The sequence below is a fragment of the Aotus nancymaae genome, unplaced genomic scaffold (genome assembly GCF_030222135.1).
Source record: "Aotus nancymaae isolate 86718 unplaced genomic scaffold, 86718_ANA_hifiasm-v0.15.2.pri h1tg000004l, whole genome shotgun sequence".
Taxonomy (NCBI): domain Eukaryota; kingdom Metazoa; phylum Chordata; class Mammalia; order Primates; family Aotidae; genus Aotus; species Aotus nancymaae.
This window is the reverse complement of record NW_026988415.1, coordinates 18,830,395-18,901,918: the sequence shown is the minus strand read 5'-3', so window position 1 is coordinate 18,901,918 and position 71,524 is coordinate 18,830,395. Positions and strand designations below refer to the sequence as shown.

Below are 71,524 nucleotides of genomic sequence, written 5' to 3'. Positions count from 1 at the left end.
TTTCTGTTCCCCTCCCCAAGATCTGGTTAATAGAGTTTGTGGTACCTGAAAGATGTCAGTTACAAGAAAACCAGTTCAAGACTCGTATTTCCAGCCATTTGAACTGGGCACTTTTATTTATTTATTTATTTATTTTTATTTTTAAGACTAGTTTGGGATTTTTTTGACATGGGAAATAATGTAATGACTTAAGAATATCAGCTGAGAGCAAAGGGCCCACTCACTGCCCTTACTTTTAATGGGTTGAATTTTGTTATTAACTGCTGGTAGGAGGCAGGACATCTGCTCTATAGAGTAATTGTATATAATGAATTTTTACTATATTTAGTAGTTTCATTGGACACAATTTTTACTGCATGTGTCTAAATGTAATGAGATTCATTTTATTCCAAAGTGAAGATGATGGGCAAAAATGTACATTTTGAACTAAATAATCTTAGACTGTTTCATGTTAAGTGGTTTTCCAGAAGAGAACATAACCAATATTTTCAAGTAGTCTTAGGAAATAGTATCACTGGCTGGGCACGGTGGGTCATGTCTGTTGTAATCCCAGCACTTTGGGAGACTGAGGTGGGCGGATCAGCTTGAGGCCAGGATTTCAAGACCAGTCTCGCTAACGTGGTGAAATCCTATCTCTACGAAAAACACAAAAAATTAGGCCGGGGGGGTGGCTCACACCTGTAATCCCAAAACTTTGATAGGCTGAGGTGGGCAGATCACCTGAGGTCAGAAGTTTGAGACCCACCTGGCCAACATGGTGAAACCCCATCTCTACTAAAAATACAAAAATTAGCCGGGCATGGTGGCATGCACCTGTAATCCCAGCTACTCAGGAGGCTGAGGCAGGAGAATCATTTGAACCTGGGAGGCAGAGGCTGCAGTTAGCCGAGATAGTGTCACTGTACTCCAGCCTGGGCAACAGAGCAAGACTCCATCTCAAAAAGAAAAAAAATTAGCTGGGTATGGTGGTGCATACCTGTAATCCCAGCTACTCTGGATGCTGAAGCAAGAGAATTGCTTGAGCCTGGGAGGCAGAGGTTGCAGCAAACCGAGATTGTGCCACTGCACTCCAGCCTGGGCAACAGAGAAAGACTCTGTCTCAAAAAAAAAAAAGAAAGAAAAAAAAGAAATAGTCTGACTCATGTATTTGCTTTATATTTATTGACTATTACTTAAAATGCTAATTAAATAAATGATACAAATGAATAGAAGTTTACATTTATCTTCAAAAGCCACCTATTTGATGAGTGAATTTTATTCTATGTTCAGGTTACATTACTAGCATCTAGAATAGTAAATTAGATTCTTTTATTTTTTTTTGAGATGGAGTTTCACTTTTATTGTCCAGGCTGGAGTGCAATGGTGCAATCTCGGCTCACTGCAACCTCTGCCTCCTGGGTTCAAGAGATTCTCCTGCCTCAGCCTCCCAAGTAGCTGGGATTACAGGCATGTGCCACCACACCCAGCTAATTTTGTATTTTTAGTAGAGGCAGGGATTCTCCATGTTGGTCAGGCTGGTCTTGAACTCCTGATCTCAGGTGATCTGCCCACCTTGGCCTCCCAAAGTGCTGGGATTACAGGCGTGAACCACCATGCCAAGCCAGAAATTAGATTCTTATTCCTATAGTAAAACAGTCTTTAAATTTACTTTCTGATATGGTTTGGTTGTGACCCCACCCAAATCTCATCTTAAACTCCCACTATTTGTGGCAGGTATCTGGTGAGAGGTAATTGAATCATGGGAGCAGGTCTTTCCTGTGCTCTTCTAGTGATAGTGAATAAGTTTCATGAGATCTGATGGTTATATAAGGGAGAGTTTCCCTGCACGAGCTCTCTGTTTGCCTGCTGCCATCCACGTAAGACGTGACTTTGCTCCTCCTTTCCATTATGATTGTGAGGCCTCCTCAGCCACTTGGAACTGTATAAGTCCATTAAATCTCTTTTTCTTCCAGTCTTGTGTATGTCTTTATCAGCAGCATGAAAATGGTCTAATATACTTTCTGTTTATTTATAACTAATCTACTCCATTCTTAAACATTTATCCTATTTATGTACTTTGTTTTTCTAGCTTTTAAAAACTCACAATTTTTTCTTTCATTTTCCAGAGTAGTTGCTAGAATTTTTAAACTGATACATAAGAATTGTACATATTTATGGGATACATGTGATATTTTGATACATGCATGCATATGTCAAATCAGGGTAGTTGGTGTATCTATCACCTCAAATATTTATCATTTCCTTATGTTGAGAACATTTATTCCAAATCTTCTTTAGACATTTTGAAATATACAATAAATTATTGATAACTATAGTCACTCTACTGTGCTATTCAACATTTGGACTTGTTCCTTCTAACTGCATTTTTGTATTCACTAACCAACCTCTCTTCATCCCCCTTTCCCTCTCCCATTATCAGATTCTGATAATCACCATACTACCTTCTACCATCATGAGATTAATTTATTTAACTCTCACATATGCATGAGAACATGCGGTATTTGACTTTCTGTGCCTGGCTTATTTCACTTAACATAATGACCTCCAGATTCATCCATGTTGCTGCAAATGACAGGATTTCATTTTTTTTTTTTAATGATTGAGTAACATTCCATTGTGTATATAATATATACTACATTTTCATTATCTGTTCCTCTGTTGATGGACACTTAGATTGATTACATATCTTGGCTATTGAGAATAATGCTGCAATCAACATGGGAGTGCAGATATCTTTTCAATATACTGATTTCCTTTCTTTAGGATATATACCCAGCAGTGGAATTGCTGGTACATATGGTAGTTCTATTTTTAGTTTTTGAGGAAACTCCATTCTGTTTTTTCATAATTGCTGTACTAATTTACACTCCCACTGACAGTGTATGAGAGTTCCTCCTCTTCTGTACTCTCACCATCATCAGTTATTTCTTATTTTTTGATAATAGCCATTTTAATCTTAGTGAGAAAACCTCATTGTGGTTTTGATTTGCATTTTCCTGATGATTAATGATGTGGAGCATGTTTTTATATAACTATTAGCCATTTATATGTCTTCTTTTGAAAATGTCTATTCAAATCACTTGCCCATTTGAAAAATAGAATTATTTGGGGATCTTTTTGCTGTTGAGTTGAGTTCTTTATGTATTGTGGCTATTAATCCCTTTTCAGATGGATAGTTTGCAAATATTTTTTCCCATTCTATAGGTTCTCTCTTCACTCTGTTGATTGTTTCCTTTGTTGTGCAGAAACTTTTTAGCTTGATGTAATTCCATCTGTTTATTTTTGTTTTTATTGCTTGTGCTTCTGTGGTCTTAACCCAAATCTTTGCTCAGACCAGTGTCCTGAAGCATTTCCCCAATGTTCTCTTAAAGTAGTTTCAGTTTCAGGACTAACAGTTAAGTCTTTAATTTTGAGTTACTTTTGAGTTATTTTTGTATATGGTGAGAGATAGGGGTCTAGTTCCATTGTTTTGCAGATTAATATCCAGTTTTCCCCAGCATCACTTATTGAAGAGACTATTCTTTTCCCAATGTATGTTCTTGGCACCTTTGTTGAAAATGTAAAACCTCATAATGTTTAGTAAACATACCAGAAGCAAGGTCCATTTTATCTCATAAGGAAGATGTGAGAATTAAATGGAGGACACTTTAGAAAGTGTTTAGCACAATATCTGTATAATTTACTAAGTACTCTATACATGTTGGTACTCTTTTTACTTCTGGTTATTTAACAGTAAAATAGCAGAAGAACTAACATAATTAACTCCATTTTTGTTTAAGGGGACTTTACCCATTCCTGCATGTAGCTAGGATAGTTTTAGAGCACTAAGGTAAAATGCAAAAATGGCAATCATAGTTTGAAATCAATTTTGATTCAAAATCATGCTGGGAACTCTTACAAGTCTTAGATTCTCCCTTGGAGAGGCACCTGTTTTGAATTACTATGTCCTTCCTGAACAAGATGATGGACCTGTTGTCATTTTTCTTTTTTTTTGAGACAGAGTCTCACACTGTCACCCAGACTGTAGTGCAGTGGTGCGATGTCGGCTCACTGCAGTCTCTGCCTCCTGGGTTCAAGCAATTCTCCTGCCTCAGCCTCTGGAGTAGCTGGGACTACAGGCATGTGCCACCACGCCCAGCTAATTTTTTTTTTTGTATTTTTTTTTTGTATTTTTAGTAAAGACAGGGTTTCACCATGTTGGCCAGGATGGTCTTGATCTCCTGACCTCAAGTGATCCACCCGCCTCGGCCCCCCAAAGTGCTGGGATTACAGGCGTGAGCCACTGTGCCCAGCCCTTGTTGTCATTTTTTTTAAAGAGATGAGGTCTTGCTCTGTTGCCCAGGCTGAAGGGCAGTGTCACAATCATAACTCATTGTAGCCTTGAACTCCTGGGTTCATGCAATCCCTGTTATTGCCTCAGCCTCCTTGTTACCATTTTTAAATGTTCAACAAGGGGTTCTGTACGTCAGGAAAATTAAACTCTATTTATAAAATTGGAGTCATTGGAAAGGTTTGCTGCATTGAAAATCTTAAGATTTGGAAATTATTAGGGGAAAATTGGGGCAACCTAAATTCTTGTGACTGAATGCAGATTGTTAGAGAGAGGGTGCTTCATTTCCTGAAATCTGTTTAAAAGGTGGGAGGTTGAGGAGAAATCTACCTGACAGGGCAGTTATGAGACCTAAATAAGTCAAGAGTTTACTATGCTGTATAATTGTTAGCTTCTTCTTGGACTTGAATCTACTATAGAAAAAACAAATAAATTTTTAAAAGTTAGCGTCTTTTGTAATGTACTTTTGTTTTCATATATTCTAATGTTTTTATTTTGAGAATAGCAAGCTTGAAATTATTTCTCTCAACACATTGAACTGATACTTAAGCCTATATATATCCAGTGTTATCTAACTGCAATAATGATTTTAAAGTGGTTACTATGCAATAGTGTGCATTTTTCTGCACAAAACAGCATATTCTTGGTGTGTAGCATAGGCAATTATTTAGTGATTATGCAATTATATACCAGTTGTCTTGAACCAAAAATCTTTCTGCACTGATGATAATGCTACATCTCATCATGTTTATTTTCCTGTTTCCTTGTTGTGAATATATTATTTTTAATTTCCCACCAACTCTGACTTCCTCCCTTAGATAATGTTTCCTCTCTTCCTAATTTGGAGTCTTGTACTCTAACTTTTGGATGTTTGTACTCTTATTCTTGGGCTATTGTATTAGTTCGTTCTCATGTTGCTAATAATGGTCTCACACTCCTAATAAAGACATACCTGAGACTGGGTAAATTATAAAGGAGAGAGGTTTAATTGACTCATAGTTCAGCATGGCTGGGGAGGCTTCAGGAAACTTACAATCATGACAGAAGGGAAAAGAAACACATTTTTCTTCACATGGCAGCAGCAAAGAGAAGTGCTGAGCAAAAAGGGGAAAAGCCCTTCATAAAACCATCAGATCTTGTGAGAAGTCACTCACTATTATGAGAACAGCAGCATGGGAGTAACTGCCCCCATGATTCAATTACCTTCCACCAGGTCCCTCCCACGACACATGAGAATTATGAGAACTACAATTCAAGATGAGATTTGGGTGAGGACACAGCCAAACCATATCAGCTGTTCACATGGAAATCTCCCCACCCTTATATTTTATTCATGAAACATTTGCTGAAATTCCACTATCTTCTAGTCACTGGCACTAACTGGGCAAAAGAAAAATGATCCATTCTTATTCCCTGGGCAGAGGAGTGCTCAGTCTCATGAGGAAGACAGATTATTGTACTATAGGATGATTAGTTCTATAATAGTGATGGCCCAGGAGGTCGTAGAAGCACAGAAGTAGAAGCAACACTCGCTTATGAAACCTTCAAGGCATATTCCATATCACTGAAAATGAGTCTGTTGTGTAATACAAAAAGCAGAGGATTTATGGTTGGAGACATCTGCCATTTCTCTCAAGTGAATTACTCTCTATAGGCATTAGATTTCTCATATTTAGAGCAAAAGTCTTGAACAAGATCATGGTTTTCAAAGTTGTGTTTCATAGACTATTACTAATGTGCAAATAAAGAGCTCCATGGCCAAATATATTTGTATATTACTGGGTTGAACAAAATTAATTTGTTGTTGGATTTCTGAGTTTTAATAGGTTATTGTAAATTATAAACATTTACAAAAGGAATATACTTCTTCACATATTTTTTACACCATGAAATTCTTCTATATCAGTTAGGAATTTAGTTTGCTATATTACAGTCTCAAGAAATAGTTTTTAAACTCTTACTTTTAAGCCTATGATTTATTGAGCTTTTATTTTTTATATGGCATAAAAATATGGGTCTAACTTTTGTGGTTTTTTGCATGAGATCATTCAAAACTTTTGTATTTTTTTTTTTTTTTTAGAGATAAAGGTCTCTCTATCTTGCCCAGGCTGGCCTCAAATTCCTGAGCAATCCTCCCACCCCAGCCTCCCAAGTAGCTGGGACTACAGGTGTATGTCAATGTGCCTGACAAGGTTATCGAATTTTGACAGCATTATTTGTTGAAAATATTCATTCCCTTATTGAATTGCCTTGTCATCTCAGTTGAAAATGAGTTGACTATATTTGTGGGTCAATTTCTGGACCCTATATTCTATTCCATTGTGCTATGTATTTCTCCTTCTGTCAGTGCTACTCTGTCTTGATTACTTTATAATAAATCTTGAATCAAGTAGTGTAATTCTTTTAACTTTGTTATTCTTTTTCAAAATTGTTTTGTGTATTTCATATCCTTTGCACATCAATTAAGAATCTTAGAATCAGCTTATTAGTTTTATAAGAAAGTTTCCTGGGATTTTGGTTGATAATGTGTTGATCTATTGATCAGTTTGAGGAGAATTGACGTTTTCTTTTTTTTTGTTTTTTGAGACGGAGTTTCGCTCTTGTTACCCAGGCTGGAGTGCAATGGTGCGATCTCGGCTCACCGCTACCTCCGCCTCCTGGGTTCAAGCAATTCTCCTGCCTCAGCCTCCCGAGTAGCTGGGACTACAGGCACGTGCCACCATGCCCAGCTAAGTTTTGTATTTTTGGTAGAGACGGGGTTTCACCTTGTTGACCAGGATGGTCTCGATCTCTTGACCACCCGCCTCGGCCTCCCAAAGTGCTGGGATTATAGGCGTGAGCCACCGCGCCCGGCCGAGAATTGACATTTTCATACTATTGAGTCTTCCAAATCATTAGTATAGTATATCTTCCTATTTAAGTTTTAATTTCTCTTAGTAATTTTTTATAGTTTTCAATGTGCAGATCTTGCACATTTTTTATCACATTTATACCTAAATATTCTGTATATCTGATGCTGTTTTAAATGTTTTTAAAATTTAAAATGTCCAGTTATTCACAGCTAATATAAAAGTACAATTGATTCTTGTGTATTGACTTTATAGTCTGTGACCGTACTAAACCCACTTGTTAGTTGTAGCTTATTTGTACAACATTCTAGAAGATTTTCTATTTGGACAACATGTTATCCATGAATAATGAGAGTTTATTGTTTTTCACTTCCAGTCTGAATGCCTTTCTTTCTTGCCTTATTTCATTGACTAGAATTTCTTCTATTCAGTATAGAAGTGGTACGAATGGATAACCTTGCCTTATTACTGATGTTAGGAGAAAAGCATTCAGTCTCTTAGTAAGTGTGATGTGATGTTAGCTATAGGTCTGTGAAGTTACCCTTCTTTAGGGTATTCTATTCTTAGTTTGCTTAGTGATTTAATCAGGAATGAATGATGCATTTTTGTTAAACGTTTTCTCTGTGTTTATAAAGATGACTATATAGTTTTTATTCTTTTATTCATATAGTGAATTACAGTGATTTATTTTTGATTGTTAAATCTACATTTCTCAGATAAACCCCCATGTGGTTATGATAAATCTTCCTTTTTATACAGTGTTAAATTCAATTTGCTAAAATTTTGTTAAGAATTTTTGAGTCTTTTTGAAGGGTATTAGTCCTTAGCTTTCTTTCTTGTAATGTCTTTGTCTGATTTTCGTGCCAGGGTAATTCTGACCTCATAGAATGATTTGGGAATTATTCTATTCTCTTCTATTTTCTGGAAGATTTCATATAGAATTGTAATTATTTCTTCATTAAATGTTTGGGGAAATTTGCCAGTAAAGTTCTAGGCCCAAAGTTTTCTTTGTGAGAAGGTTTTTAAACTACAAATTAACATTTGACTATTGTGATTATTGATTTCTTCTTGAATAAACTTTGACACTTTTTGTATTTTAAGAAATTTGTACATTTGTCAGTTTCACCAACATAGCCAAATTTATTGGCATAAAGTTGTTTCTATGGATTGAATATTTGTCCTCTCCAAAACTGATGTTGAAATTTAATCACCAATTTGGCAGTATTGAGAGTTGGGTCCTTTAAGAGTTCTTTATGTATTCTAGATACTAAACCATTATCAGAAATGTAATTTGCAAATATGCCCTCCCATTCTGTGAGTTGTCTTTTCACTTTCTTGGTAGTGTCCTTTGAGGTCCATTTAAAAAAATAATTGATAAAGTTTAATCTATCTAATTTTTCTTTTTTTGTTTATTGTTTATAATATTCTCTTATTATCCTTTTGATGTCTGGAGGATCCATGGTGATATCTCCTCTCTTATTTCCGATATTGGTAATTTGCATCTTCTTTCTTTCTTCTGATTAGTCTGGATACAGATTTGTACATTTTATTGGTCTTCTCAAAGAACCAACTTTTGATTTAATTGATTTTCTCTGTTTTTTCCTATTTCTTATTTTATTGATTTTTCCCCCTTACCATTATTATTTCCTTTCTTCTGCTTAGAGTTAAATTTGTTCTTGATTTTTTAGCTTCTTAAGGCCAAAGCTGGGGTCATTGATTTGAGGTCTTTCAGCTTCTAATATAGGGATTTAGTGATTTGAATACTCTTCTGAGTACTGCTTGAGCTGCATCCCATAGCTTTTATTATGTTGTGTTTCATTTTTCTTTTAGTTTAAAATGCTTTTTAGTTCCCCTTCCAATTTCTTGTAGCAGTGAACTCCAGGGACATGTGTGGAATGTCTGTGCCCAGTGAAGGTTGTTTCAAGTCTCAAGGTCTGAGGCTCTGATGGAAGAGTTAGTCGTATATGCACATCCTGCTAGCAACTGGCCATGACAATTGAAACTCAGGAGGCTGGGCATGGTGGCTCATGCCTGTAATTCCAGCACTTTGGGTGGCTAAGACTGGCAGATCACTTGAGGTCGGGGTTCGAGACCAGCCTGGCCAACATGGTGAAACCCTGCCTCTGCTAAAATACAAAAATTAGCCAGATGTGTTGGTGTGTGCCGGTAATCCCAGCTAATCGGGAGGCTGAGGCAGGAGAATCACTTGAGCCCAGGAGGCAGAGGTTGCAGTGAGCCGAGATCATGTCACTGCACTCCAGCCTAGGTGACAGAGGGAGACTCCATCTTAAAAAAAGGAAAAAAGAAAAGAAAAGAAAGAAACTTAGGACCCCAACAACGAAACCAGCTTCACATACATCAATCTTGATGTTTGAGCAAAACAACCCTAACAAGGTGCTATGGCATGACATATAACTCCAGGTGTACACAACAAAATAGTCAATCCATCAGTGACCTAAAGAACATGCTGAAGGCTACATTCTCAAGGGGTGGCTTGGAGACATGCAAGGAGTAAGCCACCAAACCTGCTGTGTTAACTCTTTCTTCACAACACCCAAACAGAAGATTTCTCTATTGCTAACCACTGCCACTCTGAGGTACGGGTTAGGTGTGGAAGTAAGGGATGTCTAGGGATTGCGCACCATCTGGTCTACAATTACACAAAACTAGGAGTCACTTGTTTTAATGGAAATCACTCTTTTTTCCATTTAAAAATATAAAGAATAGACACCTCTGCTTTGTGTGGGCTTGCTTTCCCCCGATCATGTCAACCTTTCCAGCTCTTGGAACAGAATCCAAAGTCCTTAGCATGATACACAGAGCCCTACCTGATCTCCCCACCCCCAGGACCTCCCTGTCCTCATCTCCCACTGCCCTCCCCCTTCATGGCTCCGCTCCAGCGATGCTGGCGACCTTGAAGTTCCTCACACACACCAGGCTCGCCTGCTTCAGGTCTTTGCCTGGAGTGTTCTTAGAAATCCTCATCACTGGCCAGGTGTGGTGGCTCATGCCTGTAATCCCAGCACTTTGGGAGGAGGTCATGAGATCAAGACCATCCTGGCTAAAACGGTGAATCCCCGTCTCTACTAAAAATACAAAAAATTAGCCAGGCATGGTGGCACGTGCCTGTAGTCCCAACTACTCGGGAGGCTGAGGCAGGAGAATTGCTTGAACCCAGGAGGCAGAGGTTGCAGTGAGCCGAGATTGTGCCACCGCATTTCTGCCTGAGCGACAGAGCAAGACTCCATCTCAAAACAAAAACAAAAACAAAAACAAAAACAAAATCCTCATCACTGTCTCCTCAATCTCTTGCATGTTTCTCCACAAAGATCACCCCACTGGAGGCCTCCTGGCCACTGTATCTAAAACAGCAGCCCCTGCCATTCTCTGCGCCCTTTCCTCACACCTGACAGTATATCGTTAACCTGAATATTTAATTATTTTTTACCTGCTCCTCCTCCAACTCCCAATGAGAATGTCTGCACCATGGGGGCAGGGACTGTTTCTGTTTCACTGGGAGGTCCTGAGGCCTAGCACCATGCCTGGCACAAAATTGGGGGCTCAGTAAGTGCCTATTAAATGAATGAATTGGATATAGATAGACAGTGGGCAGAGAGGGAGAAGGAGGATATTTGGAACACAGTAAGATATTTTATTTTCAGCTCTAGGCTGTAGAGAAATATTCAACTAAGTTCTTAACTTTTCTCTCAGGACTTAAGTTTCAAATATTATATTTAATACCATAAAATGTATTTTATAAAGATGATTCGGTTTCCTCTTAGAGGCTAACCTTGTCTAACAAGTTTTTTCTTTCTTTTTCTCTGGTGACAAGTCACACACATTTATAGAAGAAAATTTAAATGATGCAGAAAGGAATAAGGTATAAAGTGAAAAGTCTACTGGACTGGAAGTTAGGGACAGCTGTGTCAGCAGGGTGTATAAAAATGTCCCTGTGGATAAATTGGCCACATCAAACGGTCCTGCTCTGCTGTTTATGTTCTTTGCCTATTTTTAAAGGAAAATACCTTTGAGTGTTTGTACACTTAGAACAAAATCCAAAGTCCTTAGCATGATACACAGAGCCCCACCTGATCTCCCCACCTCTGGTGCCTCCCTGACCTCATCTCTCACTGCCCTCCCCTCCTCTTTAATGTTCAAAGAAACTTGTAGAGCTCACTAGATATTAAAGACAATAGCCTTGTCCATCAAATATGTTATCACTTTTTTTTTTTTGAGACAGAGTGTCACTCTGTTGCTCAGGCTGGAGTGGCACGATCTCAGCTCACTGCAACCTCCACCTCCTGGGTTCAAGTGATTCTCCTGCCTCAGCCTCCCCAGTAGCTAGGATTACAGGCACACACCACCACACCGGCTAATTTTTGTATTTTTAGTAGAGACAAGGTTTTGCTACGTTGGCCAGGCTGGTCTCGAACTTCTGACCTCAGGTGATCTGCCTTTTTTTTCCCTCCAATTTATTGCTTTTCTTCTAACTTCGTGGTGTTTTCTGCCATTCAGAAGTGATTTTCATTGAATGGTCAGTTTTATTAATCCTTTGCTTTTATTGTCTCTACCTTTGGTAGTGTACTGAGAAAGGTCTTCTTCACCCCAGGGTTATAATGTTCACCTACAACTTCTTCTAGTACTGTCATGGTTTGATTTTATTCTGTCATGTGTAAATTTTAAGGCACGCCCCTTTTTGGTGATAATAGACATGTATTGAGTGCTTATGATGTGTCAGGCTCTGTTCCAAGTACTTTATGTGAATCAGCTCATTTGAATGTTCGGTAAGTCCAGAGATAGGTCTGGTAGGATCCTTGTTTTCACAGGTGAAGAAACTTGAAGACAGGGCGGTTGGGTGCTTATGCAAGACCACACAGCTAGCAAAACTGGGTCTGTCAAATGCTAAAGGCTACACAAGGTTGCTGTAAGGTTTAGAGTTGGTGTATGTCAAGTTTCTGGAATATAGTAGGCAGTCAATAGATGGTGGGGTTTTTATTTATTACATAGTTTCCATAAACATAATTTCTGGTGGCTGCATATTATTTGGAAAATGGCATATTTTAAGGTAAGTACATTTCTAAAATATTATTCCTTTAAAAGCATGTTTAGAATTCCATGGGAACAAACAAAACTTTTATTTGAAGAAACAACTGTCATAAAAAGAAATTGTCATAAAAAGAAATCCCAGAAAGATTGCATTAACATGTGTTTCACTGGGCAATGGGATTACAGGTGTGTGTGTGTGTGTGTGCGCGCGTGTGTGTCTGTGTGTGCTGTGTGTGTTTAAATCTTTGTTGGCAGAGCAGAGCGGCCGCTAGAGGTCCCTGATGCCTGAAGAGCTGTCAGTGATGCGATGGAGCAAGCAGGGATCGCCAACATCTGAGACAGACTACAGAACAGTGAGGTGGAAGTCCAAGTTAAACGCAAAAGGACCACCTCACTGAGAACCAAGAGTGTCAGTTATACCCGAGGCCTTGTCAGCAGCAGCAAGCCCCTGTGGTGGACTTCCAGGCTGAACTGAAACAGGCATTCTTAACTGAGACACTAAGAGGTGGTTAGCCATATTGGAACAGCAGCAATCTGATTCCAAGCAAAAACCAGTCAATGTAATAAAGATATAATCTTTAATTTTTCAATATGATGTAGATTTATTTAGTCTGTCTTTTTTATGTTTGTTGCTTTCATTTCTTTAGGAAAAGGCTATTACAAGGTTGATTTTGATTTATTACCTTGTTTTTCCTTTGGGATTTTTCTTTTTTTTGACTTTAAGATTAGAATCCTCTCATTTCTGAGCGTTCACTCTTTGCTTTTTATAAAATAAGAGCAGAGAGGAAGGGGGTTTACTGATAAATTCTCTTCTAGCTTTTCTTTATGTCTGCTTTTGCAATATTACCCCTCAACGTGAATTAATTAGGCCTATTTATGCCACCATTTTGAGTTTAAATCCAAGGAGACAAACAGAAATTTTCTGAGAAATTCTTCTTTGTTGAATCATTTATACCTAACATTTTCAGTTTTCTTTTTTTTTTTTTTTTGAGACAGGGTCTCAAAACTCCTTGCAGCCTCTGCCTCCTGGGTTCAAGTGATTCTTCTGCCTCAGCCTCCCAAGTAGCTGGGATTACAGGTGTGTGCCACCACGCCCAGCTAATTTTTTGTATTTTTAGTAGATATGGGGTTTTGTCATGTTGCCTAGGCTGGTATTGAACTCCTGACCTCAGGTGATCTGCCCGCATTGGCATCCCAAAGTGATGGGATTACAGGCTTGAGCTGCTGTGCCCAGCCAGTACCCAACATTTTCTAGTAATTGCATGGGCTTGGTTGCAAGCAGATGGTGGAATCTGATCATTGTCTCAAGCTCTTCCCAAGAGTAAGATAATTTTTCATTGAATAGGTGTGCACAATTGATTTTTTTTAACCTAGGTATTTTTGAGCTTATCAGTTCAGTTCACATATTCTTAATCATATGTTATGGTCTCGAAGTAGAACCATTAAATTTTCTGTTATTCAATTATATCCTCTTTTATTCTACTTTCAAATGCTAGTTCTACCTAAAAAATTCTACTTTAGGATTTCTCTAGAGCAGGGCTTGGTAACATATCTGGCCCACTACATGTTCCTGTAAATAAAATTTTATTGGAACACAACCATGTTCACTTCCAACATGTGATCTGTGGTTACACCGGTGCTACGGTGGCATCTTTGAGTAGTTGTGACAGATGGAATGACAGGTACAGCCTAAAATATTTAATATCTTGCCATTTAAAAGGAAAAATTGGCTGACCTTTGTTTTAGAGTAGCAGATTTAAAGACGAGAACACCAAGGTGAGGCCAGTGAGCCTACTGATAATGTTATAGAAGGTGATGAAGAAAGGATTATATAAATGTATATAAGGTATACATTACAGGGTAGAGAATCAGATGAATTTATTGGGTAAGGGATGACTCGAAGAATCATGTTAAAACTTGCTATATAGGTAGATGGGTAGTTGCAGGGTCCAGCCCCACAGGGTCTAGTGGGTGTTCTTTTGTGTGCGGAGATGATAGATCATAGAAAAGAAAGTCACAAGACTTGGAGATAAAAGAAGAATTCAGCTGGGCTCAGGGGACCACTGCTACCAAGGCGCAGAGTCCAGCAGTGGCCCCGAATGCCTGGACGTGCTGATATTTATTGTATACAAGGCAGGGGGGCAGGGCCAGAAGAGTAACTCATCTGACATGATTGGTAGGGGTCAAGCAAATCATGTTCTTACAATACAGGGGGCCATGTGGGTACAGTTTATGGAGTCACGTGGGTATAGTACAGGGGGTCACATGGGTATAGTACAGAGGGCCCCTCCCTCTCAGGTAGCCACTGCAAGGAGGGGAGACACATAAGTCAGTATCTTTCTATACACTTATCAGAGAGATCAAAGGCTTTTAGGATTCCTCTATTCTTACTTCTCACAACCTCTAAGAATTTACAAGGGAGCATTGGGTGGGAAAGTGGAACATGAAAGTGGACAAGGATAGTGACCATCAGAGCGCAGCACCACGGAGAGGTGTTTAAGCCCCTGGATGTCTGCAGGCCCATCCAGCTAATGTCAGGCCTTCCTCAAGAGCCGGCAGAGCAGAGTTTTCTGTGAACTCCCCAGTGAAAGGGAAACTTCCCTTCACAGCCTGCTAAGTAATGGGCACCTTTCCAGGCACTGGCGCTACCGCAAGCCATTTATTCTCGCCTCCTAATCACTTCTCACAATGTCCCTTCAGTTCCTTATTATATTTCACCCGATTATGTCTATACTATAAGACTAAAATGTTCCTACACTATAATACTACAGATTAATAGAGAGTAATGATGTAATATGATTGATTCTATAATTGATTATGTGATTGAATCTAATATCTATTTGGTGTCATTTCCATAACTAAGTAATCAGTAAATATATCATTGCTGTAACTAAGTAATCAGTTACTTATTAGACTGGGACAGATTGTGCCTTCAGTCTTTTGCCATGGCACCTGGGAAACTTTCTTCCCACAGGTAGTTTTTAAAGACATTTAAACAATTGAACCCCTTTTCATTATAAAAATGTAAGGCACATGATAGCCAGGAAAAATAGGAAAATAAACCATTATGTTGTGAATATCAGTTTAATTTTTGTTTGGTACCTAAAAATTTACTAGGATATGTATCCAAATGGATGCTTATCCAATTGGGATGCAAGGTGTAAATATTAGTAATATTAGTATAACTTTTAAATGTTTAGTTGAATTGTTTTCTAAAAGCATCACTAGAAATATGGATTGCCACTAAAAATTAATAGACCATTAGTTTGTTAGGACCACACTTCGTATTCTGGGTTTTTTTTTTGTTGTTGTTAAATAAATATTTCCAATAAAGGAAAAAAATCTTTGCCGATGTTGCAGTTTTCATAAAACAGTATGTTTAAACATTTTTCTGATCAGAAAAGTAGCTACAATAACTGCTATATTTTTAAAAGGCTGTGATGAAACAATGCTGCCACTGTGGAAAACAGTTTGGCAGTTCTTTAAAAACTTGAACATAGAATTACCATATGGTCCAGCAATCGCTGTCCTAGGTATATACCTCTAAAAATTGAGAGAAAGGACTCAAGCAGATTCTTGTACACCAGTGCTCACATTTATAATAGCCAAAATGTGGAAACAACCCAAATATTCATCTGTGGATGAATGGATAAACAAAACGTGCTCTGTCCATACAATTGAATATGATTCAGCCTTAATAAAGAAATTCTGATACAGGGCACAATGTGGATGAACCTTGAAAGCATTATGCTAATTGAAATAGGCCAGACACAAAAGGACAAATGCTGTATGATTTCACTTATATGAGGTACCTAGAATAGGCAAATTCATAGAGAAAATAGAATAGTGGTGACCAGGGGCTGGGAGAGGGGAGAGGGGAAGTGATTAAAAGGTTTCTGTTTGGGAAGATGAAACATTTCTGGAAATAGTGGTGATGGCTGCACAACATTGGGAATGTACTTAATGCCATAGAATTTTATGGTTAAAATGGTAAATTTTATGTAATATCCTTTTTTTCTTGAGACAGGGTCTCACTCTGTTGCCTAGACTGGAGTGCAGTGGCACCATCTCGGCTCACTGCAACCTCCGCCTCTCAGGTTCAAGCGATTCTCCTGCCTCAGCCTTCCAAGTAGATGGGACTACAGACGTGCACCACCACGCCTGGCTAATTTTTGTATTTTTAGTAGAGATGGGGTTTCACCCTGTTGGTCAGGCTGGTCTCGAACTCCTTACCTCAAGCAATCCACCTGCCTCGGCCTCCCAAAGTGCTAGGATTACAGGTATGAGCCACTGCTCCTGGCTGTAATGTACATTTTTCTACAATAAAACAACAACGGGCCAGGCACGGTGGCTCACGCCTGTAATCCCAGCACTTTGCGGGGCGGGGGGGAGGGAAGGGCCGAGGCAGGTGGATCACTTGAGGCCAGGAGTTGGAGACCAGCATGGCCAACATGGCGAAACCCCGTCTCTACTAAAAATACAAAAATTAGCCGTGTGTGGTGGCGGGCGCCTGCAATCCCAGCTATTCGGGAGGCGGAGGTTGCAGTGAGCCGAGATCGCGCCATTGCACTGGCCTGGGCTACGGAATGAGACTCCGTCCAAAACTAACCAAACAAAAAAACCAACAAAATAAAACAAGGTGAACTAAAATGAGAAATATCCTTTTGGAACAATACAGTTCCAAATATTCATTCATTCAACAAATAACCATTTAGGGCCAACTGCCTTGCACTGACTTTTCCTTATGGCACGTAATCAATAACCCCTATTATTGTGTACTCTCACGTGATGATTAGGTAACGTTGTAAGAAGGTCAAAAATAAGACATAGTCCATTGGTTATGGGAATCACCCAGGGGTCTTTGCGGTTCCCCTTTCCTGCGTCCACAGGGGCTAGAGCCAGAAACCGGGCGTCGGATTCTTGTCATCTGACGGATTATGAGGTTTGTATTAACTGGGATTTCCCCTGTTGGTGTTCTTCTGCCTCATCTGTTTAGGTTTTTATGGTCCCGTTTTCGGTATCCAACTTGCTCTTTCTTAAGTAAAGTTTCTGATTAAAGCGAGAGCTTCGAGTATGGGGCCTGACCCTCATTTTTCACTCGTTAATGTCTGACGTCCAGTAGGTGCTTTCTCGATCTTTCTCCCTCCCTTCCTCCCTTTCTTCCTTCCCCTCTATCTCCCTTTTTCTCCCTTCCTTTCGCCCTTCCTCCCTTCCTTACCCTCTCTCTCCCTTTCTCTCTCTTTCCCTTCCTTCCTTCCTTCCCTCGCTCCCTCCCTCTCTCTCTTTCTCTCCTTCTTTGATGGAGTCTTGCTCTGTCACCCCAGGCTGGAGTGCAGTGGCGCGATCTCAGCTAACTGCAATCTCCGCCTCCGAGGTTCAAGCGATTTTCCTGCCTCAGCCTCCCGAGTAGCTGGGACCACAGGCACGCGCCACCACACCCAGCTAATCTTTTTTTTTGTATATTTAGTAGAGACGGGATTTCACCATGTTGGCCAGGCTGGTCTCAAACTCCTGGCATCAGGTGATGCGCCCGTACTCCTAAAGTGCTGGGATTACAGGCGTGAGCCACCGCGCCTGGCCTTGATCTTTATTTTATTATCGAGCCCAGGCACCTCACTAAATTCGGCTCACCCCAATGTCTCATTTTCCTACTTTTATTTTGAAGCCTTTGTCCCACCCCCTCCACGTTTCCGCCTTTATCGTACTCTGCGCGCGCCCAGGGCATCACGCCCACCACTCTCCTTGCCCCACCCCTCAAGCCCCGATACCCGGGCGAGGCCCCTTCCTCTCGCTCTGCCCTTCTTTTCTAGCACGCGCCAGGTAGGTAGGTATCGCGGTGACGAGGCGACACCTTTTTCCCCTCTGGCGAGCACATTAACTGCAGAAGCTGCCGAATTCTCACGCCTTAGCTCCCCTACTTCCACCTCCCGCAAGCCCGGTTGCCCCCTCTAGGCCTCTGCGCCCCAGTGGCTCCTGCCCTCGCCTTTAGACCCCTGCCGCTTCCGCCTCTTATTTCGCGCCTTTGTTTTTAGGTTTGGAAGGGGCGGAGTTGAAATGGCTGCGCCACCGTTGCCGAAGCAACGCCTTGGTTACTTCCGTTGGTTTCAATGCTTCCGGGTTGGCACTGCAGTAGCGTTTCCGACTGTGGGAGCCTCAGCTTCCCAGTCGTCCGATGAACCGGAGCAGGTGAGGGGGAGCTCCTGGACTTCCAGGCTGGGGAGCGGGGCTGGGCCGCGCCAGGCCGCGCGGGGCCGGGCTGCCCTGGTTCCCGGCCTGGGAGGGGCTTAACGGTCCTCTGGTCTCTCTCTCCCCTCAGCTGAGTCCCTTCCCTGTCTTTCACTCTTCTGGCATCGGTGGTTTTACTTCTTCGATTGAACCCTGCTTCCTCGACCCCCCTGGGAGGCCGCCTCCTTCAGGCGCCTCCCTTCTCTTCACGAGCTCGCTCTGACAGCTGAGGAACTGGCAAGATCCTGCTACCCAGAGGGTGAATGGGTATCTTTCCCGGAATAATCCTAATTTTTCTAAGGGTGAAGTTTGCAACGGCGGCCGTGATTGTAAGCGGAGTAAGCAAACACCTCCATTGTATTAGTGTGAGGGATGCTGTTGAGAGATGCTCCCCTTCGGTTTCTGCCCCCTGTCACTCCTGAGATCAAGGCGTTGAAGGCATCTATTAAAATGCAGTTCAGTTACTTGATTGGCATGACAGCTGTTATCAACATGAATTAGTTTCTCAGACAAGATAACAGCAGGGACATTTATAGTTTCCTATTAGTGATTCCTTGTTGTTTTTTCCCACCCCCAGGCTAGAGATGCTTAGCGTTATCATGAACTCTTCCCTCGTCTTCATTCCCTATATCATCAAGTTCTTTGTGTCTTCATTTGGGAAGTCCATCTCTAACCTCAGTGCCAACAAGCGTCTTTGTCTGCTGTACTTTGCACCATCCTAAGCTAGTCTTCCCTGGCTCTCCCGTTTGTAATGTAATCCACTGTGTTTCCTGCAGCCCTAACAGGCTAACTAAAATGTGGATTTTCTCAAGTCACTTCGCTGTTAAAAACATATACACATGCAAAACTTGCAGCCCCCTCCTATACCCCACCACCCCACCCTACCCCCACCCCTTGGTTTCCAGCCTTTCAACATAACATGCTCCTTATCACACTTCTTGTCTGATACTCTTCCAGTCAACAAGGGAATTCTTTGTTCCAGTTAGGTTCCTTTCTTCTTAGCACAAACCATGCTGATGCCTGCTTCTACATGCTGTGCTTGTTCCCATGTTTATGTTTCTGTTCATTCTGTCTCTTCCCTGCCCCTCTCCCGTCCCTGCACCTAACCAGAATATACCTACCCTCTCTCAAGGTTCAATTTAGCTTCTCTCACCTCCACAGTTTTCAAATTATTCAAGCCCATGCTGATTGTAGTCTTCTCTATGCTCCTCTTGCTCTTAAAGTTTGTACTGCACAGTTTAGCACTTAATTTTTCTCTAACGAACTACTTTGCTTTCTTCCATCAGATTATAAGCTTGAAAGGCAAGTACTATATTTTGTATTTTTTCCCCCTGTCCCTTCTCATTGGTTATTCAGGAAAGATAGCTTGAATGGTAAATATTGTCTTGGTACTAGAACGTATAGCTGTGTTTTTCTTTTCTTTTTTTTTTTTTGACACTTGTGATTTCTAGTTTTTCTAGTAGCTGTGTTTTTCAAACATGATTATACTCAAAGTGCATTGCAGGTTTGGGCATTTAGCACGCCTTCAATAATGTCTGCTTAGCTGTTCACTGTTACCTTCTGAATCTGAGAATCTCTAATTCCTACTTTTTCTTAAAGGACAAAGCAGGAAAGGGACCCAGAGTTTCCTGACTAGATCTTTGGAATAGTATAGGGCTATGTAACTTGTATTCTAGGACATTCTTACTCTCACTCATTAATTTATCAAATTTTCTGAAGTCAGATCTTCAGAATAAATGTTGGCATTTTTATGACAATTTTCATTGCTTTCTTTATGCAGTAAAAATATTTAAGGTACTATATTTCTATTTTACCTTAGATATGACTACTTTTACCCATATCTGGGGTTAGCCCCTACAAGTTAAAATAATTTTTAGAGGGCTTGAAGTAATTCCTTGCAACAAAAGCAAGGGAAGCAGGCTTGTAGGCAGAGAATATCTGGGGATCAAGATAGTGTCATGTACAGGGTGTGCGGTATTGACCAGGTCCAGCAAGTTACCTTTCTGGTTTCCCCTGCAATCCTTTATATACAGGCTGCATACAGAGGTAAAAGACATCACACTGCAAAACCAACTAAATTTTGAATGGATGTGTACTCAATTCTGTGCAAACTGTAATGGGGGTTATGAAAAGTACTGTGAGATATAATATCCTCCCTCATGGATCTTACTTAGTTAAGAGAGGAAATAACATGGGACATCTTGAAGCTGAACCTCATCCTAGTCATTTTTATGCCTGAGATTAAGATATAGAAGGGATAAAAGAAGGTTCAAGTAATATTGCACACCTGTTGAATAGGTGTGACACAACATGCATGCATGTAGACAACTTTATTTAAAAGACTTGGAGGTTTCAGCTGACAGTTTAATGATTTGATAGTGTGATGTGGCTCCCAAAAAAGTGAGTGCAATTTTCAGCTGTAGTAATTGAAGTATAATGTGCGAATGAAGAGAAGGATCATGGATATGTAGTCTGAGAAACATAAGATGTAAGAGAACATCACAGCTGTCTTTAAGTGTTTAAAGGGCTTGCCTAGGGAAAAAGAATGCATCTGTTGAATATTACTCCAAAGACTGGGTACAAATTAGAGGAAGACAGACTTTTGGCTCAATATGAGGAGGGAGTGTCTAAAGATAGATCTAATCAAAGATGATCCAGGATTTGTTCATAAGATTTTTTCCTAACATTGGAGTGAGAGAGATTTTACTGTCAGAGGAGGGTGGTAGGGAAGTGGTGATTATGGCAATGTTGAGTTTTGCCAGTGGTCCCCAGATTTTTGGATTTCATGGGCCAGTAAAATGTAAATGAATGTGTGGGGAGGGTACACAAATACAGGCTAGTCAGCCTATGCTCCAGGTGTAAGAAGAATGTGATCTCTTAATAATAGACAGTCCCTAAATTAAATACATTTACCTGGAAAAAAAAGCACTAAGTGCCCTTATTTTTGTCATTTCGCCCCAGAATTGTGGGAATTTCATTAGGGAACCACTGGGCTACTGGGCTTTGGTCTTCCTGCCATGTCCTCCTTGCTCCCTGCCTTTCACTGATTTATCATTGCTCCCTAACCCTAAGCACTTCTTTCTTATTAAAGGGCTGGGTATAAGGTTGTAAAGTTGTGATAGAGGCTTTCTATATAATGCAAAGAGTTGAAAGAAGTTGTAAAGAGAAAGTTTTGGAGAGAAGCGCAGTAGCTGTCTGAAACCTTTAAGACTATTTTGGGGCAATCTCAAAATTTGTGAATGGAGAGTTAATTTTTCCTCACAAACTCAAAGAGGGGATATGCCATGGTCTTGCTTTTCCATTTCTACTCTCACCATGTATGTCATAGTTTACTATCAATTCTAATCAGAAAACGTGGGCATAGCATAAATCTTGATAAGGTAATATTTGATCTTCAAGACTCTTATTTCCAGCTGCAGTTGATATTTGAAATGGCTATTCCTACTTTGCTCATTAGAATTCTTTTCAACAACTTTCCTCCAAAAGGGCTATCTATCCCAGACTCTATATGTACTGTACTTGAGAGGAAGCCTCCATAATGATTTTTTGTGGTCTGTAACTAAAGCATTTAATCAGCATGTTTGCTATCTTCTCTGGAAAATTATATTTTGCTTAGTTACAGAGAATGCCTTATGTGGAAGCAAAGCAAAACCTTTAAAGGGATACTGTTACTCAAAGGTGCTAACCCCAGATTGGGCAATAGGAGGGAGGGGCGGACAACAAGTAATATCTATTAAGATGCAACTTTGGGTACTTAAATATTTAAAAATGTAATAATGATAGTTAACTAACAGTTATTGAGCTAGGTGCCAGGCACTTTTCAAGGCGTTTTTCATATATTATTTAATTTTTATAACAACCCTATTATATAGTTTTTATTATTACTTCCATTTTACAGTTCAGAAGATGGAGGCATAGAGAGATTAAATAACTTGCCCAAGGTCACAGAACTAGTAAGTGGTGGAGTCAAGAAATGAATATGGAGTTAGCATTTACATTTTAGCAGTCTGACTTCAGGAGTCTGCATTCCTGCCCATAAACCACTTGGAAGTTGCTTTTGAAATTCAGATGTATACATACTGTGAAGCTCTGAAAAAGGAATATTTGAAGGAAATCTGAGAGTCTGTGCTAAGAACAGATACTACTTTCAGGTGGACCAGGATTTAGTAAGCAATGCCTAGAACAGTTCTTAAGTGTGGAAGCATCGGCGTTATTTGGGATCTTGCAAATTCTCAGGGCCACACCACCAATCAGAAACTCTAAGGGGGAGGCCCAACAATCTATGTTTTAATAGGCCTTCTAGATGATTCTAATACATGCCAAAATTTGCAAAACTAGAGGCCAGAGCTGTGGAAAAAATAAAATCCAAGAGAGAACAAGCTGAGAGTGGCAGAAAAAGAGAGTAAAGCTAAAAAGATTGACAATGACAGGTCTAACGGGGGTGGGATAGGGAAGGAGAAAAGGGAGGCTGGGAGCAGAATATGTTATTAAAGAACTAGAACATAAAAGAAGAAAAGTATTTGTGTGTTTTAAAAGGCCAGGAGGAAGGAAAAGGAGATCCACTAGATGGATGTACATTAAATGTCAGAGGGAAGAGAGACATCATATTGCTATCATTCCTTTGGGGGCTGGCTAGAAGGAAGGTGAAAAGGTGCTTAGCTCAGCCTGGGCCTGGTTGGGAGGCAAAGTTATATATAGCTAGAAACTTTAAAGTTTAGTGGAGCATATAGGAGGGCTAAGAATATGAGAGGGTAGTAGTGTGAGCCTGTGCTTTGTACCTGAATCAAGCTAACTGAATACCATGAACTGCTTTTATAAGATGCCTCAGCCTATATAATTTAAATTCCAGATTCCTTCATTTGTAATTATCTAGTTGAATGTCAAAGTTGGGTGTGCTGGATGGACTGAAGCCTCTTCTCTGGGTGGGGATGAGTATAACATTAAAGAAACTAGAGAGAATGAAGGGCACAGGTTGATCTCTGAGTGAATCACACGCCTACCCCTACAAAATGTCAGTAAAGAACAAGCTCATGATCATCCAGCACATGAAACAGGATCCCCCATTTTGTGTCATTCTACTTGGTGGGTTTTTTCCTTTACATCTGTTTTATTTGCCAATTTTTTTATCTAAATTATACGATCAGATGCTAGCAAATGCTCCTCACTCTTGTGCCTTGTTCTGATTTGTGTTTATTTTTAGCACCAGAAAAGTACCACTGTAAGTCATGAGATGTCTGGTCTGAATTGGAAACCCTTTGTATATGGCGGCCTTGCCTCTATTGTGGCTGAGTTTGGTAAGAATGTGAGAAATGACAAATCTGCATTATATGGTATAGATGGTAGCTTATGGTCATGGTTATTTTTGGTGAAAGCTAGATAAAAAATAAGAAGCTTGCCTTATTTTAAAAATTGTCTCAAATCCATGAAGTAATATTTCAGAGAAAGTACTACTAATGGTATAGCAGATGAAGTTAAGAAAAGTCAAACTCAGGAAAGCTTTTTTGGTAGTTTAGTGATTTGTTAATTTGCTAGGCTTAAGTAAAAGACATGCATATATAGAGGGAGTTGGATATGTCATAAGGGTTTTTGCTATATTTCTTTATTGATGGTCTTTTATGCTAAATTGTTTATAAGTTTCTTTGTACTGAAAGTCCTTTTTTTCAAACCTCTGTTCCATTTTAGAAGAAAATGTGCTAACAAGATCAAACAAGATTCTCTTCTATATGATTTTAATTTTAATATATTTTTAGATTGTCATTTTTTTCATCTTCCAGATTTTCTCTTTCCTAAACTATTCATAAGTGACTACTGACTTTCTTGGCATATCCTGTGGTGGTGTAATATTTGGGTCTTCAGTGACCAGAGCTACCTAATCACCTTGTTAGTTTTACACCCTGAAATATATTTTGTCAATGTAATGATCACTTCTGTTTCTTGACATAAGATGTTTGGTTAAAGAAATTTTCCCCCCAAGTACTCTACAGGTATTAGTCCTGAATTACCTAAGGGACCAGGATGAGTAGAACCAAATAGGACTTTGCCATTATCTTTCATAATATTAGAGGAGTATTTGTTTCTTGTAAACAGATAAAAGAGAAAACCCACAAAACTTTGTAACACTGTATAAGAGCATCTGGAGCAGCAATCCCATGCTTTCCTATCTTTGTGAAAGTTTGGGGAGATTTTATGAGACATAGAGGCGGGGAGACTTGAGGTGGGAAGGGGAAGGAAGGAGACTGATAAATGCCAGATTGTATGTTACAGATGAAATAATAAACATTTAATTATTTTACATGTATAATACATTAGGACAAGCTTAAAGCATTTTATTATATTACAGTTTGAAGTATACTACAGGTCAAATGGTGCTGCCTGTGTATAGTATAATGCATTTCATTTACCACATACAACTCATGTCTTCTGACAGTGGTATTCTAGTAGCGCTCTTTTATGTGTTATCAAAAGGACTTTGTCTCAGGATTCAAATATTGTCCTTGGCTTATATTTAGCAACAACTTAACTGTGATTCTTTGGACATACTTATAAATGAGTGTGTTCCTTTATAGGAACTTTTCCTGTGGACCTTACCAAAACACGACTTCAGGTTCAAGGCCAAAGCATTGATGCCCGTTTCAAAGAGATAAAGTATAGAGGGATGTTCCATGCGCTGTTTCGCATCTGTAAAGAGGAAGGTGTATTGGCTCTCTATTCAGGGTAAGACTGATTCTTTCCTTATATCATTAATAGAAATGCTTTTTGAAGAAGTCATATATTTCAGCTGTCTGATAGTTTGTGTGTGTTTCATATTCACTATTTCAACTTGTAATTCAGTATTGATATGCCAGTTTATATTTCTCCTAAGTCTTGAGCTTTGGGTTTTGTGTTCATTGACTATAAGTAATAACATTTTAAAATGGATATGTCGTTGCAGCATAGGCTTTCTCTGGATTTCCCAAAAGTCATTAATAGCCACTGTTAATAACAGCATCAATTAATTGTATATATTTTGTGATATCCCTCCTGAGTTGGCAAATTCTGACTTCCTTTAAAGTTTTCCTCTTTGAAAAAATATTATTCTTGCAGTTTAAACAGAAAGTGCATAATGAGAGAGCGGGAGACTCATCTTTATTGTCACCTTTTGATTAGCCATAAGTTTGTGGTTTCCTGTCTAGTTTGTAGTTCATCTGTTGCCAGTTTCCTAGGCCATTCCTGCATCTAGGCTACCAGTTTATTACTCAGAGAATGACATCAATTTTATCGTTAAACTATGTTACGTCGTTAAACTATGTTAGACTTAATTTAAAAGGTAATTTTCTTGGAAAAATCAAGTAGTACATCCTGAAGATGATCCACCATCCTGACTTGTGGATCATCTGTTTCACCTTGTTCTTTAGTCAGCATGGATGAATCACAAGATATTTTCTTTTCTGATAGCAAGCAATATAATCAGAAATATGCGTATTTAGTTATCATTTTACAATCCTAACCATTTGAGCTACTGCTGTCTTTATATTTATACCTCCTACAGTATAGTTCTGCAATTTGGAATAATCTCAAAGGAGGTATGAATGAGAATGTCTCCAGTTTAAAGGAGAACTTAAATAGGGTGAAATTTTGGCTCTAGGACCTCCTTGTTGATATTATTAAAGACATATCTGCAACTGTTAGGAAGTAGAGGTTGATTTAAAAAAAAAATCTCTGTTAGGTGAGTAATGATGTATAATTCTTTTTATAAATTGCTGGATTCAATTTACCAATATTTTCTTAAAGATTTTTGCATCTAAGTTCATGAGAGACATTGGTCTGTTGTTTTCCTTTTTCGTACTGTTTTCATCTGGTTTTGGTATTAGCGTAATACTACTTAAAATAAGTTGGGAAGCATTCCCTCTTCTGTTTTCTGGAAGGGACTATGTATGCTTGGTGCTAATTTTTTAAATGTTTTGTAGAATTCCCCAGTGAAATTATCTGGGCTTGAAAATTTCTTTTTTGGGAACATTTAAATTTGGAATGCAAATTCTTTAATGGTTGTCTTAGTTTGGGCTGCTATAACAAAGTACCATAGACTGGGTGACTTATAAACAACCAGAATTATTTCTTACGGTTCTGGAGGCAGGAAATCTGAGATCAGGGTGCCAGTATGGTCAGGTTCTGCTGAGGGCTCTTTTCTGGGTTGCAGACTGCTAAGACTTTTAATTGTATCCTCACAGAAAGAGAGTGAGGGAACTCTCTGGGATCCCGTTTATAAGGGCACTAATCCTGTTCATAAGGGCTTCACCCTCATGATGTAATCACCTCCTATTATCTTCATATTGGGGGTTAGGATTTTAAGATCTTGATTTGGGGATGATACAAACATTCAGTCCATTGCAATGGATATGAGTCTTATTCAGATTGAGCTGTTTTATCTAGTTGAGTTTTGGTAAAGCTTGTGGTTTTCAAGGAATTTGTCGATTTCTTCTAAGGTGTTAAATTTATGAGTATAAAGTTGTTTTACTATACTCTTATTGTCCTTTTAATGACTGCAAGAATTATAGTGCTAGTCCCTGTTTCATTTCTAATTTGCACCTTCTGTCTTTTTATCTTTGTGAGTCTTGCTAGAGGTTTATCAGTTTTGTTGATTTTTTTTTTTTAGAAAGCCAACTTTTTGTTTCATTGATTTTTCTCTATTTTCAATTTCATTGATTTGTACTTTTTATTATTTTCTTCCTTTTGCTTGCTTTGGGTTTATTTTGCTTATCTTTTTCTAGTTTCTTGAGGTAGGAACATAGATTATTGATTTGAAACTTCCCCTCTTTTTTTTAAATGTAAGCATTTCATGCTATAAATTTCCCTCAGCTCTGCTTTGGCTGCATCTCATAAATTTTAATAGGTTGAATTTTATTGTCATTCAAGTCTGTGAATTTAAAAAATATCCTTTGACAGTTGGTCTGACCAATAGATTGTTTAGAAATATGTTGTTTAATTTCTAAATGTTCGAGGATTTTTCTTATTGATTTCTGGTTTGATTCCATCATTGTCAGAGAACATATTGTCTATGATTTCAGTTCTTTTAAATTTGTTGAGGTTGGTTTTATGACCTAGAATGTTCAGTTTCTTGGTGAGTGTTTCATGAGTGCTTGAAAAAAATTCATATTCTGCTGTTGAGTAGAATGAGATGGGTAGTGCAAATGAGTAGGCTGTCTAGATATGTATAATCTGCAGATTCATGTTGAGTATAACTTTTTTATTCTTTTTTCTTTCTGCAGAATTGCCCCGGCTTTACTAAGACAAGCATCATATGGCACCATTAAAATTGGGATTTACCAAAGCTTGAAGCGCTTATTTGTAGAACGTTTAGAAGGTCTGTATACCCACCCTCTTTTTGAGGTGATACTCAAAGGGATTGTTGAAGTCATGCTTAGCGAGAATTCCCCTTGGTCATGAGGTGCCTGAGAAGGGAGGAGAGTCACTGCAAGGACAAAGTGAGCTTGTTCTAACTTGGAATAAATCTTTGCAGAGGTGATATATGAATAAGAGAGACCTGTTCTTCAAATTTGTCCCTTTTCGTATCAACAAAAAAGGCATCTGATTATCCCAAAAGAAACGTGGAACAATCTTGTCCAGAAGATTAATGCTATTTTCATCAATAAGAGGACTTCAACTGTAAGGCATTTTCTAGCTGGCAATTTTGATAAGCTTTTATTAGGTGGAATAATTTTAGGCTATTTTCTAAATTCTGATGTACCTGTCGCCACCTTATGCATATTCAGCATTATCATATGTCTCTTTGCTGCTGTAGCATTTTCCATCCTGATACTATACTAAATGGTTATTTTACCACAGGCCTGGGGCTGTTGGATGGTTGGGGACAGCTGGAAAGCCTTTCGGTTAGTAATGTGCTTTGGATCACTTTATTGTCCTAAAATCAGCTTTTTCTGAAGGCTTTTTTTGGGGATCGTGAAGGGTTCTCTTCCACTTCTTTCTAAAATATTTTTTTTCATAGCTTCTTCACTTGGGTTAATTCAGTTTCTGTTTGTGGGGTCTTCGTGGTGTGAAGGAACGGTGAAGATTGAATTTCACTATAGAACAATGTGCTCTGTGGTTTCTTTATTCTTTTTTCTCACTGAGGAGATTTAGTTCTAAATGATTGCTTTTTCATATTTGACTATGAAAGCCTGTAAATTAACAGAGGCTAGGAGAGATCTAAGGCCTATCAAAATTAATATTCAGATAAGCTTTTGTATTAGATATAAGATTTTCTCTTTTAATATTCAGTTCCTGAATGTTTAGAGTTGATGATTACCCAGAAAAAGACTTTAAAACATGTTCTTCAGATGTTTGAAAAAGTCGAAGGGGAAATACTACCTTCCGAGTTTGTGTGTGAGATATTGATAGTTATGTAGAAGAACAGGATGTGTTCCAGTGTCCTTTAGAAATAATGATTTTTTGGGAAATGATTTATATTTTACAATTTTTAATATATTTTAGCACTGTTTTGAGATCTAGAAATATTTGAGTTTCTTTATTTTCCTAAGCTTTATGGTTCATTTTTGAAGTCATCTCTCTAACCAAGTTTCCCTTCCTCTAGTAGGTCAGTACTGTGTTCTCAGAAACTGGTGCCCTAATATAAGCAGACCTTTCTTTTTCTTTTCCTTTTTACAGATGAAACTCTTTTAATTAATATGATCTGTGGAGTAGTGTCAGGAGTGATATCTTCCACTATAGCCAATCCTACTGATGTTCTAAAGGTAAGAGAGATACAGTGTGATTTGAAAAGAGCATAAGCTTTGAGTCAGATTTGGGTTCAGATTCCCACTCTGTCACTTGCCAGCTATGGAATCTTGGACAAATCAGTTAACGGCATTAAGCCTCAATTTCATCATTTGAAAAATGAAGATAATACACTGTTTATAACAGAGTTGTAAAGGCTTAGCGATTTTATATATATATATATATGTATAAACCGCCTATCATTGTACTCAGTGCAGTAGATGCTCAATAAATGGCAGTCAATTTATTATGATATGAATTAATCCACTGGTCTTCACACTGGGGTATGCAAGGCCTTATAGGTTTTTTACAGGGGCTGTGCAGTTTTATAGGAATCAATTTCCAGATCTCTTACATCCATTGCTCCATCCTAAAACTGGTCCGAGAATGAATCTGTGTTTATAATAGACCTTATTCAATTTTACAAAAGAAAGACATGTCCCCACCCATTCTAAATCTTGGTATGGTATGTTGAGCTGTGGTATAACCTGGGATGCCAAACAGACATAAATTGAAATATAGTTTTTGGAGAAGCCTACTTTAGTAACTAATTTGGGCACCTTAAGTCTGTAATGCCTCTGTCTTCCCCTGTTTGTTAAGGGTGAGATTTTGCATTAAAAATGAAACATTTTGGCCTGTATGGGGATATTCTGAATTCAGAACCAGAACAGTATAGGTCGGTGGTGCTGATTTGTTAAGAGTGTAATTGGATTTCTTTAAGATTTTATCAAATCACAGACTGAAACATTGATTTTAATGTCAATTGTCATCTTTATTTCATAAAATGGTAAATATTTTCTACTTATTTAAACTTATGATTAATTAAAAGCACTAAATATAGAATTAAAATATATGAGGGGAACCCAAGGTTTTAAAAAATTATTTTAAAATTATTTTAAGGGGATTGTGAGAAAAAAGTAAGAGGACACATGCCTTTTAAAATTTGACCACTAGTAAAACCACAAGTGGCTAGGTTAGTGAAGGAGAGATCTGTTTATTGCAATTCAGAGAGGGGTTTGAGAACTGAGAGAGAGAGACTTGAAAAACAACACACATGAAATAAACCACTGGTGGTTGATGGATAAAAATATGAGATAGTCTTTCTGGACTAATATGATGGTAATTTACAGAATTTTTATAGCATTTTAGATTTACAGAACAAGTTTTTTTTTCAACTTTTATTTTAGATTCAGGGAGTACATGTGCAGGTTTATTACATGGGTATATTGTATGATGTTGAGGTTTGGGATACAAATGATCCCATCACCCAGATAGTGAGCACAGCACCCAACAGTTTTCAACCCTTGTCCCACTCCCTCTTTCTCCCCTCTCTTATTCCCTGGTGTCTGTTGTTGACATCTTTGTCCATGAGTATGCAATGTTTAGCTCCCACTTATAAGTGAGAACATGCTATATTTGATTTTCTGTTCCTGCATTAATTCACTTAGGATAATGGCCTCCAGCTCAATCCATGTTGCTGCAAAGGACATGATTTTGTTCTCTTTTATGACTGCATAGTATTCCATGGTGTATATATACCACACTTTCTTTATCCAATCTGCTGTTGGTGGGCACCTAGGTTGATTCCATATCATTGCTATTGTGAATAGCGCTGTGATAAACATAGGAGTGTATGTGTCTTTTTGGTAGAATGATTTATTTTCTTTTGGATGTATACCCAGTAATGGGATTGCTGGGTTGAAGGGTCGTTCTGTTTTAAGTTTCTTGAGAAGTCTCCAAACTGCTTTCCAAAGTGGCTGAACTAATTTATATTCCCACCAACAGTGTCTAAGCATTCCCTTTTCTCTGCAGCCTCGCCAGCATCTGTTGTTTTTACTTTTAGATAATAGCCATTCTGACTGGTGTGAGATGGTATCTCATTGTGATTTTGATTTGCATTTCTCTGATGATTAGTAATACTGTGCATCTTTTCATGTTTGTTGGGTGTTTGTATGTCTTCTTTTAAGAAGTGCAGCAAACTGACACAAGAACAGAAAATCAAACACCGCATGTTCTCACTCATAGGTGGATGTTGAACAATGAGAGCACATGGACACAGGGAGGGGAACATCACACACTGGGGTCTATTGCGGGGAACTAGAGGAGGGACAGCAGGGGGTGGGGAGTTGGGGAGGAATAACATGGGGAGAAATGCCAGATATAGGTGATGGGGAGGAAGGCAGCAGACCACATTGCCATGTATGTACCTATGCAACAATCTTGCATGTTCTTCACATGTACCCCAAAACCTAAAATGCAATAATATATATATATACATATATATATAAAAGAAGTGTCCATGTCTTTTGCCCACTTTTTAATGGTGTTAATTGGTTTTTTCTTGTTGAATTAAATTCCTTATAGATGCTAGATGCCAGATTTTCATCAGATGCATAGTTTGTGAATATTTTCTCCTATTTTGTAAGTTGTCTGTTTACTCTGTTGGTAGTTTCTTTTGCTGTGAAGAAGCTTTTTAGTTTAATCAGGTCCTACTTGTCAATTTTTTGTTTTGTTGCAATTACTTTTGAGGACTTAGTCATAAATTCTTTCCCAAGGCCAATATCCAGAATGGTGTTTCCTAGGTTTTCTTTTAGGATTCTTAGGATTTTAGGTCTTACCTTTAAATCTTTAATCTGTCTTGAGTTAATTTTTGTATATGGTGAAAGGTAGGGGCCTAGTTTTATTCTTCTGCATATAGATAGTCCGCTATCCCAGCATCATTTATTGAATAGGGAGACCTTTCCCCACTGCTTATTTTTGTTCACTTAGAACAAGTATTTATGAAGAGAATTTAATTGAAGAGCGCCTTGTTCCTCTTATTCTCAGCAGACAACCCCACCTCCTATGGCCTGGCCTTACACCTCTCAATTTCGTGTCCTTTCTACCTTTCACGTGTAAATTTACATCTATACCCATCTTTACCTTGTTCTTACTGTAGTGGTTTTTCAGACCAGACCAGTATTACCTGGGAACTTGTTAGAAATGCAAATTATCAGGCCCCACCCCACACCTACTGAATCAGAAAGGGTAGGATGGGACCCAGCAGTCTGGTTTGACAAGACTTTCAAGTGATTTTGATACATGCTCAAGTTAAAAAGAAACACCCTGGTTTTACTCTGCTTTTATTCACTTCCATTTCATCAGGGACCTTTCTCTCTCATTTGTCCCTTTTCCTCTTATCTTCAGCATCTTCCTCTTTACTGGTTATCTGCTCTTAAATGATAAATATGGTCAAATCTCTCTATCCTAAAATATTTTCTTGATCCTCTGACCTCCTTAAAACACCATGCTATCTCTTTTCTTCCCTTTTCATCCAGATTTTACAGAAGAGTAATCTGTACATTCTGTTCCCTCTATAACCTTCTGTAATCACTTCTGCTACTTGATTGAAATTACTCTCCCCAGGGTCAGCAGTCATGTCCACATTATCCAATCCAGTGGACATTTTAGTCTCATCTTACTTAACCTATTTTGACTTAATTCCTTCTACTTGAAGTTCTTTTTCGGTTTTGTTACCACACTATTTAGATTCTTCTTCTAGGTTTCCTATTCCTTGGTTTCGTTTGTGGGCTTCCTTTTTATGCCATACCTTAAGTCTTTTTCTTCTCCCACCTGGGTTCCATCTTTAGCTCTTTTCTCCTCTTCAGTCTTTCCCTGGTGGCCGTTTTCATTCTTAGTACTTTAGTTCTCACTGTATCAGTTAGGTTGTAGGCTAAGCTACTGTCACAAAGAAACTCAAAAATATAAGGTCTCCATATACAAGTTTATTTCTCTCTCAGGTAACCATCTAGAGGACTGCAGTCAGTGCTGGCAAGGCAGCACTACTTCATGCAGTCATCCAGGATCCAGGTTTCTTCATTTTTGTTGCACTACCATCTCCTAGGGCAGGGATTGGCAAACTACTGTCTCTGGGCCAAATCTGGCCCACTCCCTGTTGTAAATAAAGTTTTATTGGAGCACAGCCAGCCCATTTATTTATTGCCTATGGTTGCTTTTGTGCTTCAGTGGCAGAGCTGAGTAGCCACAACAGAGGTAATAAGACCTGCAAAGCCTAATATATTTACTGCCTGGACCCTTACAGAAAACATTGGTTGACCCCTGTCCTCTGGTATTATTTTAATCTGTATAGTTGAAGTTGGACCACCATCAAACCTCCATTCCAGCCCGTGGGAAGAGAGTCGAGGGAAAGCAGTTTCCTTTTGATTTGTCAAAAATAAAATCAGGAAAAATTTTAAACTTTATTGTATGCAGTAAGAGAAAGTACAGATCTCAATCCAGGGTACTTTAAACCAGGTGGTAACAAGCTTATCTTATGGCAGTTTATAAAGCAGAAGGGCAGAAACATTTTGACCTTTTTTGTGATTGGCTGTTATAAATGATCTTTCTTTTAAAGGCAAACAGCTGTTTAAAGTGATTGTCTGTAGTTATTGGTTTCATTTCACTGAAGAATTCTGACAAAGATGTAAAGCTTATGTTTTGTGTTTATGATTAGAGATAGCAGTTATGAGGAAATCGGGATGACTTCAGTTTCGGTTACCTGATGATGGGTGGCTGGCCTTGGGGTATATCTCAATTGTTGCCCCTATTTTTGTTTTTAACAGTTTAAATCTTTAAATATGTAGTTTTTCATAAACAATTTCGAACATATGAGTGAGTAGAAAATAACATAGTGCAGTGAATGTCTTTGTACACCGAGGTAGCTAAGATTTTGCTACACTTGCTTTTTTTATTCCCTTTTTCTGAATTATTTTAAGGCACATTCCAGATATTGTCATTTCCCCCCACCATAAACTTCAATGTGTATCTCATAAAAGGAATATTTTCCTACATAACCATGGTGCCATTGTTACATTCCTATATAACCACGGTGCTATTGTTACGTTTAACAAAACTGACATTAATTCATTAGTAACATCTAATAATCTGTGTTTACATTTCCAGACTGTCTTAAATATTTTACAGTTGATTTGTTTAACTTGGGTCCCAAAGCCTATGCATTATATTTAGTAGTTATGTTTTTTAAGTCCCTTTTATTCTAGAGTGCCCCTCTCCTGTCCATGTACCTTTTATTTATTTGTTTATTTGCTTTTTGCCATTAACTTGTCAAATAAATGGGATCAGCTCTCCTTTAGAATTTCCAAGTTCTGGATTTGTCTTTTTGCTTCCTTGTGATGTCATTTAACTTGTTCCTCTTAATCTTCTATCTCTGTAAAAGGAAGGTTTCTGTAAAGGTCATACCTAGTCATGTGAGGAGGCACACATTGTTTGGCTGTCCCAATATAAGGATGTTAAGATTGATCAGTGAGTTCAGGCGTGACAGCCCAATATCTCCTTTGTAGTTTCCTGTCAATCCTTCATCTAATGGTTTCTTCCGTTGGTGACCATTATCTGAATCAATTACTTCATTTAAGGTCGCAAAATGGTGATTTTCTAATTCCATCATTCCATCCATGTTTCTTAGCTAGAATTCTTCTGCAAGGACAACTTTTTTTTTATTTTATTTTTTCCTTTTTTTCCCTTTTTCCTGAGATGGAAGGAAGCCAACAACTTTTTTTTTTTTTTTTTTTTTTTTCTTTTTGAGATGGAGTCTCACTCTGTCACCCAGGCTGAAATGCAATGGCATGATCTCAGCTCACTGCAACCTCCACATCCCAGATTTAAGCAATTCTCCTGCCTTAGCCTCCCTGGTAGCTGGGATTACAGGTGCACACTACCATGCCCAGCTAATTTTCGTATTTTTAGTAGAGTCGGGGTTTTGCCATGTTGGCCAGGCTAGTCTCGAACTACTGACCTCAGGTGATCTGCCCACCTTGGCCTCCCAAAGTGCTGGGATTACAGGTGTGAACCACTGTGACCTGCCAAGGACAACTTTTTCTCATTTAGTAGGGCTGTTTTGCTATTCTGAAATACAGGCAATTTTCTTCTAAGCAAGACACTAGGAAGTTTCAACCATTATTTCTGTTCATGTTCCATTCTGAAGGACTTAGTTCCATGGCTATATCTAGCTTCAAGAAAGGCTGGGAAATGGAGTCTCTAACTCAGGGACCATATTCTCACTAAAACTCTAGTTATTGAAGAAGAGGAGAGTAGATTTTGGGAGACAACTAATAATGTACCACGCTACCCAGACCTACTGGGTCATCTAAACTAGACACCTAGATAATCTTTGATTCTTCTGTATCTTTGCTTCCTTCTAGTATTGGATTCGGTATCAAGTTTGCCAATTTTGCCTCATCTCTATTTCTCAACTTTGTCCTTTCCCCACCATTCTTGTTGTAGGGCTTCATCTCAGTAGCCTCCTAACTTGTCCCTTCACTCTAGTGTGTACTCTACTCCCTCAACCCATCGCCAGACTGAAGCTAGAGGGATCTATCTAAATCCATATCTGATCTACTATGTATTGCTTCTTTGCGTTTGCTCATGTAACACTTTCTTCCTGGAATATCTCTCATTTTCCTGGTGAATTTGTCCTTCAAGACCAGGCTCATACACAGGGCCAGGACTAGGGCAAAACAAGTAAGACAGTCCACTTTGATGCAGAATGTGAGAAGGTACCACAAAACTCAGTAATCAATATAAACAACATTTGTATGTAGTATTTTTAAACTATCAAAATTAATGCAAAAAATTCATAATGAACTAAATACCAAAATTTCATATAACTCATCTCATTTACCTCACCCTAATCCTGGCCCTGTTGGGTCCTAGCTTTAGTTAAATTTAATATTTGATTCATCATGGCTTTTTGTGGATTAATTTTGGTTAAAAAATATCATATTGAGACATCATTTATCTTGATTACTGAGGTTTTCTTGTACTCCCTTACATTTCGTGCCTAAGAAAAGTACTTCACTTGCCTCATGCTGGTTCCAGTGTTGCTCAGGAATCACCTCCTTAAAGAAGTGTTCTACTTACCATAGTGTATTGGTAGTTTTGATTTGTCTTTGTGATAGTTTGTATCTTAATTTAATGGGTTTAGGTTTTTAAAATATTTCAAAACTCTTAATAGAACAGTTAACTTTCTGCATAAAAGCATGTTGCCGTTTCATGACTTACCAAAGACATTTGTTGAAACCTAGAATGGTAGCGTGGTGTTTCATAAAAATCAAGCCTACATTTGGGCCACTAGTATTTAGTGACTGATTACTAGGATTGTATGTGTGCAGAGTCTTTGGGAAATTTACCAAACCTTTTACGTGGCCATTTAATGCTATCTTTCCTTTCTTGCAGCTCTCAAAGGCCGCTTGGCAGAATATAATATCATGCTTTTATAAATAGAACTCAACTTAAGGTCTCATAAACATAAAATTAAATTTTAAAAACTTTTCCTTTTTGTAATTATGTAAGCAATGCATGTTTAATGTAGAAAAATATGGAAGGCAGAAAAAACACAGAAGAGAAAAATGCTTACTTGTGGCCTCATCACTCAGACATAAGCCACTGTCAGTATTTGGTTTTATATGTTCATCTTGTCTCTTTGCTGTGCTTATGGATATTTGTAACTTTACATGTTTTTAATAAAAATGATACAGTACTTTGCAATCTTTTCTTTCTGGTTAGCAATTAAGTTTCGATGTCTTTCAGTGTCAGCAAATACCATCCTACAACAAAATTTTATGGTTCCATTAAATAAATGTGTAACCAATCTATGTAGTTGTTGCTTTGGATATTGTTTCTCGTTTTTCACTAAATGAATCATTTTTTTACTCTTGCTGAGTACTTGTTGTATATTTTCCCCATATTTTCTTCTAGCTCCAGAAATAATAGACTTAGTGCGAGGAATGTGAGGCTGATGAAAATCATCTTTATAAAATACACTTTGACACAAAGTATATTCTTTTTCTACACAGTTTAACTAAGTATTTTCATCATAATAGCAGATATTTTTCTGGGATTCCCAAATACTGTTTTATAAATTTTAGATGAATTTAAAATAAATTCAGCATTTTGGTTCTCTGTGACAAAATAAAATGTTTACCTCTTTTCGTTTTAGATTCGAATGCAGGCTCAAGGCAGCTTGTTCCAAGGGAGCATGATTGGAAGCTTTATCGACATATACCAACAAGAAGGCACCAGAGGTCTGTGGAGGGTAAGTACTCTTTTCCTGGGATTATTCTACACTCCCAGTTCCTACAATTTGCAAAGAATACTTTTTTTATATAAAGCCATAAAATCGTGAATTATAATCCAAAAACTAAAATAAGAAACTCCTCATCTCCTTTGAAAGGCCCAAAACTTATCATTGGCCTTTTATTTCTGCATGATATTTGGGGATTGTGTAGGTGGGGAAAGTTATTACATTATTTGAGATGGCCGTTTTGATCTAGTTCACAGTGAATGTAGTTGTTCTGTACTAACACGACGATGTGTGTCTTTTTTTTTCTTTTTTTTTTTGAGACGGAGTCTTGCTCTGTTGCCAGGCTGGAGTGCAGTGGCATGATCTCGGCTCACTGCAACCTCTGTCTCCCAGGTTCAAGCGATTCCCCTGCCTCAGTCTCCTGAGTAGCTGGGACTATAGGTGCAAGCCACCATGCCCAGCTAGTTTTTTGTATTTTAGAAGAGACGGGGTTTCACCATGACCAGGATGGTCTTGATCTCCTGACCTCGTGATTTGCCCACCTCGGCCTCCCAAAGTGCTGGGATTACAGGTGTGAGCCACTGCGCCCGGCCCCGATGTGTGTCTTTATAATGCTTATGTTCAAAACCTGTTAACAGCTGAATGTGGTGGCACATGCCTGTCATCCCAGCACTTTGGGAGGCCAAGGCAGGTGGATCATTGAGGTCAGGAGTTCGAGACCAGCCTGGCCAACATGGTAAAACCCTATCTCTACTAAAAATACAAAAATTAGCTGGGTGTGGCGGCGTAAGCCTGTAGTCCCAGCTACTCAGGAGGCTGAGGCAGGAGAATTACTTGAACCCTGGAGGTAGAGTTTGCAGTATGCTGAGATCATGCCACTACATTCCAGTCTGGGTGACAGGGCGAGACTCCATCTCAAAAAAATAAAATGAAACTGTTATCTTAAACAATTTTTTAACCTAAAAAGTATAACATGTACTGTAAAATATTGAGAAAATATAGAAAAGTAAAAAGAAAAAAAAATCCAGTAGTCCCACTGCCTAGAGATAATCTCTGTTAAACATTTTGTCATGTTATCTTTCAGTCTTCTATCTATACTTTGCTTTTTGGTTGTCATTGTTGCTATAACTTTTTAATCCTTAAGTATTGTAATATTAATAAGATTATTAGTAGAATATGCAGAGAGAGTGGAATGGGAAATCTGTTAGTATACTTTTAAATAAAAATGAGAGCTTTGCTATTTTTCTTCCTTTATAACTTTTCATAGCATAAAAAATTTCAAGCATAAGGAAAAATGGAAAGAATAGAACTATGAAATACATATCCATGAGCTGGATTTGAAGACTGTTAAAATTTGGTCGTATTTGCTTTATCTGTTTACATGTATACATTCTCTCTCTCTCTCTGTTTTTCTCTTTCTCTCTCTCTCTCTCTCTTTAGCTAAGCTAAATGAAAGTAGGTTGCAGACATCATGGCACTCAACTAAATACTTCATTATGCATCTCCTTAGAATAAGGATATTCTACCCAATAACAATACCATTATCGAATCTAAGAAAGTGAACAAGTCCGTAATACCTAATATCTAGCCCATATTAAAATTTCCTGTTAATGTGACCAGGCTTATTTCCTTCCTTCCGTCCGTCCGTCCGTCCGTCCATCTGTCCGTCCGTCCGTCCATCCGTCTGTCCATCCTTTCTCTCTCTTTTCACTTTTTCTCCTCCCCTCCCTTCCCCTCCTTTTTGAGGCAGGGTTTTGCTTTGTTGCCTAGGTTGGTCTTGATCTTCTGGCTTCAGGTGATCCTCTGGCCTTAGCCTTCCAATGTGTTGAGCTTACGGATGTGAGCTACCATGCCTGGCCAGACTAGTTTTCTTATAAAATATTTCCTCATGGTGTTTAACTTGTTTATCTTTTGTATATCCTATAAACTGTAAGTAGGGTCCATTAGCTTGATTAGATTCATGTTAAACATTTTTGGTAAGGGTGCTTCATAGGTGAAGCTGTGTATTTGATACTGCATCACAGCAAGAGGCACATAATATTAGGTTGTCTCATGATTAACGGTGTCAAGTTTGATTCCTTGGTAAGATGATATCCACCAGATCTCGCCATTGTAAAAGAAAGTTTTTTTCCCTCCTTTGCAATTAGCAAGTAATCTGGAGGGTGATAATATTCTAGTAACATGCGTATATCCTAATATCTAATCACCTTTCATTTAACTAATGGTCTTTGCATCCATTAATGATCCTTGAGGTTTGCTTTTTGGTAACAGCAGGGTACACTTTCATGATATGTCTAATTTAAAGCCAGAAAAATAGAACTAACTAGAACTTTTTTACAAACTGATGACAAGGAACAAACACAGAGGAATAAATAGAATTGGAGATTTTTTCACAGGAGTATGGCTACTGTGTTTTTTATTGTAGTAAACAGTAGTCATAGAATTTACCATCTTAACCGTTTTTGATGGTTCAGTAGTGTTACGTATATTCACATTGTTGTACAACCGATCTCCATAACTCTTTAGGTTTTGTAAAACTGAAACTGTACTCATTAAACAACCCCCCATTTCTCCTTACCCTAGCCCCTGGCAACCCCCATTCTATTTTCTGGGTCTCTATGAATTTGACTAATACAGGTACCTCATGTAAGTGGAATCATACGATGTTTATGTTTTTGTGACTGGCTGAATTTACTTAGCATAATGTTCTCAAGGTTTATCCATGTGGTAGCATGTGTCAGAATTTCCTTTCTTTTTAAGGCTGAATAATATTCCATTGTATGTGTATACCACATTTTGTTTATCCATTCAACCATTGACATTTGAATGGCTTCTGCCTTTTGCCTATGGTGAATAATGCTACTGTGTAAATGGGTGTGCAAATATCTTTTTTAGACCCTGCTTTCAATTCTTTTGGTTATATAGCTAAAGTGGAATTGCTGGATTGTATGGTAAATCTATGTTTATTTTTTGAGAAACTGAATGTAACTGTTTTTATGATCCAGGCTATTTACATGATCTAGGCACCTAACATGAAGAGGCAAAGTACATTGTTTAATGTATTCTTCTGAGACAGACATGTTTTATTTGCATGTTTAAAATATAGGACTTATTTTTTCATTTCAATAAGAAAATATGTTTGCATTTTGCTTCAAACATGTGCTCATCTTAATCTGTTTTATTTTCCTGCTCTGATTGTAACATGGGTACTGAAATCATTTTACTTTCTTCCTAACTTCGTTGTAAGAAAAAATAGCACGAGTGCAATAACAAAGTATAACTGGCGCTTACCACAGAGTTGGAGAGAGAGTAGTGTGGTGGAGACTGTGGTACTGGAGAGCACAGTCCCCGTTGAAAGAGGATAGCTACTCCTTAGCTCCAACCCATTGCTGCCATGCGTTGATGGTGAGCCCAGTGTGGTCAGATTTTCTGACCTTTCAAGAGAAACTGGAAATCTGCATTTCTGTGTGAAATACCCTGATTTTTACACATTAACAGCCAATTTAGTCTTTTGGAAACACTGTGGGCCACTCAAAACATGTCTATAGCCTGATTTTGGTCTGTGGGCTCCAGTTTGGGGCTTTACTGTTCACCAAATCAGTCTTCTGTGAAGGGCACCCTCGTTATGATAAGCAAGTTGAAGAGCCAGCAAGGAAGGCACCCTTCAGCTAGCCAGCCATGTCAGTCAAGCATCTTGGCACAGCTATGTCGTTTCCACTTCATTATTTTTTTTTTTAAGTGAAAGCGAACTTATTAAGAAAGTAAAGGAATGAAGAATGGCTACTCCATAGACAGAGCAGCCCCACTTTATAAATTGAGTTTGGGAACTTAGAGATGATTGAAAACTTTTTAATATAGTAGTTATCCCAGAAAGCATATGTCCCCATGGTATGTTATTTTCAATTTTAAGTGACACCTAAACACAATTATAAAAGTAAAACATTCATTGTGAACATGTAAGAAGAAATAGGTATAAAAATGAAAATTAACATCTCTTACCCTAATACCAGAGGAAAAAAATATTTTGATGTATTTCATTATAATCCTTTCTAAGAATTTGGCATGTGTGTGTATACCTTTTCCCCTGAAGATGGAATAATACTATATATAATTTTATGCCTTGCTTTATTTAACATGATAGCATAAGCATTTTCGTGTGTCATTAATAGTCTTCAAAAATGTGACTTTTAATGCTCTAGCAACCCTGTGTTGTAATGTGGGTTGTGACAGGAGCATCATGCTAGTGAGTGAAACACTGGTAATGTTACCACAGCAGGACATGTAAGCGAAAGACCACTTTCCCTTGGCTTTTCCTCTTGCTTCTTCATACCTTTGCTGTCACTCTAGTGTTTGTCCTTTCTGCACATCTGAAAATTCTGTGAATTAAACTTGGAAGCTCTCTTCTCCCCACTGATTTTTGCTTCATGATTTTATTTATAACAGCTTTATTGGAATAATTCACATCTTATAATGATAATTCCCAATATTACTTTATTGGGATAATTCACATAAAATTCACTGTCTTTAAAGTACACAATTTGTTTTTAGTGTATTCATAGATTTGTGCAGCCATTACCACTGTCTAAGTTTAGAACATTTTCATTACCAGAAAGAAACCCTTACCCTTTACTCATCACTTCTCATTTCCCCTAGCCCTCCTAGCTGTAAACAACTCCTACTACTCTACTTTCTGTCTCTATAGATTTACCTGTTCTAGGTATTTCATGTAAATGGAATCAGGCAATATGTAGACTTTTGTGACTGACTTCTTCCATTTAACATACTGATTTTAAGGTTCATCTATGTTGCAGCATGTATCAGTATTTTATTCTTTTTTATGGCTGAGTATTAATTCCATTGTGTGGATACACCATACTGTGTTTATCCCTTCATCAATTAATGAACATTTGGGTTCTGTGTATATTTTGGCTATTATGAATAATGCCACTATGAACATTTCTGTGTACATTTTGGCGTGAACATATATTTTCAGTTCTCTTGGGTGTATACCTAGGTGTAGTATTGCTTGCTCATATGGTAATCTGTGTTTAACTTTTTGAGGAAATGCCAAATTGTTTTCCACGGTGGCTGCCCCATTTTAAATTCCCACTGACAGTGTATAAGGGTTTTAATTTCTTCACATCCTCACCAACAGTTACACTTTTACTTTTTTTTTCTTTGAGGCAGGATCTTGCCGTGTCACCTAAGGAGGAATGCAGTGCTGCGATCATGGCTCACTGCAGCCTCAACCTCCCAGGCTCAGATGATCCTCCCACCTCAGCATCTCAAGTAGCTGCCACTACAGGCACATGCCACGATGCCTGGCTAATTTAAAAAAATTTTTAAGAGATAGAGTCTTACTGTGTTTCCCAGGTTTGTCTAGAACTCCTGCTCAAGTGATCCTCCTGCCTCAGCCTCCAAAAGTGCTGGGATTACAGGCATGAGCCATGGCACCTGGCCTTCTTTTACTTAAAAGAAAAATCATTATAGCCATCCTAGTAGGTATGAAGTAGTACGTCCTTATGGTTTTGATTTGCATTTCCCTAGTGAGTAATGATGTTTAGCATCTTTTCACGTGCTTATTGGCCATTTGTGTATCTTTTTTGAAGGAAATATCTTCAGGTCTTTTGGCCATTTTAAAATTGGATTGTTTGCCTTTTTTGTTGTAAGAGTTCTTCATATATTCTGGACACTAGTCCCTTATCAGATACATGATTGGCAGATGGTTTTTTCCATTGTGTGTGTTGACTCTTCACCTTCTTGGTGGTGTCTTTTGAGTCACACAAGTTTTTAATTGTGATGAAGTCCAACTGATATTTTTTTTCTTTTGTCTCTTCTGCTTTGGGTGTCATATCAATTATTTTATTTTTAGCATAGCAAATGAATTGGAAATTTATAAATGTTCCATTATTAGTCATTGATTTGAAGAGTGACCTCTGTACCTCAGACTTGTATTTTTCTGTTGCTTTTCAACTCCTGACCTGTTTTGTTCACTCTAAGACATCATTCCCTTTGTATTTCCTTGGTGCCTAATGTCACTTGTGTTTCATAGGGTGTGGTTCCAACTGCTCAGCGTGCTGCCATCGTTGTGGGAGTAGAGCTGCCAGTCTATGATATTACTAAGAAGCACTTAATATTGTCAGGAATGATGGGAGACACCATTTTGACTCACTTTGTGTAAGTAGGATGGGATGTGCTCATTTCATTTCCAGCATTTTGAGCACAAAAAGCCTCTTTTACTGAAATCCTCAGGTGGAATTCAATAACTGGTCCGTATGGTCTAAATACCCTTGTCTTTCCTATTATCAGAACTTCAAGCCTTGTGAACACTTAATACTTCACAGAAATCCTAGGTGCTATGGGGACTTGGGTACTTGGGAACATTGTCTAATACAGCAGCCTATCAGAGGTCTATTTGATTTATATTTGGTCATATACAGCCTCTGTATCTAATAAGCACATGTATTATTTGCTTTGGTTAATTTTGTTTGAGAAAGCAAACTTTTCTCAATGGGAATCAGAAAAAAAGGGGTAAAATTTTATAAGGTCTGTGAAACTAAAGCACAGTTTTTTGGTTAAAGACTGTTGATAATCTCATTTTACATTTTCTTTTGTCTTGCAACCTTTGTGATATTTTGTTACTCAAATGCATTTGGCATATGATGCTGTGGTTTGAAAAATTAATGTAACTAATAGATGGTACATGACACTTTCTACTTAGGAATCTTGTTAGGTTTTAGAAGCTCTCCTTTCAAAAAGAGGCTGAGTTTCAGATTGAAAACTGAAGGAATGGCCGTTAAATGATGTCTCTTTAGAAAAATGTTCTTTCTCTTTAGATTCTAGTGAAAGGCCAAGTGCCAGGTTTTATCTGATGGGTCTGAGTTATTGTACAGTTTATGTTTGGCCTAATTTCTGTTTAAGTGGGCAGGGAGTGGAAGTGGGGCAATCTGCCTTCTTAAAGTTTTCCTTTTAGTTCCAGCTTTACGTGTGGTTTGGCTGGGGCTCTGGCCTCCAACCCGGTTGATGTGGTGCGAACTCGCATGATGAACCAGAGGGCAATCGTGGGACATGTGGATCTCTATAAAGGCACCATTGATGGTATTTTAAAGGTAAATACATTGTGGATTTGGGTTACAATTTGGTTTTCTTTGATGTCTTAGACCTTCCTTCAGTTCTTATTATTAGTTGCTACATACCATTTGGAAGGTGAAAGAATCATATTTTTTAGTAGCTTCTCAGTCATTCCCAGGTAGAAAAGCTGCCTCCTTAGCAATCTGCTAATCTGCAGTGGTACTTAATATAATTATTTCCATTTCAATGCTTTAGAATTCAGGATACTTTTATTAATAGTATCATGTAGAATTATTGATAGAAAAGACAGCATATCCCCAATTTGCCTACTTCATATGACACAGAGACCCTGCAATAGAAAACCCAATACTTAAGGAAAAAACCCTGTACTTTATTTCAGTTCAGGATGGTGCTGTTGTTCACTTTGGCTTTGAAAGTTTCTGCTGTTGTGTTTGTGGGAACTGAATAGTCTAAAAGTATTACATAATTCCTGCTCATATTATTGCTACTGAAAACAAATTGAGGCTAAAATATGATGTTGCTGTATGGTTTCTCTCCTGTTACCAGTTTTGTTTAACAACTATTATATATCAGGCACCATTTTAGTATTTACAGAGAAATTACAGATATTACAAAAGTACTGTAGGTATATAAGCAGATAATCAGTAGAGCCTGATAAGTGATAAACTCTGAGTTCTCAATTTGGAAGCATTGAGGTAGGCTCCCTGTAGATGGTGGCATCTTGAATAAGAATAAGTCGCATCCACTGAGTGCTTTATTGTGTGTCAGGAACTGTGCTAATGAGACTTACGTGTATTAATTCATTAAATCCTCACCATGACCCCACGGGGTAGACACTGAAGCACTGAAAGATTAAGTAACCTGCCTGAGGTTTCACAGCTACTAAATGGGAGAGCTGGAATTTAAACTCAGATCATTTGGCCTCAAACTGACATTCTTTACCTCTACACTATGGTGCTTTCCTCATATTGGTGGCCAAGGGTTAGATTAAAAAGGATATTGAATGCTATATTGAGGTGCTTGGACTTCTTTTTAACTTGTCAGGGAGCTATTGAAAGTTTTTAATCAGGTTAGCTTTGCATTTTAAATAGATCACTTTGGCTTTATGGAGACTGGATCTACCAGAGTGGTTCCTCATCTTGGGTACGCATTGGAATCACCTGGGGGAACTTTCTCAGCTCTCTTCTCTATCTTAGACCAATTAACTTAACCTGGGGAGTAAGGTCCAGGTGTCAATATTTTAAACTATATCAGGTGACTGCAATGTTCACCCAAGTTTGAAGACTACTAAGGGGACAAGCCTGGAGCAGTATTTCTTAAAAGTTTAACATGCATCAGAATCACCTGGAGGGCTTGTTAAACTGCAGTTCACTTGGACCCATCTCCGGATTCTGATTTAGTAAGTATGGAGTGGGGCCTGGAAATTAGCATTTTTAACAAATTCCCAGGCAATACTGATGTTGCTAGTCTGGAGACCACACTTTGAGAATCACTGACCTGCAGTTAGGGAAAGTGATTAGAAGGCTCTTGTTATCTGAGAAAGAGGGGGATGAAGGCCTGAACTTGAGCAAGACATTGGAGATGTAGAAGGTGGGACAGAGTTAAGAATGATTTAGTTGATAGGGTCAGCAGGATTTGGTTGACTGGATGTGGAGAGCTGTGGGAGAAAGGAGGTGTCAAAGATAATCTGGGTTTTTGGAGTTGGTGACCAGATGGTGACATTCATTGACAGAGGCATCACAAGAAGAGGAGCAGGTCTTGTGGGAGACATCAACTCAGTTTGATGTGCATGAGGAAAATCCGGTGGATACATTTGGATATTCTAGCCCTGACTCAAGAGAGGGTTCATGGATATAGATAAACACCCATGGAGTCATTACTACGCAGGTGGTACATAACTGTGGAGAAAGTTGACCAAGAAGAGTAGGTAGAGGAGTTCACAACCTTTTTACCTTCCTAGCATACTGGAGTATTATAAAATTCTTTCCCGTAAATAATGACTGACTGAGGCAGCAATTCTCAAACCCTGGAAAGTATAGTTTGGCAAAAGCCCCCATTAGTATTTCTGCATTTGGCAATCACTGGTGTAGAGGGAAGAGCACTAGGCCAAGGAAAGAACACTGCAGAATACCAATTTTTAAGGTCTTGGCAGATGAGGAACCTAGAAAAGACACCAAAGGCGAGGAAACTTAGGAGAGAGTAATGTCATGGGAGCCAAAGGAGTTAATGAGTTTATTTATTTATTGTACTTTAGGTTCTGGGGTACACGTGCAGATCATGCAGGATTGTTGCATAGGTACAAACATGGCAATGTGATTTGCTGCCTCCATCCCCCGTCACCTACATCTGGCATTTCTCCCCATGTTATCCCTCCCCGATCTCCCCACACCCCCTGCTGTCCCTCCCTTGGCCCCTCCAACAGACCCCAGTGTATGATCCCTGTGTTCTCATTGTTCAACACTCGCCTATGAGTGAGAACATGTGGTGTTTGATTTTCTGTTCTTGTGTCAGTTTGCTGAGAATGATGGTTTCCAGATTCATCCACGTTTCTACAAAGGACATGAACTCATCATTTTTTATGGCTGCATAGTATTCCATGGTGTATATGTGCCACATTTTCCTTGTCCAGTCTATCATTGATGGGCATTTGGGTTGGTTCCAGGTCTTTGCTATTGTAAACAGTGCCACTGTGAACATACGTGTTCATGTGTGTTTATAATAGAACGATTTATAATCCTTTGGGTATATACCCAGTAATGGGATTGCTGGGTCAAATGGAATTTCTATTTCTAGGTCCTTGAGGAATCACCACACTGTCTTCCACAATGGTTGAACTAGTTTACACTCCCACCAACAGTGTAAAAGTGTTCCTATTTCTCCACATCCTCTCCAGCATCTGTTGTCTCCAGATTTTTTAATGGTCACCATTCTAACTGGTGTGAGGTGGTATCTCAATGTGGTTTTGATTTGCATTTCTCTAATGACGAGTGATGATGAGCATCTTTTCATATGTTTGTTGGCCTCATAAATGTCTTCTTTTGAAAAGTGTTTGTTTATATATTTCACCCACTTTTGAATGGGTTTGTTTATTTTTTTTCTTGTAATTCTGTTTTAGTTATTTGTAGATTCTGGATATTAGCCCTTTGTCAGATGGGTAGATTGGAAAAATTTTTTCCCATTCTGTTGGTTGTCAGTTCACTCTAATGATTGTTTCTTTTGCTGTGCAGAAGCTGTGGAGTTTAATTAGGTTCCATTTGTCTATTTTGGCTTTTGTTGCCAATGCTTTTGGTGTTTTAGTCATGAGGTCCTTGCCTATACCTATGTCCTGAATGGTTTTGCCTAGGTTTTCTTCTGAAGTTTTTATGGTGTTAGGTCTAATGTTTAAATCTTTAAAACATCTGGAGTTAATTTTAGTGTAAGGTGTCAGGAAGGGGTCCAGTTTCTGCTTTCTGCACACTGCTAGCCAGTTTTCCCAACACCATTTATTAAACAGGGAGTCCTTTCCCCATTGCTTGTTTTTGTCAGATTTGTCAAAGATCAGATGGCCGTAGATGGTGGATTTGCTTTCTTTTTTTTTTCTTTTTTTTTTTGAGTCGGAGTTTCGCTCTTGTTACCCAGGCTGGAGTGCAGTGGCACGATTTTGGCTCACCGCAACCTCCGCCTCCTGGGTTCAAGCAATTCTCCTGCCTCAGCCTCCCGAGTAGCTGGGACTACAGGCGCACGCCACCATGCCCAGCTAATTTTTTTTGTATTTTTAGTAGAGACAGGGTTTCACCATGTTGACCAGGATGGTCTCGATCTCTTGACCTCGTGATCCACCCACCTTGGCCTCCCAAAGTGCTGGGATTATAGGCGTGAGCCACCGCGCCTGGCCCCAGCCTTGCTTTCAAGGCTTCTGTTCTTTTCCATTGGTCTATATCTCTGTTTTGGTACAAGTACTATGCTGTTTTGATTACTGTAGCCTTGCAGCATAGTTTGAAATAAGGTAGCATGATGCCTCCAGCTTTGTTCTTTTTGCTCAGGATTTTCTTGGCTATGCGGGCTCTCTTTTGGTTCCATATGAAGTTTAAGGTGGTTTTTTCCAGTTCTGTGAAGAAGGTCATTGGTAGCTTGATAGGGATAGCGTTGAATCTATTAATTACTTTGGGCAGTATGGCCATTTTCATGATATTGATTCTTCCTAACCATGAGCATGGAATGTTTCTCCATCTGTTTGTGTCCTCTCTTATTTCCTTGATCAGTGGTTTGTAGTTCTCCTTGAAGAGGTCGTTTACATCCTTTGTTAGTTGTATTCCTAGGAATTTTATTCACTTTGTAGCAATTGTCAATGGGAGTTCGCTTATGATTTGGCTTTCTGTTAGTCTGTTATTGGTGTATAGAAATGCTTGTGATTTTGCACATTGATTTTGTATCCTGATACTTTGCTGAAGTTGCTCATCTGTTTAAGGAGATTTTGGGCTGAGATGATAGGGTCTTCTAAATATACAATCATGTCGCCTGCAAATAGAGACAATTTGACTTCCTTCTTTCCTAACTGAATACCCTTTATTTTTTTTTTCTTGCCTAATTGCTCTGGCTAGAACTTCCAATACTATATGGAATAGGAGTGGTGAGAGAGGGCATCCTTGTCTAGTGCCGGATTTCAAAGGGAATGCTTCCAGTTTTTGCCCATTCAGTATGATATTGGCTGTAGGTTTGTCGTAAATAGCTTTTATTTTGAGATATGTTCCTTTGATACCTGGTTTATTGAGAGTTTTTAGCATAAAGGGCTGTTGAATTTTGTCGACAGCCTTCTCTGCATCTATTGAGATAATCGTGTTTTTTGTCTTTGGTTCTGTTTATGACTTGGGTATGTTGAACCAGCCTTGCATCCCGGGATGAAACCTACTTGATCGTGCTGGATAAGCTTTTTGATGTGCTGTTGCAATTGGTTTGCCAGTATTTTATTGAAGATTTTTGCATCTATGTTCATCACGGATATTGGCCTGATCAAGTTTTATTTTTTTGTTGAGTCTCTGCTGGCTTTCGGTATCAGGATGATGTTCGTCTCATAAAATGATTTGGGAAGGATTCCCTTTTTTTGGATTGTTTGGAATAGTTTCAGAAGGAATGGTACCAGCTCCTCTTTGTATGTCTGGTAGAATTCAGCTGTGAACCCGTCTGGACCTGGACTATTTTTGGTTGGTAGGCTATTAATTGCTGCCTCAACTTCAGCCCTTGTTATTGGTCTGTTCAAGGTTTCAGCTTCTTCCTGGTTTAGGCTTGGGAGGATGCAAGTGTCCAGGGATTTATCCGTTTCTTCCAGATTTACTGGTTTATGTGCATAGAGTTGTTTGTAGTAATCTCTGATGGTAGTTTGTATTTCTGAGGAATCAGTGGTGATATCCCCCTTTTCATTTTTTATTGCATCTATTTGATTCTTCTCCCTTTTCTTTTTTATTAATCTGGCTAGCAGTCTGTCTATTTTATTGATCTTTTCAAAAAACCAGCTCCTGGATTTATTGATTTTTTGAAGGGTTTTTTGTTTCTCTATCTCCTTCAGTTTTGCTCTGATCTTAGTTATTTCTTGTCTTCTGCTAGCTTTTGAGTTTTTTTGATCTTGCTCCTCTAGCTCTTTCAATTTTGATGATAGGGTGTTGATTTTAGATCTTTCCTCTCTTCTCTGGTGGGCATTTATTGCTATAAATTTCCCTCTAGACACTGCTTTAAATGTGTCCCAGAGATTCTGGTACATTGTGTCTTTGTTCTTGTTGTTTTCAAAGAACATCTTTATTTCTGCCTTCATTTCATTGTTTATCCAGTCAACATTCAGGAGCAGGTTGTTCAGTTTCCATGAAGTTGTGTGGTTCTGAGTTAGTTTTTTATTCCTGAGTTCTAATTTGATTGTCCTGTGGTCTGAGAGACTGTTTGTTATGATTTCTGTTCTTTTGCATTCACTGAAGAGTGATTTATTTCCAATTATGTGGTCAGTTTTAGAGTAGGTACAATGTGGTGCTGAGAAGAATGTATATTCTGTGGATTTGGGGTGGAGAGTTCTGTAGATGTCTATTAGGTCCTCTTGGTCCAGATCTCAGTTCAAGTCCTGGATATCCTTGTTAATTTTCTGTCTCATTGATCTGTCTAATATTGACAGTGGAGTGTTAAAGTCTCCCACTATTAATGAGTGGGAGTCTAAGTCTCTTTGTAGGTCATTAAGAACTTGCTTTATGTACCTGGGTGCTCCTGTATTGGGTTCGTATATATTTAGGATCGTTAGCTCTTCTTTTTGCATTGATCCTTTTACCATTATGTAATGCCCTTCTTTGTCTCTTTTGATCTTTGTTGGTTTAAAGTCTGTTTAATCAGAAACTAGGACTGCAATTCCTGCTTTTTTTTTGCTCTCCATTTGCTTGATAGATCTTCTTCCATCCCTTTATTTTGAGCCTTTGTGTGTCCTTTTATGAGAGATGGGTTTCCTGAATACTGCACACTGTTGGGTCTTGACTTTTTATCCAATTTTCCAGTCTTCATCTTTTGACTGGGGCATTTAGCCCATTTACATTTAAGGTTAATATTGTTATGTGTGAATTTGATCCTGCCATTTTGATGCTAGCTGGATGTTTTGCCTGTTAGTTGATGCATTTTCTTCATTGTGTTGATGGTCTTTACCATTTGGTATGTTTTTGCAGTGGCTGGTATTGGTTGTTCCTTTCCTTGTTCAGTACTTCTTTTAGGAGCTCTTTTAAGGCAGACCTGGTGATGACGAAATCTGTCAGCAATTGCTTGTCCATAAAGGATTTTATTTCTCCTTTGCTTATGAAGCTTAGTTTGGCTGGATATGAAATTCTAGGTTGAAAGTTCTTTTCTTTAAGAATGTCGAATATTGGCTCCCACTCTCTTCTGGCTTGTAGGGTTTCTGTGGAGAGATCTGCTGTGAGTCTGATGGGCTTCCCTTTGTGGGTAATCCAATTTTTCTCTCTGGCTGCCCTTAACATTTTTTCCCTTCGTTTCAACCCTGGTGAATCTGATGATTATGTGACTTGGGGTTGCTTTTCTTGAGGAATATCTTTGTGGTGTTCTCTGTATTTCCTGGACTTGAATGGTGGCCTATCTTGCTAGGTTGGGGAAGTTCTCCTGGATAATATGCTGAAGAGTGTTTTCCAGCTTGGATTCATTCTCTCTGTCACATTCAGGTACACATATCAAACGTAGATTAGGTCTTTTCACATAATCCCATATTTCTTGGAGGCTTTGTTCATTTCTTTTCACTCTTTTTTCTCTATTCTTGCCTTCTCATTTTATTTCATTGAGTTGATCTTCAATCTCTGATATCCTTTGCTTGGTCGATTCAGCTATTGAAACTTGTATATGCTTCGTGAAGTTCTCGTGCTGTGTTTTTCAGCTCCATCAAGTCATTTATATTCTTCTCTAAGCTGTTTATTCTAGTTAGCATCTCATCTAATCTTTTTTCTAGGTTCTTAGTTTCTTTACATTGGGTTAGCACATGTTCTTTTAGCTCTGAGAAGTTATTACCCACCTTCTGAAGCCTGTTTCTGTCAATTCATCAGACTTATTCTCCATCCATCTTTGATCCCTAGCTGGTGAGGAGTTGTGATCCCTTGGAGGAGGAGAGGCATTCTTGTTTTTGGTGTTTTCATCCTTTGTGCTCTGGTTTCTTCCCATCTTAGTGGCTTTATCTACCTGTGGTCTTTGTAGTTGGTGACTTTCAGATGGGTCTCTGAGTGGACGTCCTTTTTGTTGATGTTGAAGCTATTTCTTTCAGTTTCTTGGTTTTCCTTCTAACAGGCCCCTCTGCTGCAGGACTGCTGGAGGTCCACTCCAGACCCTGCTCACCTGGGGATCACCCGTGGTGGCTGCAGAACAGTAAGGGTTGCTGCCGGTTTCTTCTTCTGTTATCTTCATCCCAGAAGGATACCTGCCAGATGTCAGCCTGAGCTCTCCTTTATGAGGTGTCTCTTTGGATATACGGGGGTCACAGAGTTGCTTGAGGAGACAGTCTGTCTCTTATAGGAGCTCAAGTGCTGTGCTGGGAGCTCCATTGTTCTGTGCAGAGCTGCTGGGCAGGTACCTTTAAGTCTGCTGCAGTGGAACTCATAACTGCTTCTTTTCCCATGGGCTCTGTCCTAGGAAGGTTGGCTTTATTTATAAGTTCCTGAGGTGCTGCTGCCTTTTTTCAGAGATGCCTTTCCCTGCATGGAGTAGTCTTGTCAGTCTACCAGCAGAGGTGTTGCTGAACTGCTGTAGGCTCTGCCCAGCTGCTGTGTGAACTGCCTTGGTAGTGGTGTACTGCCTCAGTAGTGGCGGATGCCCTTCCCCCCAGTGAGCTGTGCCATCCCAGGTCCAGCTGCGCTTGCTGGGAAACTCTCAATCCAGAGCATTTCAGATTGCTTGTTTTGTGGGCGTGGTATCCGCAGAGCCAGATCGCCTGGCTCCCTGTCTCTGCCCCCTCCCTTTCAGTTGAATGGGTGGCTCTGTCTCCCAGGCGTTCCAGGTGCCAGTTGAAATGGCCACCCAGATTTGTGTGAGTTTCTGTATGCCAACCCGTGTCATCAGCTGTGCTGAAAACTAGTGGCACTTTTCGGCCTGGGAATCTCCTGGTCTGTGGGCAGTGAAAACTTGTTTGGAAATGCGGTGAGCACTCACCCTCTGCATTGTTCTTGCTGGGATCTGCACTCCGGAGCTGTTCCTATTTGGCCATCTTGGATCCTCTCTCCTAATGAGTTTTAAGAAGGAATGAGTGAATACTTAATGTCACATGGAATAGAAATCTGATATGATAAGGAGTATAAAGTATCTATTGGATTTAATATTTTTGAGAGAAGGTTTGGTGAATTGGTGTTTGCAAAAGCCAATTGCTGTGCATTGAGGAGTATGTTTGATCATTCATTCAAGTAATAAAAAATAAAAAAATCAAGCTGACTCTTGAAGCGCTTCCTCACCCCCCCAAAAAGAAATAAATGTTTGTGTCTTATGTACTAGGCATTGTTCCAGGTTGTTGAGGATATATTGGTGAACAAAAATGTCCCTGTCTTCATGACACTTAGATTCTAACAGAAGGAGATAGGTAAACACAGGAAGTAGTGATAAATAGACAAGTATAAAGCACTATTTCAAGAAGATTGACTAAAAGATTTACTATACAATAATATAGTAATAGCTAATGTTTACTGAATGGTTATTCTGTCCCAGGTACTGTACATAGAATATATCCTTTAACTCTCAGAGCAACCCTGTGGATTAGATAATATCTTTCCCATTTTTGAAAGGAGGAAACTTAGGTTCAGAGTAGCTAATAACTTACACAAGATTATACAGCTAATAAGAGGCAGATCTGAGACTTAATCCAAAGTCTGTCTGATTCCAAAGTTTGTACTTATAACCACTATGCTGTGTTGAATCTTCAGAAACATATTTTATGTTGACAGTAACCTTTAATTACTTAGATTTACTCACTCATTTACTTACTTGCTATTAAAAATTTTTAGTAGCAAAGTCATTTTTTAATAGCAGTCATTATTTAAAACGACTTTGTTCTATATTGCCATTATATGTAATCGCATCATACTTTATTATTTTGTCTGTGCTTAACTACAGAAGTTCTTTGTTTTCACACAACTGCCTCATGCCAAAATGTGCCTCTCATTTCTAACATTGTGACGAAATTGGTCACTGTTCTTAGAAATTTATAAAGATTTAAGCTGGGTGCTGTGGCTTGCATCCTGTAGTCCTAGCTACTCGGGAGGATCACTTGAGCCAGAGTTTGAGGCTACAGTGAGCTATGTAGGCATGCCACTGCACTCCAGCCTAGGCGACAGAGCAAGACCATGTTTCTTAATTTAAAAAAAAGATCCAGATGGCTCACAGGAGTGTTAGAGACCCTTATTGTTTTTGTGTTCAACTCTTCAATAAATACTAATGGGAAAATTTCTTGTGCCACACACTGTGTTAGGTGGTGGTGACACAATGGTAATCTCTGTTGGAGATTACATTCTAATTGAGGAAGATACAATAAACACATGATACACGGTAAAATTTTAGACAGAAATAGATGTTATGCAGAAAATAACAGCATATTTAAATAGTGATTCAACAGTGGGGAACTACTTTAGCAATGATGGTCAAGAAAAGCCTCTGAGGAGGTGACATTTGAGCTGAGATCTGAATAATGATGAGTTGACCATGAGAGCTGGGAGAAAAGCATTTTATAAAGAGGGAACAGGTTACTAAAGGTCTGAGTTGGAAATAAGCTGGACATGTTCAAGGGTTAGAAAGAAAACTAGTGTGATTGAGTGTGTGGTGAATGAAGGAGAAACTAGTAGGAGATGAAACTGGAGAGAGAGGCAGCAGCTAAATCATGTAGGATTATATAGGTCTTTGCAGAGGATTTGCAATTAGAATGAAATCCACCAGGAGGGCATTTGAGAGCTTTAAGTAGGAAGTGATATGATCTGATTTATAATTTTTAAAAGATTGTTCTAGCTTCTAGGTAGAGATTTTAGACCAATTATAAGTCTATGGTAGTAGTCCAGGTAAGATATTATGAGATTGGATGGTCTCTCAGAAGGCCCTTGTCATTTAAAAGTCTCAGTTCTAGGTTATTCACATCTGGGCTTTATTTGGAGTGACTTTCACAATTTTGCAACATCAGTTTTGGTCTCAGCCCTTTACTATTTGCTGAAGATCCATTGGGGGAAACATATTATCACTATATCTTCATAAATATTGTGCTTATTATTTTACTATTTCTACCCAAAAGTGGTTAGTAAGGATAGTTATCTCTAGTATACTTAATGTACAGAATGGGATAAAGGATATTTACAGCTCTGGCTTCTCATATTATTGTCTTATCCAAATATATCTTTTTTTTTTGAATTGTGGTGGGTTTCACTTCACTATTGTAAAAGCAAATAACATTTTTCAATGTCTAACACAATGCCTAACACACTGTAGTTACTTAATAGAAATTTGTCCATTATATATGAACTGTTTCTGCTGGCTAAATTCAGCACATGCCACCAGTTTACAAGGTTTATGCATAATTTATCATTTAATTCTCATATGCGTGTATATAAGACCCTTGTATAAAGTAGGAGACCAAAACTCAAAACACTTCACATTGTTCTTCATGTGATCCTCAGAGCATTCACATGAGGTAGGCCATGGCATTATATAGAATTTATAATGATGAAAAAGGCTCAGAGAAGAATAATGACTTGCCCAACTTTCTGTTTTCTTATCCTATGTTAGTTTTCTTTGTAGCACTTATCATTTTTGGATATAATATATATCAATTTGTGTATTTGTCAGCCCCACTAGAATATATACTCCATGAGGGTAGAGACTGTAGAGTTTACCTAATGCTGTGTAACAAATTCCTTTAAAACATTTGTTATTTTGCAGTTTCTGTGGTCCAGGGATTGCAAAGCAGTTTAGCTGAGTTGATTCTAGCTTAGGCTGTCTCCTGAGGTTGTAGTTCATATATCAACTAGGGTTGCTGCCATCTAAAGGCTTGACAGGCTGGGATAGCTGCTTCAATGATCACTCATGCAGCTGTTGGCTGGAGCCCTCAGTTCCTCACCATGTAGATCTCTCTTCATGACATAGCTGATGGTTTCCTCTAGAGTGAATGAATCCAAGAGAAAACAAGGCAGATGCTTTATTATATATAAAATGTATTTTATAACCTAGCAATGGAAGTGACATATGTTCATACTACCATATTCTGTTGGTGATACAGACCGAATACTGTGGGATGGGGGCTACACAATGGTACACAGTAACTGGAGGTAGGGTTCATTGGGGGCCATCTTGGAGGCTGGCTACCATAGACACTTGTTATGTCTTGTTTATTAGTATATTCTCAACATCAAGAATGGTGCTTTGCATATGTACAGTAGGTAAATAGTTGTTGATTAAGTGGGTAGATGGATTTTGACTACAGATGAATTTAAAACGGACCTTTAGAGAAAAGACTATTCATGGAGCCATAAGTTGCTCTGGGGTGGGAGTGGAAGATGATGTTCAATGTAGAGAAAGGTGAATTCACTCTGTTTTTGGTTATATTTCCTTCAGATGTGGAAACACGAGGGCTTTTTTGCACTCTATAAAGGATTTTGGCCAAACTGGCTTCGGCTTGGACCCTGGAACATCATTGTATCCTTTGAGAGAATGAAAGCAAGTGCTTCAAGCTCCCAGATAATTCTAGGCAATGGGAAGAAAAATTTGATTATTAAGGTCTTTTAGGCTAGTGAGAAATTCAAGCATCCCATTGGTGACCCTTGAGAATGGAATTAAGTAGAGAAACAGCTTTCAATTGAAGGCTAATACCAACTAAAGGGGATAGAAAAAATACGTCAAACTTTCCTCTTTAAAACAAAATGGCAACAAATGCAGCCAATCTGGAAGGAGCTATGAAGTTTTTAGAAACCTCATGGAAGAAGCCTACTGGAAGGTCCATGCTGAGGTGATCCAGATTTCCCACCCCTAACTATAGGACCAAAATAGCTGGGAAATAAAAACAGGACAGAAAACATTTACAGGGTGAAGGAATCCACAGCCAAGTGGGCTTCTTTCTTCATGGGTGAATCTGTCTCCTTCAGTTGTGTTTGAGTGCCTTGTAAGTGCAGAGCCATGTATTGGATACTGTGTGTGGTGTTGTGTGTATAATGGTGAGCACTGCAGGGTTGGGAAGTAATTTCCTGCCCTTGTGGGGTCTGTAGACTGAGAGAGAATATCTCTTTCTCTCTTGGAATCACTCTGATCATCTAATTATATGTTGTCATTGATGTTATTGGTTAGTGTGTGTGTGTGTGTGTGTTCTATTTACCCCTGAAGACTATAAATATATTAAGAGTTTTACTCTGTTTATATTGTTTGATGCCAGTGATCTAAATGGGCACATGGTAGGCACTCAACACATGCTTGATTTGACAGATGGCATTTTAAAAAAGATTTTAAAGCAAATGCAGCTTAGAATAGCATAGACTACCTTAATTTAAGAGAATGTAATGCACAATTTTAGAACTGGCTTTGGCTTTCAATATCAACCTGGTGATCTTCCTTGACTTACTCCTCAGTTTTTTATTACGTACGAGCAGCTCAAGAGGCTTCAAATCTAAGGACTGAATTATGTGAGCCCAGCCCTGCCAGCGTTTCTACTCCTTTTCCCTTTTCCCATGTTCTAATGTATTTTGACAAAGTTGTAAGTGTTTACCAAACCGTTGGTCTCCTAAGGGCCTCCTGATGGAAGAACAGTAGGTGGTTCAAAGTTATTTCTATGTTTGTGTTACCATGTTAACTTTTCCGTGAGAGAAAGTGTTAACATTGAGACTCTGGCCCCAGATTGGTATCTTCTATGAAGATGGATACTGATGGGTGACCTTGAAAATGGCCTGCTTTCCAAATGTGGTTAAATGTAATTGGTTAGCCCCAGACTTGGGCTACGGCAGAAGGCATAGGCCAGGGTGGCTATTGCTATTTGTGTTACAGACCTCGGTTCTCATTAAAGTATTTATTGGCAGAATCACTCTGGCTTTGTCTTCATTTACTATTTTCTCCTTTGCCAACTCTTGAAGTTGCATTCTCCAGAAAGTAATAAAGAGAAGATGACTATGAAATTGAGACTGGACTCTTAAAGTGCACTTTTATGAGACGAGAATGAGTGCATTGTGTGTTCCCAATGCCATTCATTGTCATAATGCCACTACAAAGTGTTGGGCAGGTGGTTCTTTCTTAAACATGAATAAACAAGCAAGTGGTTCATTTGGAAGTTCCTACAGGTAAAATGCTAAAAGAGGCTTAAAATAGTACCCTGCTCCCAGGGTTCTAATCGTCTTAAGGCACAAAGTACTGGCTCCTTTTTTTTGTACTGGAACAGAACCTGGCTCATTGTAGGTACTCAGATATTTGTGGAATGAATAGTTCTTCATCTTTATCCATTCATTAATTTGTTCAACATTTATTATGTATCTATTAAGTCTAGATTCTGGGACTATAAAGTGACTAAGACATAGTCTCTGTTTTTAAGCTCACATTATAGTGGAAGAAGAGATTTGTGAGTCAGTAATTACCGTGGGTCCTAAGTACATGTGAGAGATGAGCAAAAGGCTGTGTGGGAGCACAGAGGAGGAACAGCCTTACCTAGAGGATTTGCCAAAGGCTTCATAGCAGAAATGATACTTGAGCTGAGACAGAGGAAGAGTAGATATTACCATGAGGATAAGGCAGTCTACATTTTGACAAATGTATAATATGTATCTATCATTATAGAATCATACAGAATGGTTTCATGACCCTAAAAATCCTCTATGTTCCTTTATTTATTCCTTCCTCTCCCTTAACCTGGCAACCACTGAAGCTTTTTACTATCTTCATGGTTTTGCCTTTTCCAGAATGTCATGTGATTGGAGTCAAACTTTTCAGATTGGCTTTTTAAAAAACTTAGTTATATGCATTTAAGTTTCCTCCATGTCTTTTCATGGTGATAGCTCATTTCTTTTTAGTGCTGAATAATATCCCATTGTCTGGATGTACCAGTTTATTAATTCACCTGCTGAAGGACATCTTGGTTGCTTCCAAGTTTTGACAATTATGAATCAAACTGCTATAAATATTTGCGTGTAGGTTTTTGTGTAGACATTTTCAACTCATTTGGGTATATATAATACCAAGGAGCACCATTGGTACAATAAGAGTATGTTTAGTTTGTAAGAAACTCCCAAATTGTCTTCTGAAGTGGCTGCATCATTTTGCATTCCCGGCAGCAATGAATGAGAGTTATTGTTGCTCCACATCTTCTCCAGCTTTTGGTGCTGTCATGGGTTTCGATTTTGGCCCTTCTGATAGATGTGTAGTAGTATCTCATTGCTTATATTACTTGTTTTTAAAACATTTACTATACCCATCAGATACCCTACTCATCCCCAAATTAGCAGAAGGGAAGCTATTTTTTTTTCCACAATGGTACTGGCTGAAATAATTTCTTTCTTTTTGTCGACCAGTCTGGAATGCAGTGGCACGATCTCGTCTCACTGCAACCTCCGCCTCCCAGGTTCAAGTGATTATCCTGCCTCAGCCTCCTGAGTAGCTGGGATTACAGGTGCCCACCAATACACCTGGCTAATTTTTTATATTTTTAATAGAGATGCGGTTTCACTATGCTGGCCAGGCTGGTCTCGAACTCCTGATCTCAGGTGATCCACCTGCCTCCACCTCCCAAAGTGCTGGGATTACAGCATGAGCCACTGCAACTGGCCCAAAAATAGTTTCTTGAGGGGTTTATATATATTGCAGAATGGCTTTAATTCACCTCAACTTAAATATTATTATTCCTTCTGAAAAACCTTCCAGTGATTTCCTCTCCCCCAATCTAAATAACTTTCCTCATAATTTGATATACCACATATCAGGATTTATATCTATGTATTATATTTGTGTGATTATTTAATTAATTTTTGTATCTCCCATCATTCGGGGCTCCATAAAAATAGGGATTATGTCAGTTTTGTTCACTACTGGGTTCTTAGTGCTTTATACAGTTGTGTGTACTTAACACATTTGTTAAATGAGTAAATGAATTGATCTCTATCCAAAGGATCTGATTAAATGCTGAAAACATAGGAAAGGTTCAACAGATACTGTGGAATTTAAACTCAATTAAAATTTGATTAGCTGGGCATGGTGGCATGTGCCTGTAATCCCAGCTACTAGGGAGGCCGAAGCAGGAGAATCGCTTGAACCCAGGAAGCAGAGGTTGAGGTGAGCTGAAGTTGTGCCCATTGCACTCCAGTCTGGGCAATAAGAGCAAGACTCCATCTCAAAAAAAAATTAAATTTTGAATTATTAGGAAAATGTATGTTAAGGATTACTTCAAGGTATGAGCAACTAGCAGGGCAGTGTTGCCATGGTTTTAGTACCACATATCTACTGGTGACTTCCTCAGCCCATACTTCTCCCCTGAACTCCATACTTCTATGTCCCACTACTTACTCTACATCATTCTTAAAGTCTAATAGGCACAAGTTTGGCTCAGTGGCACACATCTGTAGTCCCAGCTACTCAGGAGGCAGAGGCAGGAGGATCACTTGAGCCCATGACCTCAAGGCCAGCCTGGACAATATAACAAGACCCTGCCTCTAAAAAAGTCTAAATGACACTTCACAAAACAAAATTCTGGATTTGTCCCTAAAAACCCTTTTAGTGGCTCAGGCCCTGAAGTCATCCTTAACTCTCCTTGCTCTCCCTCACAACCCACATCCTTTCCCCTAGCAAGTCATATTTGAAGGGATAAAGTGATAACCAAAATCTGTAGGTTGTAAGATGTAAAAACTTTCAATTTTTTTCTCCTTTTTTTGAGAGGCTGGAGAATGAAACAACTCAGGTAATAATAATATCTAATCATTATTATAGTAGCTTAATAATTATTAGCTATTAATAATTAATAGCTAATATGGAATATGGGTTTTATTACATGCCAGGTACTGTTTTTTAAGTATGTTGTGTTTATACTCTGTCTGCATCCTTATAAGCAGTCTTATGAGAGTAGGTACAGTTCTCCTTTTTCAGATGAGAAACTGAGGCAGAGAAAGGTGAAATACTTTTGCCTCTAGAAAATGGCAGTCAGGATTCTAGCCCAGGCAGTCTGGCTCAGGATCCCATACTTAAAATCACTATGCTAGAATGTACTGACTGTACCTTGTCCAGAGTCACTTAAAGTTTATGGCAGGTGAGCAGTAAAGAATATTGATTTCATTAATTCCCTTATTTATAGTGCCCTGGGAGAAAGAAGGGCAATAGTTTTTGTGGTTGGTCACTCTTTGACACTTAACAGTAATACTGGCTTTAGATTATTTTCCTGATGACCTGTGACTGCAAATACATCATTTCCCCTTTCTCTACTTTCTCCTGCTTCTCTCTCTTCCCTTTGTTGGCCTTTCTTCTTCATGACCTCCTTCATCACTACTCCACCCCCTTCTTCCTCCAGTCTGAGGACAGTTCACCAGGGGTAGCACAACAGGTTCAAAAAGAGGGTCTTGCAGTCAGAGATGGCACACCAGAACAACATGAACTTGTTCCTGTTGTATGTAAGACCATTCGTTGAAGAATATGGAATTATTGATACAGATGCCAGTAGTTTGAAATGTAGTAATTTGGACAGGAGGATAGGCTTTCCACCCTCTCTCCTCTAATGGAAAGAAAAATTTTGTTATAAACAAATTTATAGGAGGAATGATTACTATGAACCTGATTATAAATTAATCTCTATTCACTAAAGCATGTCACTTAAGGGGTAATATTTTTATTAGCCTAGCCTAGTCAGGATATTTGCATGTAAGTTAAAGTAATAAAATTGCTGGGTTTTAAAAAATAAATTTCATGTCTTCTCAGAATGGCCATTCCTCAATAATTTTTTTTTTTTTGAGATAGAGTCTTCCTCTGTTGCCCAGGCTGGAGTGCAGTGGTGCGATCTTGGCTCACTGCACCCTTTGCCTCCTGAGTTCAAGTGATTCTCCTGTCTCACTCAGCCTCCCAAGTAACGGGGATTACAGGCATGCACCACCACAATCGCCTAATTTTTGTATTTTTAGTAGAGATGGAGTTTCACCATGTTAGCCAGGCTGGTCTCGAACTCCTGACCTCAGGTGATCCACCCGCCTCGGCCTCTCAAAGTGCTAGGATCACAGGCGTGAGCCACCACACCCAGCCAGTAATTTTTATTTCTGAGGTTTCATGTAAGGGATATTTTTTCTGTCTATTCGGTGTCTCAACATCAGAACTCAGTTGTATTTTGGCCTGTGCTTTACTTACTATAAATACTTCATGTATCCTTGTCTCTCCCATTTATTTTGTAAATAAGAAAAAACATTTAACACTTTTTAATTGTTTAAGATTACTAAGGGACCTGGTAATATTAAAGTGGTGGTTGGAATTTTGCATAAGAAATGTTTGGATTATGAGTCTGTTTTCACGTTTGAAATAATCTCAGAGCCATTCAGCTATAATTTCTTGGTTTAGTTTTTTCACCATTTTTTAACCACTTCTGAGATGATATGATACCTATTTGCTTTTCTATAGGAAATGCTTTCATATTTGTTAAATGGCTCAATGGACACATCTGCAAAAATACTAAGGAGGGGTTGGTGGGTAAAAGCACATTGAACAGTTTTGTTAGACAGCATGGCATTTTACTGGGCCTGTGACTGTTATCTCAGCAAGTTTATCAGCTTTTTAGTGGCTTAATGTCAACACAATTGAGACAGAACTGGAACTGATATGGACATATTATGGTAAATGGGAACTGTGATTCAATCATGGGATTGTTGGGCAATATACACCAAATAAAAACAAACCTAAACAGATGAGGAGAGCCCCTCAGGCTCTTGGCCTTACAGGGATTTAGTTTCCCAGTGCTTGGTAGCAAATGAATCCTGTCTGCCCCATTGTGTACAAGGGGTTTTGAAAGAAACAGGAACTGCTTTGTGCATTAAAACAGACTCTTAGACTCTTAGCAGCTGCGTCGGTCGTTTCTAGGACTCCTCATGAGAGGCCTCTTTGAGCCCAGTGGCTAATTATGGTCCCAACAGCTTGTAAACCCAGGGAACATATGGCTGAGTAGTAGCATGTGAAGCTCTCATGAACTTTACCCTGCCATGGTTGATCCATCAGGTGGAATATATCTTGCCCTTTCAGCAAACTGCAAGACTATGACTTCAAGGCTTCATTCAGCAGATTCAGGAACTGCTTCCTAGCTGTGTGAAGATGTTTCTTATTCTCATGTCTACTTAGCATTTTATGGAACAACTATGTCCAAAAATTTTAAGAGCCATACTGAAATCTATATCTGGATATCACAGTGCACTGTCTTGATGATGGGGTTGTACTCTGTGAGAGGCATTCTTAAACTACTGTGTTCTGTTAGTCCAGATTTCTGATTTTGCAGAAGGCAGATGAACCCTAGCAGTAGGGCATATCAAAAAGTTTCCTTTTGTAAAAAGAAAAAAAAAAAGCAACTGGTTAACTTCCTCAGTATGGTTTATTCTTTCAGGAAGCCATGTGCTTTTATCTCTTTGGGATGTTCATATCAGCGTGGTCTGTTCATTTATGGCTCACTTATAACTTAGCAGATATCTCAGGGAAACATCAAGAAATGCCAGCACAAATGTGAATGAAAATTCTTATAAATATTTAATGCTCCTTGATCTAGTAATACTGCTTGGAGAATTTATCCTAAGGAATGGGACAGAGACATGCCAATGATTTATACACAAGGATATTTATAGCAGTATTACAACAAATTAGAAATAACCTAAATTTTAGCACAGCTATAGGGAAATAGTTAAAATATATCATTTGTTGAAAAAGCATGTAACCATTACAAGTTGTGTTTTTTGAAAAAGTCTTGATGACATAGGAAAATATGCACCATATAATGTTAAGTGAAAAAAACAGATAAAGGAGAATAACAGTGGTCATCTTTAGATAGTATGATTATGGGTACCTTTGATTTCCTGTTTTCAAAAATTTTTAAATGAACCAAAGTTGTTTTTATAATCGTAAAATAATAGTAAACATCATTTATACACCAATCTATACCTCTAGAAGATATCCTAGTAAAATTGGGGCAATTTTAGCACATGGCTCTCAATAAATGTTTGTGAGATAGGTAGGTGGATGGACAGACAGACGAATGAATGATAGTTGGCATTTGTGGGCACCACCATTGAATTTATAAGATTGCAGAAATAACAAGTGAAGATTTGTTAATTAAAAGGAGAAAATTCCACACCAGTCAGCAGTTTGAAGGATGACATGGAAAGTACCGAAGGAGCCACAAAATTGAGTGACTGACAGTAGCCGAGGAGTTGTAGTCATTGGAGTTTGTCATTGGGTCCATTGCTGCTCTTGTTTCTGTTGATTCTATGTGTGTCCTTAAGTATCTTGTGCCTGCTGTTTTCACTGGTCTCTATTCAGTTTGGCTAGTGACTGAGCATGGTGAGAATGAAATCAAGGTCAAGAGTTCAATTCCCATTTGAACCAGTTAACACTTTTCCTTCTAGGGAGAAGCTATCCCAAGGCTATCTCTGGTTGAAACTGGCCATATGGACAAGCAGGAGAGTGTTGATCAGGGCAACCTACCTCTAACACTTGTGAAACCACTTAAAACACCTCTGTATAGAGGGCTATAGTGTCCTTATGTTCTTTGAGAACAGGCCTCTGAAACTGAGGTGTTGATGTGTATAACCTTTCCTACCAAGGGAATTAATATAAAACTTGGCCATGTTATAATTGTTATTACAAATTCAGCCTGGTACAGTGGCTTACTCCTATAATCACAGCACTTTGAGAGGCTGAAGTGGGAGGATCACTCAAGACCATCATGAACAACATAGGGTGACCCTGTCTCTACAATAAATAAATAATTTAGCTGGACATGGTGGCATGTGCCTGTGGTCCCAGTTAGGAAGCTGAGATGGAAGGATCACTTGAGTCTGGAAATTTGAAGCTACAGTGAGCCATGATCGCACCACTGCACTCCAGCCTGGGTGATAGAGGGAGACTCTGTCTCTTAAAACAAAAACACACAAATTCACAATAAGCTGTTCATGGAAATAATAAATGGGACTGATGGACCTACATTCTATCCTACAAGGTCTTAATATCTGGGATGTTTTGATCACCTTGCTGAACTGAATCTGGCTTCTTTGTAAGCCCATCAGGAGACAACATTAGATGTGTGAATGAAATCTAAATGTTTCCAGTACATTCCATTGTCTGTGAAAGAGCCTGCGTCAAAGCCATTAGACTTTTGCATAGCAGCCTGTATCTCTGCTCTTGGTGGCTTATTAAACACAGTGTTTTTAGTTGTGGTTACTCTTAAATCCGATTGTGCCATACTAGTGCCAGTGCCTTGTTTGTATCTGCTCTGTCTTGATACTGCTAAGGTGTTAGATTTATTGTTTGTCTTTTTCAACCGGAATCGCCTCTCATCACTCATTTAAAAAAATCTTATTCAGGGGTTGAGGAATTTACAGTTCTGAGCCCAATTGTCCTTGTCCTATATGTCATAATATCTGAATATGATGGACCCCCTTAAATGGGTCAACTGACTGTTTAGTTCAGGGTGTTTTAGGAAGAGGAAGAGAACTGACATTTCTGAGCACTAATAATGTGCTATAGTTTACTAGATATTTTCATGTACATTATCTGAGTTAATCCTCAATATAACCATGTAAAGTAGGCATTATTACCCCAGTTTTATGAATGAGGGATCTAGCTTTGAGAATTTAAATGATTGAATCATCGTTTGAACACTGATCTGTTGGATTTCAAGACCTGTGATTTTTCCACTGTACATACTGACTCCCAGGGATAGCAGAGTTTCTTAGATTTAACCTAATACCACACTGATCACCTGGCCTCGCTTCCCCTCTTGCTTTTCTGTATTAAAAAAAATATTTATTTTTAATTGACAAATAATTGTACATATTATATTAGGTACAATGTGATGTTGATATATGTTTAATGTGGAATGACTAAATCAGGCTAATTTACTTTTTTTTTTTTTCTAAAAGGACCTTGGCTTAGAATTAACTTTAATTTTCATTCCACTCTGCTTATATTACCTTGGCAAGATCAGTCCTTTGTGGCAAGGCCAGGATTTAAGCTTTGAATGACCAATAAGGAGGGCATTGGTTCAAGATCAATGCACTAGCAGAGAGAAAAACGGAAAAAAAAAAAAAAAAAAAAAAAAGGAGGGCATTGGTTTGAGCCTGCTTTCAATTTTGTCCAAAATCCAGTTATTCATATTTTACCTTGTTCCCAGTAACTCATAATACAATCCAAGGATGTGCCTTATTGCTGGCCTGGTACTTGCTGGATGCTCAGTATTTCAAGGCATATTGGGTTCCATCATCCACTTGAGAGCCAAAAACTTCAGTTGTAGGAACACAGTGCTTGCTATGGTGAAAGCAAGCATGTTTCTCCTCTGGGACAGACTGGTAAGCAAAGCAAGTGCAAAAAATTTACCAAAGGTGTGTTGATGTGTATGTAGTAGAATAGATCAATGAGAAAGAGACCATTTGGGCTGAAGACGATATAGGGTGAAGGTAGGGAGAAGGGAATTTTCAAGAGTAGGGAAACTGAAAGTGATGATCATTATCCTCTGAATGACTGAGGAAAGAAAGCTGGGAGTTAATCTGTTAGTGTTAGATTAACTGAGATTAATCTAAGTTAGTCTTAGATTAATTTAGATTAACTCGGGGAATTAAGAAAACCCGAGTGCAAAGCATAATGGTGTGGTGACATCCTTTGAAAGGAGGGTGGCTGAATTCCACCCAGGTCTAAACATTCTAGTTTGCAAATAGAATGAACATATTCAAGGACCTCTTGGAATTAGCCATTACATGTTGGATTCAAATGCATCCTCAGGCCATTAATTTAGGGATATTTAGGGATTAACCAACCTAAGGTTGTTTCAGTACCAAATCCCAGACAAATTAATCCATACCGTTTTGGTTTCTTCTTGCCCTCTTTTGTTGTCAACTTGGCAGCTTTCTGGGGTGATATTACAGTTTAGGGTCTTGAGAGCCAAACTCTCTAGCAATCCACTTTGGAGACCAGGAGGTTTTGGAGAGGGTTACAGGGAAGCTCAGGAAGGCAGAGAGTGGTTCCTGAATGTCTTCCCCATTTTGTTCTTGAATTTTTGCTGCCAGGTTGCTCAGAGGGAAACTGAGCATAATTCCCATCTGCCAACCTTGTCATTTTCTGTACCCCACAGAAAGGAGGATGAGGCACCTGCTCCTCAGCTGGTCTCCTGTGCAACTGAGTTCCTTACAAAAATGCAAATTTGGTAGTAAGTGGAAGGAGCCCCAAGGAGCAGTGGCTTCCGTCTGGAGAGCTTGGCTGTGCTTGCCTCGGTACCCACCTTTTTTCTCACTCTCTTCCCTCCCAGTGCCTCAGAATTTGTGATCCAGCATTGTCATCAACAAGCAGCTACAAGTGACATACGAGGCCATCTTAAGGGAAGGGGCACCAGAGAGTTAACAGGTGGTGGATTGGGACCAGTAACAGAAGAAATAATCACAAGACAGTAATTCTTTGGGAAGTAGCCTATTTTGAATATCATGAGGTGTGGGAAAAGACAAGCTTTAGACAAATTGAGGTTTCTACCTTTTAGGCACACTCACCATATAAAATCTCTGATTCATAACAGTGAGGGCAGGAGGAGGAGGGACTCCTTACCTTACCAAAGCAATTCCTGTAGTAAATCACTCTAGTAAACAGTTAAAAAGAACAGAGCCGCATTTCTCTTGTGCTGTCCAGTATGGGAGTCATTAGCCACATATGACTATGAGCATTTGAAATATGGCCGGTTTAAATCGAGATTTTTGTAAAGGCAAAACATACACCAGATTTCAAGGACTTAGTATGAAAACTATAACAGCATAATTTTTATATTGATGACATGTTGAAAACAATATTTTGGTTACATTGGGTTAAATAAAACATTAGTTTTGCCTGTTTCTTTTCACCTTTATAACATGGTTACTAGAACATTTAAAATTATGTGTGTGGCTCACATTATATTTCTGTTGGACAGTGCTGCTCTAGTATGTTCAAAAATAGAATTTGATCTATAAGCATCTTTTTAGGACTACATTTCTTGCTTTAAATAAGTATACCTGTACATGAGAGACAGGCTTATTTCAAAAGAAGGACAGGGTGGAGTGGAGATTTGAAAATGGGGAAACTGATTATAGAAGAAAGTCAGGACCCTGCTTCAGTTACTTCTCAGTCTGGGGCTGGGGGATGCTGGGACAGGGTTCAATTGCCTGAAGCAAGTGCTCTCATTCCCCTTTCTCCTGCTGATCTAGTTGGGACTCCAGGGTGGGGAGGAGAAAGGCACTTTGAAACTTCTCTGCCCTTACCGTCTTAGCCATCAAACTCTGAGTTGGAGATAGTGACAATGTGACAGGAACTTTCCCTGGGCCTCTCTAGGCCACCATTCCTGGCCAAGAGAAAGAGGAGGAATGAGGTGAGCACCTTCTTCACTCCCAGGGCCATGTGGTAGAGCTGTAGTCGCACCTCTTTCTGCCAATAGGCATAGATGAGTGGGTTGAGCAGGGAGTTGCCCACACCGAGCAGCCACAGGTACTGTTCCAGCACTGGGTAGAGGCGACACTCCCGGCAGGCCACCTGCACAATGCCAGTGATAAGGAAGGGGGCCCAGGATAGAGTGAAGCTCCCAATGAGAACAGACACAGTGCGGAGAGCTTTGAAGTCGCTGGGAGTCCGTGGGGGTCGATAACCTCCAGCCATGGCTCTTGCATGTTCCATCTTTCGGATTTGCTGGCTGTGCATGGAGGCAATCTTGAGCATGTCACAGTAGAAGAAAACAAAGAGGAGCATGGCTGGGAAGAAGCCAACACAGGAGAGGGCTAGCACGAAGCGAGGGTGAAATACGGCAAAGAAGCTGCAGGGCTCTTTGTAGGGGGTCTGCTGGAACATGGGGACTCCGATTGGGAGGAAGCCAATGAGGTAAGACACCAACCACAGCCCAGCAATGCAGGCCCCGGCCACAAACCCACTCATGATCTTCAGGTAGCGGAGGGGCTGCTTGATGGCAAGGTACCTGTCAAAGGTGATCAGCATGACCGTGAGGACAGAGGCAGCTGCGGAGGAAGTGACAAATGCCATTCGCAGGCTGCACAGGGTCTTCTGTGTGGGCCGAGAAGAGCTGGAGAGGTGTTCTGTGAGTAGGCCAGAGATGGCCACGCCAATCAAGGTGTCAGCCACAGCCAGATTCAAGGTGAAGCAGAGATTGACACCATCATTCTTGTGAATCAGTAGCAGCACAGCCACAGCCACTAGTGTGTTAGTAGCAATGATGAGGGAGGCCAGGACAGCAAGGATCACTCCAAATGAGAAAGATGACTCCATGTCTTAAAGTGGCAGTACTTCACTTACGAGGGCATGCTGTCTCTCCAGCTGAAATTCTCATGGGCCAGGGGAAGAGGAGCTGTGGGTTCAGAGCTACGGCACAATTCTGGCCTTCACTGGCAGTCCAGGCTGGCAGCTTGCCATCTTTGGAATCCTGCAGGTCATGAAGAATTACTCATTCTCTCTTCTTCAGTCCTCAGCCTCCTGCCTGTCTAGCTTTCTAAAGGCAGCAACCTCAGTGCCAACCTCCCCCTGGGCCCCGAACTAGTCCCTCCCCCTCCAACCACCAAGTTACTAGACAACTCCCAAGTACCTGTACATGCTGTCTTGCCAGGCCCTCTCTCTTCATTGGTGCTTCAAGGACTCTGGAGGGATGGGGGCATTCATCAGGTCTCCTGTCTGTCAAAAGATATAATTGACTCCAATCATCCTTTTTTCTTCCTCCATACCTTGACATTAAATTTCTACTTTTCTTCCAAAGCCTTGAGTACCAGCTTGAGTAACAAATCTAAGCTTAATTAAACATTTTCTTAATAAATTCTCAATTACTATTATGAATCGCTTTTAATCAAGCAAGATGCTCATAATCAGTTGAAGTGGGAAGTGAGGGCAGGTGAGCTTTTTGGAGGGGCCCCAGCATACTTTCAGGAGCGTTACCACACATTTAAACAGTTTCTTACCTTTTGCTTCCTAGTGCCTCAAATTTTCATTCTCTCATGTAGGGCATGCTGTTCCCCCATTTCTCATCCCTTGGAACTCAGTTGAGGATTCAGGACAGGAAAAACAGGGCCAAAAACTGTTAACACCTGTAATTTAGTTTAGAGCCCATTCGCCACCTTAAGCTGCTGTCTCTTGGGTATACTCACTGATAATTATTTCTGCAGCATGTTGGGCCAGATCTCTGGTCAGTGAGTAGTGGCTGCCGGGCTTGCCTTTCTTGATCCTGTAGACCCGACATATCTCTGTGGGAGGAGGAGAACAGGAGATGAGCTGCATTCTGGGAAGTGTCTGCTTGATGTTTGGTTATGGAATTTTCCATTTTCCAGGAATAGGAACATGAGGGCCGGGGGGGGCGGGTTAGACCAAAGGGCGACTATGTTGCTGAATCAGGTGAGATGCACCCTGGAGGGGCAGCTGTGTAAGTCCCTCCTGTTTTAGGATGTGTATCCATTTGCTTGGGTACATTAGAACTAACCTTTTGCCTGCCACTCTCATCTTGGATACCAAGAAGAGAGGGGTGGAGAGAAGAGTGGTTAGAAGCTTATTTACTCAGTTCAGGTGAGAGCACAAATGGGAAAGGTTAGTGTTTGAAGTGAGGGAGTGGAGAGCAAGGTGCAGAGTTGGAGGCAAATATATTCCAGGATGTTTTGACAATCTGAGAGGGCCTTTGGCAGATGTCGCTCCTAAAAAAGGGTCAGAAAGACTGTGCCGTGGGGACTCAGTATTCTAGTTGCCAGCCTGAAAACAGTTCTTATTCTTTGGTACGTCCATTAGCAGATTGATTCCTGTTGCTTAGAATCTAGCCTAATTTTATTCCTGGACCTAAGGTGTGCTTGGGTTCCCCAGGTCTTGACTCTCCACGGAGTCAAGTTAGCCCTTTTCAAGCTCTTGTTCAAACTTGAGAGTGTCAGAATCACCTGGCTGGCGTCTTAAAACCCAGGTTCTTGGGTTGCATTCCCAGAGTCATTGGTGAGTCTGAGAATCTGCTTTTCTTTTCTCTTCTTTTCTTTTTTTGAGAAGGAGTTTTGCTCTTGTCACCTAGGCTGGAGTGCAATGGTGTGATCTTGGCTCACTGCAACCTCCACCTCCCAAGTTCAAGCAATTCTCCTGCCTCAGCCTCCCGAGTAGCTGGGATTACAGGTGTGCAGCCACCACACCCGGCTAATTTTGTATTTTTAGTAGAGACAGGGTTTCACCGTGTTGGCCAGGCTGGTCTCAAACTCCTGGCCTCAGGTGATCCACCTGCCTCGGCCTCCCAAAGTGCTGGGATTATGGGCATGGGCCACCGCACCTGGCCAGAATTTGCATTTCTAACAGATTCTGCTGTTGCTTGCTCAGGGACCACATTTTGAGAAGCACTGCTCTAATGCAATTGTTCTTACCCTTAGCTGTGCATTGGAATCACCTGGTGATTAAAAAAATTCTGCTGTTTGGTCCACACACCAAGAGATTCTAACATAATTAGTCTGGGGCGGTACCTGTGCATCAGAAGTTTTAAAA

At 39.2% G+C, this 71,524-nt stretch overlaps 2 protein-coding genes across 4 annotated transcripts; one reads left to right on the top strand and one right to left on the bottom strand.

Annotated features, from left to right (window-relative positions):
- The first annotated feature begins 18,347 nt into the window (after positions 1-18,347).
- SLC25A14 (solute carrier family 25 member 14) lies at positions 18,348-57,890 on the top strand. 3 transcript variants are annotated; one of them, XM_012458750.3, is made up of 11 exons: positions 18,348-18,411; positions 18,542-18,779; positions 23,651-23,744; positions 25,017-25,164; positions 27,696-27,790; positions 29,092-29,177; positions 37,193-37,288; positions 43,329-43,453; positions 44,250-44,385; positions 56,441-56,521; positions 57,445-57,890. In XM_012458750.3, the coding sequence occupies exons 2-11, from the start codon at positions 18,714-18,716 to the stop codon at positions 57,484-57,486; spliced, it is 969 nt and encodes a 322-aa protein (XP_012314173.1). In that variant the 5' UTR covers positions 18,348-18,411; positions 18,542-18,713; the 3' UTR covers positions 57,487-57,890. The 3 variants fall into 3 exon arrangements, with proteins under 3 accessions (XP_012314173.1, XP_012314171.1, XP_012314174.3); XM_012458748.3 differs by having other exon boundaries at positions 18,542-18,788; XM_012458751.3 differs by lacking the exon at positions 18,542-18,779 and having other exon boundaries at positions 18,354-18,411.
- Positions 57,891-68,296: 10,406 nt separating this feature from the next.
- GPR119 (G protein-coupled receptor 119) lies at positions 68,297-69,304 on the bottom strand. Its single transcript, XM_012458715.2, has one exon. It carries the CDS (start codon positions 69,302-69,304, stop codon positions 68,297-68,299), a length of 1,008 nt encoding a protein of 335 aa, XP_012314138.1.
- Between the last annotated feature and the right edge of the window lie 2,220 nt (positions 69,305-71,524).

What these genes read in the sequence shown, in the direction of transcription:
- SLC25A14 (XM_012458748.3), top strand. Translation starts at nt 18,714, where the DNA reads ATGGGTATCTTTCCCGGAATAATCCTAATTTTTCTAAGGGTGAAGTTT. An exon ending in GCACCAGAGGTCTGTGGAGG is followed by an intron (nt 37,289 to 43,328) that starts GTAAGTACTCTT and finishes TGTGTTTCATAG; the next exon opens with GGTGTGGTTCCAACTGCTCA. An exon ending in ACCATTTTGACTCACTTTGT is followed by an intron (nt 43,454 to 44,249) that starts GTAAGTAGGATG and finishes TTTTCCTTTTAG; the next exon opens with TTCCAGCTTTACGTGTGGTT.
- GPR119 (XM_012458715.2), bottom strand. Translation starts at nt 69,304, where the DNA reads ATGGAGTCATCTTTCTCATTTGGAGTGATCCTTGCTGTCCTGGCCTCC.